Here is a 72089-nt window from a genome sequence, read left to right as displayed (position 1 = left end):
ACCTGCAGGAGGAGACCGAATCCTATACCAACACCTCTTTTGATACTTTGCTCACCCTGAAGTCTGTATTCATGGCCTAACAGGGTTTGTTATAAACTCACATATCATTACATACTATTTAGGACAAAAATTGCCTTTCAGCTATCTGGGAATAGTATGAGTCATGTCCACTGGTTTTTTAGGAGTTCTCTTGTGGGCCCATCATATGTTTACCATAGGGATAGCTGTGGACTCAGGAGCATACTTTGCATCAGCTACCGTAATTACTTCTATCCCTACAGGAGTAAAAGTATCTAGCTGATTAGCAACTCTTTATTTAATTTTTCTTTTTCTTCTCTTTTTTTTTTTTGGCTGAGTTGGGTCTTGCTTGCTGCGCATGGGCTTTCTCTGGTTGCGGTGAGCGGCAGCTACTCTTCGTTGCGGTGTGCGGCCCTTTCATTGCAGTGGCTTCTCTTGTTGCAGAGCACGGCCTCTAGGCGCGTGGGCTTCAGTAGTTGTGGCTTGTGGGCTCTAGAGGGCAGGCTCAGTAGTTGTGGCACACGGGCTTTTTGCTCCGCGGCATGTGGAATCTTCCCAGACAAGGGCTCGAACCCGTGTCCCCTGCATTAGCAGGCGAATTCTTAACCACTGCGTCACCAGGGAAGTCCCTGGTTAGCAACTGTTCACGGAGGGAATACTATATGACCTCCCACTATATTATGAGTTTTAGGCTTTAGGTTTTCTTTTTACAGTAGGTGGTTTGACAGGAATCATCTTAGCCAACTCATCCCCAGACATTGTCCTCCAGGATACATACTATGTAGTAGCACACTTCCATGACCTAATGTCCATGGGAGCAGTCTTCACTATTATAGGAGGCTTCCTACACTGATTCCCACTATTCTCAGGTTATACAGTTAACTCAGCATGAGCAAAAATTCACTTCACAAGTATATTTGTAGTAGTAAATATGACTTCCTGCAGCACTTTCGTGGCCTCTCAGGGATGTCACTACGTTAGTCTGAGTACCCTGAGGCACACACAACATGAAATATTTTGTCTTTAGGCTCATTCATCTCAGTAGCAGCAGTAATGCTAATAATCTTCATACTTTGAAAAGCATTTGTGTCTAAACAAGAAGTCTTAGCAGTGGAAATTGCTACTCCTAACCTAGAATGGTTACACGGATGTCCTCCACCATATCCTACGTTTCAAGATCCTACCTATGTAAATGTAAAATAAGGAAGGACTCAAGTCCTTTTCAACCAGTTTCAAGCCAACACCATAACAATTATGTCTTCCTCAATAAATGAGATAAAAGTAAAAAGTGATGTAGCTTTGTCAAAGTTAAATGATAGGCTAAAATCCTGTATATCACTAAGGCATATCAATTTCATCTAGGCTCTCAAGATACAACATCACCGATTATGGAAGAACTTTTACATTTTCTTCGTCACACATTAATAGTGATTTTTAAAATAAGTTCTCTAGTCCTCTATATCATTTCACTAATATTGACATCTAAACTCATATGCATACAATAGATGCACAGGTAGAGAAAATGTGAACAATTTACTAGCTATTATTGTAATCTTAATTGCCCTATCATCATTGTGAATCCTTTACATGATACATGAAATCAATAACTCTTCCCAAACCATAAAAAACTATGGGTCAGTAATGATACTGAAGCTACAAATCCACAGATTACGAAGATTTAAATGTTGACTCCTCTGTAATCCCCACATCAGAGCTAAAACCAGGAGCATAATGACTAATAGAAGTCAACAACCGAGTAGTTAGGGATAGTCATTGAATATTAGTTTCATCTGAAATTGTTGTACACTCCGGAGTTGTTCCTTCTCAGGCCTAAAAGGAGCTGCTATCCCAGGACGCCTAACTTAAAGAATCCTAATATCAACAGGACCAGGCCTATGTTGTGGACAAGAGAGCTCGTTTTCCTGAGTTCAAAGACAGGACAGAGGGATATGGCTGAGATATGGGGTGAATCTGCAGCCCATGGGGATGCACTCTCCAAGCTCCAGTATAGGAATGGGGCCTCTAGGGTCCCAGGCCACCCACCACGCCCTCTGGAGCAGGATCTGGGCAACATTCCCTGTCAGTGATGAGGCAGCCCTAGCACTTGTCACGCCCCGATGTCGTGTCCTATGTGGGCCCCATGCTCTTGGCACCACACCCCACACTCTGCAGGTCCATGCTACAGGGTCCTTCATGCCTCAGGAGTAGAGACCACACAGCAAGCAGTTCCCTCCCCAACCAGCAGGAGGAGGGGAGGAGAGCAGGGGCACCAGGGGACTCTCACTCAGACAACAACACCCCAGCGGTGCCAGCGGGGACAGTGATGATGCAGATGAGGCACAGACCAAGAGATGGGACCAGAGGACCCAAAAGGCAGCTGGTCAGGTCCTGGCTCACCTGCACCCCGGACACCTTTGTCCCGCATACACCCCCTTCCTCATACACCCTCTCCTTAAATGCAGATTCTTCAGATGCGAACAGGCAGAGCTTCAGACTGAAAGTCAGCTCTTCCAAAATGACCCGTCAGCAAACACTGCAGGATTCCACTCCAGTGGGTGCCCTGGAGTCGACAACTCAGGGACTGAAGTGGATGTCGGTGCCAGGGGCAGTGGGAGGGAATGGGGAATGAGACTTTCATGGTTGTGGAATTTTGGTTTTGCAAGATGAATAGTTCTAGGGATGGTGGTGATGGCTCCACGAGAAAGTGAATCTATCTGATGCCTCAGAAACGTGCACTTAAAATGGTGATGATGGTAAAGGGTATGTGACGTGTGTTTTATTTCACTTAAAATAAATTCTTAAAATAATGTCTTGTTAACTGAGATTCCATTTCGACTCCCCTTCATCACAAATGTCGGAGGCCCAGACACAGTCCCCTACCTTAGGGGCCATCACGGTACCCTCACAGAGCATGTGGGAGACCATTCTTTGGGGGGCCTAGTCTGTGCTCACCTGACCTCTGTCCAGGGGGACCCAGGCAGTGGTGACCCCCATAGACTAGACATATGATATGCTATAGTATTAGTATGATACCACCAAGTGTTGTCACTCACCGGAACACAGAGCAGCAACCCACTCAAACATGCCTGACCTCATATGATTTTGACAAGATGAAGAGAAGAAAAGGAACCACAGGTTAATCAGGACAACACCCTTAATGCAGAGGTTGGAAATCTCAAAGGGGACAGGACACACTGCAGGCAAAGAGCGCATATGCGGTCTCACCATCCATGTGATCCTGACTCATGCAGGTATGGTGAGACCCACACAGTCCCCTCACCCTATACCTGGGGTCACACATCCACACTCACCAGGGTGACCCACCTCCCCAGACCCCTCCACCTGGGTCACATGTCCACAGTCCCAGGGTGACCTCACCTCCCCAGACCCTGCACCTGGGGTCACACGTCCCCTTGGTCAGGACACCATGGCTCTGCAGGGGGCTCCCCCAATGTGGAAACAAGCTGGGTCCCTGGGACCTCCTGGGATGGGAAAAAGTGTCAGGTGGGTCTCCTTTCCCCACACTTGTCCCAGAGGAGTCCTCCTCTTCTCACTGTGGTTCTGTGTGATTTTAACTGTTTTTACAGCTTTCATACTAGAGTTGAACACACGACCCTGGTGCTGGCATGCTCAGTCCTTTCTCGCCTCACTTACATGTTGAGGAAATGCACAGGACAGCAGGGCTGAAAGCCGAGGGGCAGCTCTGGACTCTGCTGAGTAGGGACGGTAGATTGGAGGGAGAGCTCAGCAGCAGCCTCAGCTGTCACCCATCGGCCTTTTGCCCGATCTGCGTGCCCTGCAATCAATTCATCAGCTAAACCTGCTTCCCTATGCACCATGCACGTGCTGGTAAATTGGAATTATTGCCAGGTAGTCCTCCTGAGGATTCTCCATGAGCCCCAGGGAAGGTGAACCTTGCAGGGATTAAGACTAAGGCCCCGACCATAGCACTGACCCTTGGGAGGACCAGGTCACCACACTCAGAAGAGAGGCTGTTACGTAGACAAGCCCACCTCAGCTCCAGACCCCAGACATCTAAGCACAGACATTAAGATGCAGGCACGGAGCTTCCCAGTACTGAGGCCAGGCCGGGTCTCTACCCAGGTCCCCATAGTCCTAGCGTACACAGAACATGGTCAGTTCTAAATCTTCTTATTATAGACAACACATGGTCAGCTCTAAACATAATCAGTAGACAGGACATGCAGAGGTCTAAATCTACCATGTAGACACAACTTGATCATGTTTAAACTAGCTTAGGGCTGATCTCATAGGGGGTACAGATCACACACATGGGTCTCTCATCTTTGGACACCCACATCAGGAAACTGAACAAAATCTTTGTCATTAAACATTTCAACAGGCAAAACAGAAATGTTCCCAATTTCTCTGGCCACCTGATGGTCAGGATCCACGGGCGAGCCACGAACTTCTTAGAGTGCAGCCCAGTCTGCTGCCAGGACACACAAGAAGTGGCCTGATTCCAGCCTCCCAGGCTTCCAGAAGGAGGCGGCCACACTGGAAGCCAGGTCAGGAGAGTCCTGCATGGTCCGGGCCGGGAGATCCGGTCTGTCCATTTGGCTGGCCGATTCCGGGCGGGGCGCTCAGGGCCTCTGAGAGCCCTGCACTCAGGTCCTGCTTCCCTGCAGCGTGTGCCTGTGCGTGTGCGTGTGCGTGTGCGTGTGTGTGTGTGTGTGTGTAGAGGGGGCGGTGGCTGACGGCTCCCATGGTTCCCAACCCGGGCACCGCGCTGTCTTCGAGGGGAGGCACGGGGAGAGGTAGGGGCACAGAAGCCGTTGGAGAGGAGAACCCACCGCGGAACTCCTTGCACACTGGCTCGCCCCACCCGGAGACCCGCCTGCCCATCGTGGGCCGCATGTCGCTCCCCAGTCCCCCACCCCCGAGGGCAGGGTGCCTGCTCTTTCAACAGCACAGGGTCTCACATGAAGGAGACCCAGTGGGGACTGTCAGCCCCCGACTCCTGATGTTGTGTTTGGGGAGAATGAACCCCCTTGACTGGGCGATGGGACCCTGTGAGGAAAGAGGTGGCGGCCCGATCCAAGTCGGGGCCTGGCTGAGATATGAGAAAACAGGAGCCAAAGCAAGGCCTGGAGGCCAGGCCAACAGGAGGGACACCCCCAGCCTTGGTCGGGCTCTCCAACGGTGATATTGTTGCTTTAGGGGACCTGGGACAGGTGACTGAATGTAATGGGAGTCTAAACTGGACCCTGAATGGGGCTTAAAGAAGGTGTGAAGGATGTTACTGAGACAGTGACAGTCATTGGAATACAAACTCTGTGTCAGGATATCCTGCTCCATCCATTTAAATCCCTGAGACCTGTGACCTTTACGTGGCTACGCAGGATTGTTAGAGCAGCTGCGTGCGGATATACCTGGGGCACAATTCAGTCTGCAGCCAACTTGCAAGTGGTTCCAGCAAACACACAGGTGTGCGCACAGGCAGGCACAGCACACACACAAACATATGCACGTGCACAGCACAAATATATTCACACACTAGCATGTGAACACACATGCACCGATATGCCCATGCACACACTAATGTGTGCAAGTGCACATACCTATGCACATGCACAGCATATGTATGCAAACAGGCACATGCACACGCATAGCACACACTCAGGGAATAAAGTGAATCCGTAAAGCATTAATTCCTGAACACAAGTGAAGCTGACATGTATTTTCCCCTTTTCTTAGCCTTGATGTTTTCCACAACAAAAAGTTTAAGAAAAATGATAACGGCAAATGACCTTTGATTCATAGGACTTTCTGATTTTATTCCACAAATATTATGACAGTAGAAATGAATGTAGATATTACATGTGTCCACTAATGGATGAATGGAGAAGAAAAACACGGTCCATCAATACAAGGGAATGCTATTCAGCCTAAAAAGGAAGTCAGTTCTGACACAGGATGCAGCAGGGATGAACCTTGAGGGCATTATGCTCAGTGATGTAAGCTAGACACAAAAAAACAAACAGTGCTTGATCCACTCATACAAGGCCCCTAGAGCAGTCGGAAATATAGAGACATAAAGTAGGATGTTGAGGGCCAGAGGCTGAGGGAGGTACAATGGCGAGTGAGTGTTTAATGGGGACTGTTTCAATTTTGCAAGATGAAAAAGTTCTGGAGGATGATGGTGGTCAGGTTTGCACAACAGTGTGAATTACTTCCTGACCCTGAAATGTGCATTTAAAAATGGTTAAGATAATACATTTTATGTTATGTGTACCAGACCACAATTTTTAAAACTTTTCAAAAAACAACAGGAAATAGTCCATGAATACCACAAAATGTACAACTTCACTAACAACAGAGGGATTAAAGCCATAAGCAAAATACTGTGCATACACCTACCAGAATGGCAGACATGAAAGACATAGTATCAAATATCAGCAGGATGTGGAGCAATGGAAAGCCTGGTATGCAACGGGGGGATGCAACCACTTCTGAAGCAATCGGGCCACAGATAGCGAAGTCCGTGCACAGAGACCCACAGTGCTCCTCCCAGTTGAACACAAACCCACCAGCCCTGCACCATGACACACGGACATGGACTTGCAGCCACAGGAGCCAAACCTGAAGGAACCTGAAGGCCATCACAGACGGATGCAGAAATGAACCATGCACGCTCCTATGAAGGAATATTCCACAGCAATGGAGTACATTTTGTTTAAAGGTAGTAAAACTATAAAAATTATTTTTTAAAGAAAACTATATTTACAAGATGAAAGAATCTATAATTCTGGCACCTAGGGATTGTCGAATGCTCCTAAAAATAGATTGCTGTGGAAATGTTTATTATAGGGAAATTGATATATTCTCTAGGAAGGACGGGGTGAATGGGCCTGCTACATTTTCTACATTGAAGACATGCACAGGTTTTGATTCTACGTCTGTTAAATCAAGTGGGACTTCACTGGATTTCTGCTACTGTGGAGATAATCAAATTCTGGGTAGGGGTCAGGAGAAAATTAGTCATAGGTGTTCTTGTGTAATAATTACTGTTGAAAGTGTAAATGATCCATTTACCAGTAAGACTGAGAATAGTATAACTGCTACATTACTTCATATGAGATGATCGTCTGTGCTATTGTTCCTGGAGCTCCAGTGAGTGAGTATTTTGAATGTGAAGTTCATCCAGATCTGAGGATGGACTAAATGGCTAAGTGTGATATGGCTAATAGAAATAATATGCCTACATTTATACTAATTACTGGATGAGATATGGGAAGAGGAATTCATGTTGTGAGAGCCAGGGTTAAGGCTAGCATTGGGGCAATAATATATAAATTGATGATGTTGATGGACATAGTGGTTCTTTAATAAGTAATTTGAATGCCTCAGCAATGGGTTGTAATCATCCATGGGGGCTGATGATTTTTGGTCCTTTCTGGATTTGTATATAGCCTAGGATTTTCCATTTAGTTAATATGAGGAATGCTATGGTGAATTAAATTGGGTAATTTGTGAAAGAATGTTGATTATAAACATATTCTTAGGAAGAGGACTTGAACCAGTGCAGAAAAAGTTTCATTTTTACATAATTACTGGGCTCTGCCAGCGTAACGAACCCTGTTCTACAGTAGGGTATGTATAAATTAACTGAATGTAGATTATATCATCATTTAGTTTGAAGACATTTTGTAAAGGAAGCCGTATTGCTCTTGTCCTTTCATACTGGAAGAAATCTGCTATAGACAGAAACCAACCAGGATGACTCCAGTCTGAACTCAGGTCACGTGAGACTTTAATCGTTGAACAAACAGACAATTAATAGCAGTTATACCGTTGAAATGTCGTGATCCAGCATCAAGGTCATAAACCATATTGCCCATATGAACTCCAGAATACAATTACACTGTTATCCCTAGTAAAACTTGTTTTACTGACCAGTGTTTTAGAAGAACAGGTGATAAAGCATTTTGACTAGCTGGCCTAAATTTTAATCACTCAGAAGTGGTTTTATTCTCCAAAAAATAAATGGCACACGGGATCAAGACACACCGGCTTCAGTAGTTGTGGCGTGCAGACTCAGTAGTTGTGGCCCACTGGCTTAGTTGTTCCGTGGCACGTGAGATCTTCCCGGACCGGGGATCGAACCGGGTCCCCTGCATTGGCAGGCGAATTCTTAATCACTGCATCACCGGGCAAGTCCCAGATTCACAGTCTCCCTTTTAATATACCTTAAGCCCAAAGAATCCATGGAAAATTGTTAGAGAAAATAAGGCAATAAATATTGTAAGGACTATAACAGAAGCCTATAGTACACAGTTCATATAGACACATCCCAAGCAGTTACAAAGTATATTAAAAGGGAGGCTGCAATTTTAAAAGAATAAGAAAAATTATACCCACAAACTCCCAATCTTTCCTGAAACGTTGCAATCTGAAACCCTATTGTAGGAAGCAGAAGATTCCAGGAGACATTCTACAAATGAAGGACTCCAAACCCTGTGGTTGGATAAGGAATTCTGGAAGGAAGGTATCCTCACCCAAGGAGAGCAGGTTCCTATACTTCTCTAACATCACATCCCTGTACAATTCCCATTGATCTTGGTCCACGCATTCTCACTCCTCTTGACAGAAATCTATGGCCACATCCTGGAATGTCAGCAGTCCCTGAAATTAAACGTACACATGCCATGTGGCCACGGGAAGAGTTCATAATATGACCCAAGAAGAAAACAGCAAGTGAAGAGAAGGTTTTAATTTAGAAGAGTGTCTTCAATTATCCACTAATACATATATATATATATATATATATATACATATATATATATATATAATTATTTTTTTACAAAGTAACTTTCTCTACCTTATTTCTAACTACAAGAAAAGAGTATGGCATGTGATCCACAAAACCAGTATAGAGACTATACTTGTCTGGCAAAGAAATGATAAAATGATGGTTTCAACACAGGCATGTGCATTTTTGAGTGTTTTATTTATATCAAACTGGATAAAATGTGTGTATTTCTCATAGAGAAAAGACCTGTCGAGGTAGAAATGTACCTTTCAACTATTCATGGGTACACGAGTACACTGGGGAGATTGTAAAAGTGCAGATTGTGATTCAGTAGGTCCGGTGGGCCTGAGTTCTATTTTTTTAACACGCTCATTTTTAACTAGTGATGCCACAGTCTCTGATTCATTAACCACAACTGTGAATATCAGAGACATAATTAGAAAGGTAAAAATTCATATTTAATTTTGAACTTAAAGTGTTTTATGGATTTTACACCTTTAATAGAATAGTGAGCACAGCAGCAACAATCATTTGTGAGTATTTACTATAGACTGTGTATCTTTCTAATTTTTTTGTGTAGGATTCCAGGAAAAAGGCCTGGGCTGCGGCCACAATGGGCATGGCCCCCAGGCCGGGTCGCCCCTCCATGACCCCCGACGGGGCCCTGCGCTCCTGGCGGCTCCCTCCCCCGCCGCCCCGCTCCCTCCCGGAAGGCCTCGGGGCAGAGCGGTCCCACCCACTGCGCGCTGAACAGAGCCCGCGTTTCCTCAGAGCTGGAACTCCCGGCTCAGGCGGGGTCTCTTCCCTCCGCCTTCACGGAACTGCCCCGCAGCCCGAGGGGAGGGCGACCTCACTGAGGCTGCCGGCTCTGGAGGTGCCCCGGCGGCCGAAGCCATGACAGTCGCGGGGACGGCGGGCTGGGTAAGTGGGCGCCGACCCTCCGCCTGGTCCGGTGCCCGGGCGGCAGCACAAGACCAGCTTCTGAGGGGCAGGGGTTCGCTGCCACCCGCCGCTGCTGTGCAGAAAGAGCGGCCTCCAGCGTCTGGTCCCCGGGAACTTCGGTCCGTCCTCTCGCCCCTGCCCTCGTCCTGGCTCGTGAGGCCTGTTGGGCGTGAGGAGGGGGTCGGCCTGAGCGTCCTGAGGGGAAACGGGGCAAGGGAGGCTCAGGGTCCGGCTGCAGCGTCAGCGCCCCTCTTCCCGACTGCGGGGAAAGCGGCTGAAAACTCCTCCCGAGGCACGCAGGCCCCTTATTCAGCCGAGTCCCTCTGCGCTCCTTCCTCCCTGAGCTAAAGTACCGGGGGGAGGGGACAGGGCAGGGAACTGGCGCAGGTAATGGGGAATATCAAAAGGTGATTGTTAACTAAGGAAAACCAGCTCTCCCAAGGTGAGGAATGCGGCGCTTTTCTTTGCCTGGGCTCACTGAATTCCTTCCTTTGATATGCACCTCAGCTCTCTGGGGCCTGCATTCTGTATTTGCATATCCTGAGTGCCTCAGGGCCCGCCGGCTCACATTGGAGGGCTGCAAGTGCTGAAGACTGTGACATCCTTTGTTTACTGATAGGGCAAGAACTATTCCATTTCTCACAGGCTTGAGGGGCAGACAGTGGAAAAAAGTCAGAGAATCTCACTCGGCCTGTACTTTGGTTTACATATAGATAATATTTATACTTAACTGTGCTAATAGAGGTTCTCAAGTCCAATCAACTTGTACTACTGCCCTCTATGTATCAATTTCATCAATATCATAAGATAAATGCCTATAGAATTGACTTAATCCATTTAAATAGGATAAAGATTTTTAAAGGAAATATAATAGAAATATAACAACAAAACCTTTACCACTAAAGGCTGGGTCTGGAACACCCTAAATAAATGTTCCATTGTTACGATATTGAAAGATGTAGTCAATAGAAATATCAACAAAAATGACAAATAATAAGGGTAGCAGAATGTTGAAATGTTCTATCTTTATCATTAAAGTGGCAGAAAATCATTTATTAGTAGGCACTGGGGGCAGAAGATGCCTGATTTTATATCTGTGTCATATTTGTGCAGTTGTTTCAACAAGTAACTTAAAGACAAAATGGAAAAACAAGGAGGTTTGTGCCTGAGATCATGTTGATGTGAAACCAGGGATGGCCACCTTGTGCCAGGTGAGTTAAGTTTACCTGGCAGGTAGACCGCAGAGCTCCTGGGAAGCAAGGGTTGGAATTTTTCTGCTGGGTGCCCCTTAGGTTCTGTGACTTGACTGACTGTGAGTCATGTTTCGGGAAAGACCTGATCACAGGAAAAGGGTGGGAATAGAGTGATTTGGGGAGCAGCTAACAACATTCATCACAGCTCACGGCCTGAATGAATTTTAAAGAAACAGGAAAACAAATGCTTCTTATGGAATCAGAGAATGTGAGGGCTGGACAATCCCAGAAAAGGAGGAACACCCATCCCATTTTCCAGATGACAAAACAGAGGTCCAGCAAGGTGAAATCACTCACCCAAGTTGCACCCGTCTCTCCTCCCCACTACGTGGTTCATGAAAGCAGGACTCTTCCTGTCTTGATCACTGCTGAACCCCAAAAAGGGCCAGGCATCTAGCAGCTGCTCCAAAAATTTGCGTTGACGGTAGGAACAATGCTATTTCTTTCTTTCTCACTCTTATTCAGGATTGTGCCAAGAACTCCCCAGGTTGCAATGTAATTCGATAAATGTAAATATTAATTGAGTTTTGTTGTGATGAGGACTTAGGCTTTGAAGGTAACAGACTTGGTTCAGATCTTGGTTCTGCCACTCCATAGCTGTTTGGCTTTGGGAAAATTACTAAACCTCTGTGAGATTATTTCCTCCTTTGTAAAGTGGGGATAAATCTATCTGAGCCAGCAGAGCACCTGCATGAGAGATGTGCACTAAATATTGGTCTTTCTCACTCTCCTACGCCATCTCTCTGTTCTTCCCAGAGAAGCTGTACAGAAGGATATAGTACTTTTGTTTAAAATAGTTAACTAATTAATTTGTTTTTGGCTGCGTTGGGTCTTCGTTGCTATGCGCAGGCTTTCTCTAGTTGCGGCAAGCGGGGGCTACTCTTTGTTGCGGTGCGCGGGCTTCTCATTGCGGTGGCTTCTCTTGCTAGCCTTAACCCCAATGCTAGCCTTAACCCTGGCTCTCACAACATGAATTCCTCTTCCCATATCTTATCCACTAATTAATATAAATGTAGGCATATTATTTCTATTAGACACATCACACCTAGCCATTTACTCCATCCTCAGATCTGGATGAACTTCACATTCATAATACACACTCACTGGAGCTCTAGGAACAATAGCACAGACAATCATCTCATATGAAGTAATGTAGCAGTTATTCTATTCTCAGTCTTACTGATAAATAGATCATTTACACTTTCAACAGTAATTATTACACAAGAACACCTATGACTAATTTTCTCCTGACCCCTACCCAGAATTTGATTATCTCCGCAGTAGCAGAAATCCAATGAAGCCCCACTTGATTTAACGGAAGTAGCATCAAAACCTGTATATGTCTTCAATGTAGAAAATGTAGCAGGCCCATTCACCCCGTCCCTCCTAGAGAATATGTCAATTTCCCTATAATAAACATTTCCACAGCAATCTATTTTTAGGAGCATTCGACAGTCCCTAGGTGCCAGAATTATATACAGCCCAAGTCATCATTAAAGCACATCTAACAATCTCCTTTCTATGAATTTGAGCCTCCTACCTACAATTTTGATATGATCAACGCATACATCTCTTATGAAAAGTTTTTTTACGACTAACATTAACCTTATGTATATGAGAGTTTTCACTACTTGTCATCATACCAGGCAACCCACCACAAATTTAAGAAATATGTCTGACAAAAGAGTTTCTTTGATAGAGTAAATCATAGAGGTTTCAATGCTCTTATTCCTGGAATTGAATTCTTCCTAATAATTTTACATTCTCCATGCTACCTACCACATTACACCACATGCTATATAGTAAAGTTCTCTAAGTAAGCTTCAGGCCCATACCCCCAAAATATTTTTGTATATCCTTCCTGTGCTAATAAACTCTCATTGTTTTTACCATCATTCTACTGACCATTTTCTCAGGAAATATAATTGTATAACAAGCTCACACTGGTTAATGGTATCCCCATTCTAATAAAACACATGAACCCATAACCTACAGAAGCATCCAACAAATATTTCCTAAAACAGTCCACCACATCAATACTACTTATAATGGCTATTATCATTAATCTAATATACTCTGGTCAAAGAGCACAATGAATAACAAGAATCTTTAATCCAGCAGCATCCACCCTCATGACAATCGCCCTTGTCACAAAAGTAGGACTTTCCCCATTTCACTTCTGATTGCCTGAAGTCACACGAGGCATCCCATGAACAGCAGACCTGATGCTATCAACATGACAAAATTGCAACCCTATCAGTTTTATACCACATGTCACCATCCATCAACCTAAATATACTATTAATCATAGTGATATTATAAATCATAGCTGGAGGCTGAGGCCGACTTCGCCATACTCACCTGGAAAATATTACACCCTCCTCATCAATTGCCCATATAGGATGAATAACAGCTATTATAATGTATATTCAGATCATAACAATCCTAAACATACTAATTTATATCATAACAACACTATCTTCTTCTTATTTATGCCTAGATCATGTACTACAAGAGTATCATTATCACACACATGAGATAAAACACCTCCCATCACAATCATTTTCCTCACCATTACAGTATCATTAGGACATCGCCCATCACTATCAGGCTTTCTACCCAAATGAATAATTATCCAAGAGATAACACAAACGACAACATCATTCTACCAACACTAATAGCCATCATAGCAGTCCTCAGCATATATTTCTACTTGCAGCTAACATACTCCACATCACTAACTATATTCCCTTCATTAAACAACACAAACACAAAACAATTTGAACATACAAAGAAATAACCTTCCTATCATTACCAATCATAATACCCACACGGTTACTACACACAACACCCATTCTATCGGTGCTGGACTAGGAATTTAGGTTAGTTCAGACCAAGAGCTTTCAAAACCCTAAACAAGTGAAATTTACTTAATTCCTAAAAATAAGGATTGCAAGACTTTATTCTACATCAATTAAATGTAAAGCAAACACTGTATTGAAGCCAAATCTTTACGAGATTGATGAGTTTTAACCCCAGGAAACTTTAGTTAACAGGCAAATCCTCTAGTCAACTGGCTTCAGTCTACTTCTCCTTCATTTGAGAAAGAAAAAAAGAAAAAAAAAAAACGGCAGGATAATCACTGGCAGAATTGAAGCTGCTTCTCTGAAGTTAGAATTGAATGTGTTGATTCACCACAGGGTTTGCCAGAAAGAGGGCTCAAACTCTGTCTTTAGATTTACAGTCTAATGCTAACTCAGTCATTTTACCTCTGTTCATACACTGCTGATTATTTTCAACAAATCACAAAGATATCGGCATTTTATATTTACTATTTGGTGCTTGAGCTGGAGTAGCAGGCAGCACCTTAATTATATTAATCCAGGCTGAGCTATGCTGACCTGGACCGCTACTTGGAGATGCCCAAATCTGAAAGGTTGTCATAACAGTCCCTGCACTTGTAATAGTTTTCTTTATAGCTGTACCCGTTATGATTGCAGGCTTTGAAAACTGACCTGGGCCACTAATAACTCGGACACCTGAAGTAGCATTTCCCCCAATAAATCATTTAAACTTTTGACTACTTCCCCCATCATTCTTACTCCTACTCATATCACCAATAGTAGAAGCTGGTTCTGGTACCAGTGGGACCGTGTATTCAGCTCTAGCCTGCAATCTGGCTCATGCAGGAGCCTCTGTCGACCTAACTGTTTTCTCCTTACATTTAGCAGGTGTCTCCTCAATTCTTGCTATTATTACTTTTATTACTATAGTCTTTTTTTTTTTACTATAGTCTTTAATACAAAACCAGCAGTCATATCCCAATACCAAACATCATTATTTGTTTAATCTTCCCCAACTATAGCCATATTACTATAATTACCAATCTCAGTCCAAGCAGCCAGAATTGCCATGCTGTTAAGAGATAGATATCTAAACATTACTTTCTTTGAACCTGCAGGAGGAGACCGAATCCTATACCAACACCTCTTTTGATACTTTGCTCACCCTGAAGTCTGTATTCATGGCCTAACAGGGTTTGTTATAAACTCACATATCATTACATACTATTTAGGACAAAAATTGCCTTTCAGCTATCTGGGAATAGTATGAGTCATGTCCACTGGTTTTTTAGGAGTTCTCTTGTGGGCCCATCATATGTTTACCATAGGGATAGCTGTGGACTCAGGAGCATACTTTGCATCAGCTACCGTAATTACTTCTATCCCTACAGGAGTAAAAGTATCTAGCTGATTAGCAACTCTTTATTTAATTTTTCTTTTTCTTCTCTTTTTTTTTTTTGGCTGAGTTGGGTCTTGCTTGCTGCGCATGGGCTTTCTCTGGTTGCGGTGAGCGGCAGCTACTCTTCGTTGCGGTGTGCGGCCCTTTCATTGCAGTGGCTTCTCTTGTTGCAGAGCACGGCCTCTAGGCGCGTGGGCTTCAGTAGTTGTGGCTTGTGGGCTCTAGAGGGCAGGCTCAGTAGTTGTGGCACACGGGCTTTTTGCTCCGTGGCATGTGGAATCTTCCCAGACAAGGGCTCGAACCCGTGTCCCCTGCATTAGCAGGCGAATTCTTAACCACTGCGTCACCAGGGAAGTCCCTGGTTAGCAACTGTTCACGGAGGGAATACTATATGACCTCCCACTATATTATGAGTTTTAGGCTTTAGGTTTTCTTTTTACAGTAGGTGGTTTGACAGGAATCATCTTAGCCAACTCATCCCCAGACATTGTCCTCCAGGATACATACTATGTAGTAGCACACTTCCATGACCTAATGTCCATGGGAGCAGTCTTCACTATTATAGGAGGCTTCCTACACTGATTCCCACTATTCTCAGGTTATACAGTTAACTCAGCATGAGCAAAAATTCACTTCACAAGTATATTTGTAGTAGTAAATATGACTTCCTGCAGCACTTTCGTGGCCTCTCAGGGATGTCACTACGTTAGTCTGAGTACCCTGAGGCACACACAACATGAAATATTTTGTCTTTAGGCTCATTCATCTCAGTAGCAGCAGTAATGCTAATAATCTTCATACTTTGAAAAGCATTTGTGTCTAAACAAGAAGTCTTAGCAGTGGAAATTGCTACTCCTAACCTAGAATGGTTACACGGATGTCCTCCACCATATCCTACGTTTCAAGATCCTACCTATGTAAATGTAAAATAAGGAAGGACTCAAGTCCTTTTCAACCAGTTTCAAGCCAACACCATAACAATTATGTCTTCCTCAATAAATGAGATAAAAGTAAAAAGTGATGTAGCTTTGTCAAAGTTAAATGATAGGCTAAAATCCTGTATATCACTAAGGCATATCAATTTCATCTAGGCTCTCAAGATACAACATCACCGATTATGGAAGAACTTTTACATTTTCTTCGTCACACATTAATAGTGATTTTTAAAATAAGTTCTCTAGTCCTCTATATCATTTCACTAATATTGACATCTAAACTCATATGCATACAATAGATGCACAGGTAGAGAAAATGTGAACAATTTACTAGCTATTATTGTAATCTTAATTGCCCTATCATCATTGTGAATCCTTTACATGATACATGAAATCAATAACTCTTCCCAAACCATAAAAAACTATGGGTCAGTAATGATACTGAAGCTACAAATCCACAGATTACGAAGATTTAAATGTTGACTCCTCTGTAATCCCCACATCAGAGCTAAAACCAGGAGCATAATGACTAATAGAAGTCAACAACCGAGTAGTTAGGGATAGTCATTGAATATTAGTTTCATCTGAAATTGTTGTACACTCCGGAGTTGTTCCTTCTCAGGCCTAAAAGGAGCTGCTATCCCAGGACGCCTAACTTAAAGAATCCTAATATCAACAGGACCAGGCCTATGTTGTGGACAAGAGAGCTCGTTTTCCTGAGTTCAAAGACAGGACAGAGGGATATGGCTGAGATATGGGGTGAATCTGCAGCCCATGGGGATGCACTCTCCAAGCTCCAGTATAGGAATGGGGCCTCTAGGGTCCCAGGCCACCCACCACGCCCTCTGGAGCAGGATCTGGGCAACATTCCCTGTCAGTGATGAGGCAGCCCTAGCACTTGTCACGCCCCGATGTCGTGTCCTATGTGGGCCCCATGCTCTTGGCACCACACCCCACACTCTGCAGGTCCATGCTACAGGGTCCTTCATGCCTCAGGAGTAGAGACCACACAGCAAGCAGTTCCCTCCCCAACCAGCAGGAGGAGGGGAGGAGAGCAGGGGCACCAGGGGACTCTCACTCAGACAACAACACCCCAGCGGTGCCAGCGGGGACAGTGATGATGCAGATGAGGCACAGACCAAGAGATGGGACCAGAGGACCCAAAAGGCAGCTGGTCAGGTCCTGGCTCACCTGCACCCCGGACACCTTTGTCCCGCATACACCCCCTTCCTCATACACCCTCTCCTTAAATGCAGATTCTTCAGATGCGAACAGGCAGAGCTTCAGACTGAAAGTCAGCTCTTCCAAAATGACCCGTCAGCAAACACTGCAGGATTCCACTCCAGTGGGTGCCCTGGAGTCGACAACTCAGGGACTGAAGTGTATGTCGGTGCCAGGGGCAGTGGGAGGGAATGGGGAATGAGACTTTCATGGTTGTGGAATTTTGGTTTTGCAAGATGAATAGTTCTAGGGATGGTGGTGATGGCTCCACGAGAAAGTGAATCTATCTGATGCCTCAGAAACGTGCACTTAAAATGGTGATGATGGTAAAGGGTATGTGACGTGTGTTTTATTTCACTTAAAATAAATTCTTAAAATAATGTCTTGTTAACTGAGATTCCATTTCGACTCCCCTTCATCACAAATGTCGGAGGCCCAGACACAGTCCCCTACCTTAGGGGCCATCACGGTACCCTCACAGAGCATGTGGGAGACCATTCTTTGGGGGGCCTAGTCTGTGCTCACCTGACCTCTGTCCAGGGGGACCCAGGCAGTGGTGACCCCCATAGACTAGACATATGATATGCCATAGTATTAGTATGATACCACCAAGTGTTGTCACTCACCGGAACACAGAGCAGCAACCCACTCAAACATGCCTGACCTCATATGATTTTGACAAGATGAAGAGAAGAAAAGGAACCACAGGTTAATCAGGACAACACCCTTAATGCAGAGGTTGGAAATCTCAAAGGGGACAGGACACACTGCAGGCAAAGAGCGCATATGCGGTCTCACCATCCATGTGATCCTGACTCATGCAGGTATGGTGAGACCCACACAGTCCCCTCACCCTATACCTGGGGTCACACATCCACACTCACCAGGGTGACCCACCTCCCCAGACCCCTCCACCTGGGTCACATGTCCACAGTCCCAGGGTGACCTCACCTCCCCAGACCCTGCACCTGGGGTCACACGTCCCCTTGGTCAGGACACCATGGCTCTGCAGGGGGCTCCCCCAATGTGGAAACAAGCTGGGTCCCTGGGACCTCCTGGGATGGGAAAAAGTGTCAGGTGGGTCTCCTTTCCCCACACTTGTCCCAGAGGAGTCCTCCTCTTCTCACTTTGGTTCTGTGTGATTTTAACTGTTTTTACAGCTTTCATACTAGAGTTGAACACACGACCCTGGTGCTGGCATGCTCAGTCCTTTCTCGCCTCACTTACATGTTGAGGAAATGCACAGGACAGCAGGGCTGAAAGCCGAGGGGCAGCTCTGGACTCTGCTGAGTAGGGACGGTAGACTGGAGGGAGAGCTCAGCAGCAGCCTCAGCTGTCACCCATCGGCCTTTTGCCCGATCTGCGTGCCCTGCAATCAATTCATCAGCTAAACCTGCTTCCCTATGCACCATGCACGTGCTGGTAAATTGGAATTATTGCCAGGTAGTCCTCCTGAGGATTCTCCATGAGCCCCAGGGAAGGTGAACCTTGCAGGGATTAAGACTAAGGCCCCGACCATAGCACTGACCCTTGGGAGGACCAGGTCACCACACTCAGAAGAGAGGCTGTTACGTAGACAAGCCCACCTCAGCTCCAGACCCCAGACATCTAAGCACAGACATTCAGATGCAGGCACGGAGCTTCCCAGTACTGAGGCCAGGCCGGGTCTCTACCCAGGTCCCCATAGTCCTAGCGTACACAGAACATGGTCAGTTCTAAATCTTCTTATTATAGACAACACATGGTCAGCTCTAAACATAATCAGTAGACAGGACATGCAGAGGTCTAAATCTACCATGTAGACACAACTTGATCATGTTTAAACTAGCTTAGGGCTGATCTCATAGGGGGTACAGATCACACACATGGGTCTCTCATCTTTGGACACCCACATCAGGAAACTGAACAAAATCTTTGTCATTAAACATTTCAACAGGCAAAACAGAAATGTTCCCAATTTCTCTGGCCACCTGATGGTCAGGATCCACGGGCGAGCCACGAACTTCTTAGAGTGCAGCCCAGTCTGCTGCCAGGACACACAAGAAGTGGCCTGATTCCAGCCTCCCAGGCTTCCAGAAGGAGGCGGCCACACTGGAAGCCAGGTCAGGAGAGTCCTGCATGGTCCGGGCCGGGAGATCCGGTCTGTCCATTTGGCTGGCCGATTCCGGGCGGGGCGCTCAGGGCCTCTGAGAGCCCTGCACTCAGGTCCTGCTTCCCTGCAGCGTGTGCCTGTGCGTGTGCGTGTGCGTGTGCGTGTGTGTGTGTGTGTGTGTAGAGGGGGCGGTGGCTGACGGCTCCCATGGTTCCCAACCCGGGCACCGCGCTGTCTTCGAGGGGAGGCACGGGGAGAGGTAGGGGCACAGAAGCCGTTGGAGAGGAGAACCCACCGCGGAACTCCTTGCACACTGGCTCGCCCCACCCGGAGACCCGCCTGCCCATCGTGGGCCGCATGTCGCTCCCCAGTCCCCCACCCCCGAGGGCAGGGTGCCTGCTCTTTCAACAGCACAGGGTCTCACATGAAGGAGACCCAGTGGGGACTGTCAGCCCCCGACTCCTGATGTTGTGTTTGGGGAGAATGAACCCCCTTGACTGGGCGATGGGACCCTGTGAGGAAAGAGGTGGCGGCCCGATCCAAGTCGGGGCCTGGCTGAGATATGAGAAAACAGGAGCCAAAGCAAGGCCTGGAGGCCAGGCCAACAGGAGGGACACCCCCAGCCTTGGTCGGGCTCTCCAACGGTGATATTGTTGCTTTAGGGGACCTGGGACAGGTGACTGAATGTAATGGGAGTCTAAACTGGACCCTGAATGGGGCTTAAAGAAGGTGTGAAGGATGTTACTGAGACAGTGACAGTCATTGGAATACAAACTCTGTGTCAGGATATCCTGCTCCATCCATTTAAATCCCTGAGACCTGTGACCTTTACGTGGCTACGCAGGATTGTTAGAGCAGCTGCGTGCGGATATACCTGGGGCACAATTCAGTCTGCAGCCAACTTGCAAGTGGTTCCAGCAAACACACAGGTGTGCGCACAGGCAGGCACAGCACACACACAAACATATGCACGTGCACAGCACAAATATATTCACACACTAGCATGTGAACACACATGCACCGATATGCCCATGCACACACTAATGTGTGCAAGTGCACATACCTATGCACATGCACAGCATATGTATGCAAACAGGCACATGCACACGCATAGCACACACTCAGGGAATAAAGTGAATCCGTAAAGCATTAATTCCTGAACACAAGTGAAGCTGACATGTATTTTCCCCTTTTCTTAGCCTTGATGTTTTCCACAACAAAAAGTTTAAGAAAAATGATAACGGCAAATGACCTTTGATTCATAGGACTTTCTGATTTTATTCCACAAATATTATGACAGTAGAAATGAATGTAGATATTACATGTGTCCACTAATGGATGAATGGAGAAGAAAAACACGGTCCATCAATACAAGGGAATGCTATTCAGCCTAAAAAGGAAGTCAGTTCTGACACAGGATGCAGCAGGGATGAACCTTGAGGGCATTATGCTCAGTGATGTAAGCTAGACACAAAAAAACAAACAGTGCTTGATCCACTCATACAAGGCCCCTAGAGCAGTCGGAAATATAGAGACATAAAGTAGGATGTTGAGGGCCAGAGGCTGAGGGAGGTACAATGGCGAGTGAGTGTTTAATGGGGACTGTTTCAATTTTGCAAGATGAAAAACTTCTGGAGGATGATGGTGGTCAGGTTTGCACAACAGTGTGAATTACTTCCTGACCCTGAAATGTGCATTTAAAAATGGTTAAGATAATACATTTTATGTTATGTGTACCAGACCACAATTTTTAAAACTTTTCAAAAAACAACAGGAAATAGTCCATGAATACCACAAAATGTACAACTTCACTAACAACAGAGGGATTAAAGCCATAAGCAAAATACTGTGCATACACCTACCAGAATGGCAGACATGAAAGACATAGTATCAAATATCAGCAGGATGTGGAGCAATGGAAAGCCTGGTATGCAACGGGGGGATGCAACCACTTCTGAAGCAATCGGGCCACAGATAGCGAAGTCCGTGCACAGAGACCCACAGTGCTCCTCCCAGTTGAACACAAACCCACCAGCCCTGCACCATGACACACGGACATGGACTTGCAGCCACAGGAGCCAAACCTGAAGGAACCTGAAGGCCATCACAGACGGATGCAGAAATGAACCATGCACGCTCCTATGAAGGAATATTCCACAGCAATGGAGTACATTTTGTTTAAAGGTAGTAAAACTATAAAAATTATTTTTTAAAGAAAACTATATTTACAAGATGAAAGAATCTATAATTCTGGCACCTAGGGATTGTCGAATGCTCCTAAAAATAGATTGCTGTGGAAATGTTTATTATAGGGAAATTGATATATTCTCTAGGAAGGACGGGGTGAATGGGCCTGCTACATTTTCTACATTGAAGACATGCACAGGTTTTGATTCTACGTCTGTTAAATCAAGTGGGACTTCACTGGATTTCTGCTACTGTGGAGATAATCAAATTCTGGGTAGGGGTCAGGAGAAAATTAGTCATAGGTGTTCTTGTGTAATAATTACTGTTGAAAGTGTAAATGATCCATTTACCAGTAAGACTGAGAATAGTATAACTGCTACATTACTTCATATGAGATGATCGTCTGTGCTATTGTTCCTGGAGCTCCAGTGAGTGAGTATTTTGAATGTGAAGTTCATCCAGATCTGAGGATGGACTAAATGGCTAAGTGTGATATGGCTAATAGAAATAATATGCCTACATTTATACTAATTACTGGATGAGATATGGGAAGAGGAATTCATGTTGTGAGAGCCAGGGTTAAGGCTAGCATTGGGGCAATAATATATAAATTGATGATGTTGATGGACATAGTGGTTCTTTAATAAGTAATTTGAATGCCTCAGCAATGGGTTGTAATCATCCATGGGGGCTGATGATTTTTGGTCCTTTCTGGATTTGTATATAGCCTAGGATTTTCCATTTAGTTAATATGAGGAATGCTATGGTGAATTAAATTGGGTAATTTGTGAAAGAATGTTGATTATAAACATATTATTAGGAAGAGGACTTGAACCAGTGCAGAAAAAGTTTCATTTTTACATAATTACTGGGCTCTGCCAGCGTAACGAACCCTGTTCTACAGTAGGGTATGTATAAATTAACTGAATGTAGATTATATCATCATTTAGTTTGAAGACATTTTGTAAAGGAAGCCGTATTGCTCTTGTCCTTTCATACTGGAAGAAATCTGCTATAGACAGAAACCAACCAGGATGACTCCAGTCTGAACTCAGGTCACGTGAGACTTTAATCGTTGAACAAACAGACAATTAATAGCAGTTATACCGTTGAAATGTCGTGATCCAGCATCAAGGTCATAAACCATATTGCCCATATGAACTCCAGAATACAATTACACTGTTATCCCTAGTAAAACTTGTTTTACTGACCAGTGTTTTAGAAGAACAGGTGATAAAGCATTTTGACTAGCTGGCCTAAATTTTAATCACTCAGAAGTGGTTTTATTCTCCAAAAAATAAATGGCACACGGGATCAAGACACACCGGCTTCAGTAGTTGTGGCGTGCAGACTCAGTAGTTGTGTCCCACTGGCTTAGTTGTTCCGTGGCACGTGAGATCTTCCCGGACCGGGGATCGAACCGGGTCCCCTGCATTGGCAGGCGAATTCTTAATCACTGCATCACCGGGCAAGTCCCAGATTCACAGTCTCCCTTTTAATATACCTTAAGCCCAAAGAATCCATGGAAAATTGTTAGAGAAAATAAGGCAATAAATATTGTAAGGACTATAACAGAAGCCTATAGTACACAGTTCATATAGACACATCCCAAGCAGTTACAAAGTATATTAAAAGGGAGGCTGCAATTTTAAAAGAATAAGAAAAATTATACCCACAAACTCCCAATCTTTCCTGAAACGTTGCAATCTGAAACCCTATTGTAGGAAGCAGAAGATTCCAGGAGACATTCTACAAATGAAGGACTCCAAACCCTGTGGTTGGATAAGGAATTCTGGAAGGAAGGTATCCTCACCCAAGGAGAGCAGGTTCCTATACTTCTCTAACATCACATCCCTGTACAATTCCCATTGATCTTGGTCCACGCATTCTCACTCCTCTTGACAGAAATCTATGGCCACATCCTGGAATGTCAGCAGTCCCTGAAATTAAACGTACACATGCCATGTGGCCACGGGAAGAGTTCATAATATGACCCAAGAAGAAAACAGCAAGTGAAGAGAAGGTTTTAATTTAGAAGAGTGTCTTCAATTATCCACTAATACATATATATATATATATATATATATATACATATATATATATATATAATTATTTTTTTACAAAGTAACTTTCTCTACCTTATTTCTAACTACAAGAAAAGAGTATGGCATGTGATCCACAAAACCAGTATAGAGACTATACTTGTCTGGCAAAGAAATGATAAAATGATGGTTTCAACACAGGCATGTGCATTTTTGAGTGTTTTATTTATATCAAACTGGATAAAATGTGTGTATTTCTCATAGAGAAAAGACCTGTCGAGGTAGAAATGTACCTTTCAACTATTCATGGGTACACGAGTACACTGGGGAGATTGTAAAAGTGCAGATTGTGATTCAGTAGGTCCGGTGGGCCTGAGTTCTATTTTTTTAACACGCTCATTTTTAACTAGTGATGCCACAGTCTCTGATTCATTAACCACAACTGTGAATATCAGAGACATAATTAGAAAGGTAAAAATTCATATTTAATTTTGAACTTAAAGTGTTTTATGGATTTTACACCTTTAATAGAATAGTGAGCACAGCAGCAACAATCATTTGTGAGTATTTACTATAGACTGTGTATCTTTCTAATTTTTTTGTGTAGGATTCCAGGAAAAAGGCCTGGGCTGCGGCCACAATGGGCATGGCCCCCAGGCCGGGTCGCCCCTCCATGACCCCCGACGGGGCCCTGCGCTCCTGGCGGCTCCCTCCCCCGCCGCCCCGCTCCCTCCCGGAAGGCCTCGGGGCAGAGCGGTCCCACCCACTGCGCGCTGAACAGAGCCCGCGTTTCCTCAGAGCTGGAACTCCCGGCTCAGGCGGGGTCTCTTCCCTCCGCCTTCACGGAACTGCCCCGCAGCCCGAGGGGAGGGCGACCTCACTGAGGCTGCCGGCTCTGGAGGTGCCCCGGCGGCCGAAGCCATGACAGTCGCGGGGACGGCGGGCTGGGTAAGTGGGCGCCGACCCTCCGCCTGGTCCGGTGCCCGGGCGGCAGCACAAGACCAGCTTCTGAGGGGCAGGGGTTCGCTGCCACCCGCCGCTGCTGTGCAGAAAGAGCGGCCTCCAGCGTCTGGTCCCCGGGAACTTCGGTCCGTCCTCTCGCCCCTGCCCTCGTCCTGGCTCGTGAGGCCTGTTGGGCGTGAGGAGGGGGTCGGCCTGAGCGTCCTGAGGGGAAACGGGGCAAGGGAGGCTCAGGGTCCGGCTGCAGCGTCAGCGCCCCTCTTCCCGACTGCGGGGAAAGCGGCTGAAAACTCCTCCCGAGGCACGCAGGCCCCTTATTCAGCCGAGTCCCTCTGCGCTCCTTCCTCCCTGAGCTAAAGTACCGGGGGGAGGGGACAGGGCAGGGAACTGGCGCAGGTAATGGGGAATATCAAAAGGTGATTGTTAACTAAGGAAAACCAGCTCTCCCAAGGTGAGGAATGCGGCGCTTTTCTTTGCCTGGGCTCACTGAATTCCTTCCTTTGATATGCACCTCAGCTCTCTGGGGCCTGCATTCTGTATTTGCATATCCTGAGTGCCTCAGGGCCCGCCGGCTCACATTGGAGGGCTGCAAGTGCTGAAGACTGTGACATCCTTTGTTTACTGATAGGGCAAGAACTATTCCATTTCTCACAGGCTTGAGGGGCAGACAGTGGAAAAAAGTCAGAGAATCTCACTCGGCCTGTACTTTGGTTTACATATAGATAATATTTATACTTAACTGTGCTAATAGAGGTTCTCAAGTCCAATCAACTTGTACTACTGCCCTCTATGTATCAATTTCATCAATATCATAAGATAAATGCCTATAGAATTGACTTAATCCATTTAAATAGGATAAAGATTTTTAAAGGAAATATAATAGAAATATAACAACAAAACCTTTACCACTAAAGGCTGGGTCTGGAACACCCTAAATAAATGTTCCATTGTTACGATATTGAAAGATGTAGTCAATAGAAATATCAACAAAAATGACAAATAATAAGGGTAGCAGAATGTTGAAATGTTCTATCTTTATCATTAAAGTGGCAGAAAATCATTTATTAGTAGGCACTGGGGGCAGAAGATGCCTGATTTTATATCTGTGTCATATTTGTGCAGTTGTTTCAACAAGTAACTTAAAGACAAAATGGAAAAACAAGGAGGTTTGTGCCTGAGATCATGTTGATGTGAAACCAGGGATGGCCACCTTGTGCCAGGTGAGTTAAGTTTACCTGGCAGGTAGACCGCAGAGCTCCTGGGAAGCAAGGGTTGGAATTTTTCTGCTGGGTGCCCCTTAGGTTCTGTGACTTGACTGACTGTGAGTCATGTTTCGGGAAAGACCTGATCACAGGAAAAGGGTGGGAATAGAGTGATTTGGGGAGCAGCTAACAACATTCATCACAGCTCACGGCCTGAATGAATTTTAAAGAAACAGGAAAACAAATGCTTCTTATGGAATCAGAGAATGTGAGGGCTGGACAATCCCAGAAAAGGAGGAACACCCATCCCATTTTCCAGATGACAAAACAGAGGTCCAGCAAGGTGAAATCACTCACCCAAGTTGCACCCGTCTCTCCTCCCCACTACGTGGTTCATGAAAGCAGGACTCTTCCTGTCTTGATCACTGCTGAACCCCAAAAAGGGCCAGGCATCTAGCAGCTGCTCCAAAAATTTGCGTTGACGGTAGGAACAATGCTATTTCTTTCTTTCTCACTCTTATTCAGGATTGTGCCAAGAACTCCCCAGGTTGCAATGTAATTCGATAAATGTAAATATTAATTGAGTTTTGTTGTGATGAGGACTTAGGCTTTGAAGGTAACAGACTTGGTTCAGATCTTGGTTCTGCCACTCCATAGCTGTTTGGCTTTGGGAAAATTACTAAACCTCTGTGAGATTATTTCCTCCTTTGTAAAGTGGGGATAAATCTATCTGAGCCAGCAGAGCACCTGCATGAGAGATGTGCACTAAATATTGGTCTTTCTCACTCTCCTACGCCATCTCTCTGTTCTTCCCAGAGAAGCTGTACAGAAGGATATAGTACTTTTGTTTAAAATAGTTAACTAATTAATTTGTTTTTGGCTGCGTTGGGTCTTCGTTGCTATGCGCAGGCTTTCTCTAGTTGCGGCAAGCGGGGGCTACTCTTTGTTGCGGTGCGCGGGCTTCTCATTGCGGTGGCTTCTCTTGCTAGCCTTAACCCCAATGCTAGCCTTAACCCTGGCTCTCACAACATGAATTCCTCTTCCCATATCTTATCCACTAATTAATATAAATGTAGGCATATTATTTCTATTAGACACATCACACCTAGCCATTTACTCCATCCTCAGATCTGGATGAACTTCACATTCATAATACACACTCACTGGAGCTCTAGGAACAATAGCACAGACAATCATCTCATATGAAGTAATGTAGCAGTTATTCTATTCTCAGTCTTACTGATAAATAGATCATTTACACTTTCAACAGTAATTATTACACAAGAACACCTATGACTAATTTTCTCCTGACCCCTACCCAGAATTTGATTATCTCCGCAGTAGCAGAAATCCAATGAAGCCCCACTTGATTTAACGGAAGTAGCATCAAAACCTGTATATGTCTTCAATGTAGAAAATGTAGCAGGCCCATTCACCCCGTCCCTCCTAGAGAATATGTCAATTTCCCTATAATAAACATTTCCACAGCAATCTATTTTTAGGAGCATTCGACAGTCCCTAGGTGCCAGAATTATATACAGCCCAAGTCATCATTAAAGCACATCTAACAATCTCCTTTCTATGAATTTGAGCCTCCTACCTACAATTTTGATATGATCAACGCATACATCTCTTATGAAAAGTTTTTTTACGACTAACATTAACCTTATGTATATGAGAGTTTTCACTACTTGTCATCATACCAGGCAACCCACCACAAATTTAAGAAATATGTCTGACAAAAGAGTTTCTTTGATAGAGTAAATCATAGAGGTTTCAATGCTCTTATTCCTGGAATTGAATTCTTCCTAATAATTTTACATTCTCCATGCTACCTACCACATTACACCACATGCTATATAGTAAAGTTCTCTAAGTAAGCTTCAGGCCCATACCCCCAAAATATTTTTGTATATCCTTCCTGTGCTAATAAACTCTCATTGTTTTTACCATCATTCTACTGACCATTTTCTCAGGAAATATAATTGTATAACAAGCTCACACTGGTTAATGGTATCCCCATTCTAATAAAACACATGAACCCATAACCTACAGAAGCATCCAACAAATATTTCCTAAAACAGTCCACCACATCAATACTACTTATAATGGCTATTATCATTAATCTAATATACTCTGGTCAAAGAGCACAATGAATAACAAGAATCTTTAATCCAGCAGCATCCACCCTCATGACAATCGCCCTTGTCACAAAAGTAGGACTTTCCCCATTTCACTTCTGATTGCCTGAAGTCACACGAGGCATCCCATGAACAGCAGACCTGATGCTATCAACATGACAAAATTGCAACCCTATCAGTTTTATACCACATGTCACCATCCATCAACCTAAATATACTATTAATCATAGTGATATTATAAATCATAGCTGGAGGCTGAGGCCGACTTCGCCATACTCACCTGGAAAATATTACACCCTCCTCATCAATTGCCCATATAGGATGAATAACAGCTATTATAATGTATATTCAGATCATAACAATCCTAAACATACTAATTTATATCATAACAACACTATCTTCTTCTTATTTATGCCTAGATCATGTACTACAAGAGTATCATTATCACACACATGAGATAAAACACCTCCCATCACAATCATTTTCCTCACCATTACAGTATCATTAGGACATCGCCCATCACTATCAGGCTTTCTACCCAAATGAATAATTATCCAAGAGATAACACAAACGACAACATCATTCTACCAACACTAATAGCCATCATAGCAGTCCTCAGCATATATTTCTACTTGCAGCTAACATACTCCACATCACTAACTATATTCCCTTCATTAAACAACACAAACACAAAACAATTTGAACATACAAAGAAATAACCTTCCTATCATTACCAATCATAATACCCACACGGTTACTACACACAACACCCATTCTATCGGTGCTGGACTAGGAATTTAGGTTAGTTCAGACCAAGAGCTTTCAAAACCCTAAACAAGTGAAATTTACTTAATTCCTAAAAATAAGGATTGCAAGACTTTATTCTACATCAATTAAATGTAAAGCAAACACTGTATTGAAGCCAAATCTTTACGAGATTGATGAGTTTTAACCCCAGGAAACTTTAGTTAACAGGCAAATCCTCTAGTCAACTGGCTTCAGTCTACTTCTCCTTCATTTGAGAAAGAAAAAAAGAAAAAAAAAAACGGCAGGATAATCACTGGCAGAATTGAAGCTGCTTCTCTGAAGTTAGAATTGAATGTGTTGATTCACCACAGGGTTTGCCAGAAAGAGGGCTCAAACTCTGTCTTTAGATTTACAGTCTAATGCTAACTCAGTCATTTTACCTCTGTTCATACACTGCTGATTATTTTCAACAAATCACAAAGATATCGGCATTTTATATTTACTATTTGGTGCTTGAGCTGGAGTAGCAGGCAGCACCTTAATTATATTAATCCAGGCTGAGCTATGCTGACCTGGACCGCTACTTGGAGATGCCCAAATCTGAAAGGTTGTCATAACAGTCCCTGCACTTGTAATAGTTTTCTTTATAGCTGTACCCGTTATGATTGCAGGCTTTGAAAACTGACCTGGGCCACTAATAACTCGGACACCTGAAGTAGCATTTCCCCCAATAAATCATTTAAACTTTTGACTACTTCCCCCATCATTCTTACTCCTACTCATATCACCAATAGTAGAAGCTGGTTCTGGTACCAGTGGGACCGTGTATTCAGCTCTAGCCTGCAATCTGGCTCATGCAGGAGCCTCTGTCGACCTAACTGTTTTCTCCTTACATTTAGCAGGTGTCTCCTCAATTCTTGCTATTATTACTTTTATTACTATAGTCTTTTTTTTTTTTACTATAGTCTTTAATACAAAACCAGCAGTCATATCCCAATACCAAACATCATTATTTGTTTAATCTTCCCCAACTATAGCCATATTACTATAATTACCAATCTCAGTCCAAGCAGCCAGAATTGCCATGCTGTTAAGAGATAGATATCTAAACATTACTTTCTTTGAACCTGCAGGAGGAGACCGAATCCTATACCAACACCTCTTTTGATACTTTGCTCACCCTGAAGTCTGTATTCATGGCCTAACAGGGTTTGTTATAAACTCACATATCATTACATACTATTTAGGACAAAAATTGCCTTTCAGCTATCTGGGAATAGTATGAGTCATGTCCACTGGTTTTTTAGGAGTTCTCTTGTGGGCCCATCATATGTTTACCATAGGGATAGCTGTGGACTCAGGAGCATACTTTGCATCAGCTACCGTAATTACTTCTATCCCTACAGGAGTAAAAGTATCTAGCTGATTAGCAACTCTTTATTTAATTTTTCTTTTTCTTCTCTTTTTTTTTTTTGGCTGAGTTGGGTCTTGCTTGCTGCGCATGGGCTTTCTCTGGTTGCGGTGAGCGGCAGCTACTCTTCGTTGCGGTGTGCGGCCCTTTCATTGCAGTGGCTTCTCTTGTTGCAGAGCACGGCCTCTAGGCGCGTGGGCTTCAGTAGTTGTGGCTTGTGGGCTCTAGAGGGCAGGCTCAGTAGTTGTGGCACACGGGCTTTTTGCTCCGCGGCATGTGGAATCTTCCCAGACAAGGGCTCGAACCCGTGTCCCCTGCATTAGCAGGCGAATTCTTAACCACTGCGTCACCAGGGAAGTCCCTGGTTAGCAACTGTTCACGGAGGGAATACTATATGACCTCCCACTATATTATGAGTTTTAGGCTTTAGGTTTTCTTTTTACAGTAGGTGGTTTGACAGGAATCATCTTAGCCAACTCATCCCCAGACATTGTCCTCCAGGATACATACTATGTAGTAGCACACTTCCATGACCTAATGTCCATGGGAGCAGTCTTCACTATTATAGGAGGCTTCCTACACTGATTCCCACTATTCTCAGGTTATACAGTTAACTCAGCATGAGCAAAAATTCACTTCACAAGTATATTTGTAGTAGTAAATATGACTTCCTGCAGCACTTTCGTGGCCTCTCAGGGATGTCACTACGTTAGTCTGAGTACCCTGAGGCACACACAACATGAAATATTTTGTCTTTAGGCTCATTCATCTCAGTAGCAGCAGTAATGCTAATAATCTTCATACTTTGAAAAGCATTTGTGTCTAAACAAGAAGTCTTAGCAGTGGAAATTGCTACTCCTAACCTAGAATGGTTACACGGATGTCCTCCACCATATCCTACGTTTCAAGATCCTACCTATGTAAATGTAAAATAAGGAAGGACTCAAGTCCTTTTCAACCAGTTTCAAGCCAACACCATAACAATTATGTCTTCCTCAATAAATGAGATAAAAGTAAAAAGTGATGTAGCTTTGTCAAAGTTAAATGATAGGCTAAAATCCTGTATATCACTAAGGCATATCAATTTCATCTAGGCTCTCAAGATACAACATCACCGATTATGGAAGAACTTTTACATTTTCTTCGTCACACATTAATAGTGATTTTTAAAATAAGTTCTCTAGTCCTCTATATCATTTCACTAATATTGACATCTAAACTCATATGCATACAATAGATGCACAGGTAGAGAAAATGTGAACAATTTACTAGCTATTATTGTAATCTTAATTGCCCTATCATCATTGTGAATCCTTTACATGATACATGAAATCAATAACTCTTCCCAAACCATAAAAAACTATGGGTCAGTAATGATACTGAAGCTACAAATCCACAGATTACGAAGATTTAAATGTTGACTCCTCTGTAATCCCCACATCAGAGCTAAAACCAGGAGCATAATGACTAATAGAAGTCAACAACCGAGTAGTTAGGGATAGTCATTGAATATTAGTTTCATCTGAAATTGTTGTACACTCCGGAGTTGTTCCTTCTCAGGCCTAAAAGGAGCTGCTATCCCAGGACGCCTAACTTAAAGAATCCTAATATCAACAGGACCAGGCCTATGTTGTGGACAAGAGAGCTCGTTTTCCTGAGTTCAAAGACAGGACAGAGGGATATGGCTGAGATATGGGGTGAATCTGCAGCCCATGGGGATGCACTCTCCAAGCTCCAGTATAGGAATGGGGCCTCTAGGGTCCCAGGCCACCCACCACGCCCTCTGGAGCAGGATCTGGGCAACATTCCCTGTCAGTGATGAGGCAGCCCTAGCACTTGTCACGCCCCGATGTCGTGTCCTATGTGGGCCCCATGCTCTTGGCACCACACCCCACACTCTGCAGGTCCATGCTACAGGGTCCTTCATGCCTCAGGAGTAGAGACCACACAGCAAGCAGTTCCCTCCCCAACCAGCAGGAGGAGGGGAGGAGAGCAGGGGCACCAGGGGACTCTCACTCAGACAACAACACCCCAGCGGTGCCAGCGGGGACAGTGATGATGCAGATGAGGCACAGACCAAGAGATGGGACCAGAGGACCCAAAAGGCAGCTGGTCAGGTCCTGGCTCACCTGCACCCCGGACACCTTTGTCCCGCATACACCCCCTTCCTCATACACCCTCTCCTTAAATGCAGATTCTTCAGATGCGAACAGGCAGAGCTTCAGACTGAAAGTCAGCTCTTCCAAAATGACCCGTCAGCAAACACTGCAGGATTCCACTCCAGTGGGTGCCCTGGAGTCGACAACTCAGGGACTGAAGTGGATGTCGGTGCCAGGGGCAGTGGGAGGGAATGGGGAATGAGACTTTCATGGTTGTGGAATTTTGGTTTTGCAAGATGAATAGTTCTAGGGATGGTGGTGATGGCTCCACGAGAAAGTGAATCTATCTGATGCCTCAGAAACGTGCACTTAAAATGGTGATGATGGTAAAGGGTATGTGACGTGTGTTTTATTTCACTTAAAATAAATTCTTAAAATAATGTCTTGTTAACTGAGATTCCATTTCGACTCCCCTTCATCACAAATGTCGGAGGCCCAGACACAGTCCCCTACCTTAGTGGCCATCACGGTACCCTCACAGAGCATGTGGGAGACCATTCTTTGGGGGGCCTAGTCTGTGCTCACCTGACCTCTGTCCAGGGGGACCCAGGCAGTGGTGACCCCCATAGACTAGACATATGATATGCTATAGTATTAGTATGATACCACCAAGTGTTGTCACTCACCGGAACACAGAGCAGCAACCCACTCAAACATGCCTGACCTCATATGATTTTGACAAGATGAAGAGAAGAAAAGGAACCACAGGTTAATCAGGACAACACCCTTAATGCAGAGGTTGGAAATCTCAAAGGGGACAGGACACACTGCAGGCAAAGAGCGCATATGCGGTCTCACCATCCATGTGATCCTGACTCATGCAGGTATGGTGAGACCCACACAGTCCCCTCACCCTATACCTGGGGTCACACATCCACACTCACCAGGGTGACCCACCTCCCCAGACCCCTCCACCTGGGTCACATGTCCACAGTCCCAGGGTGACCTCACCTCCCCAGACCCTGCACCTGGGGTCACACGTCCCCTTGGTCAGGACACCATGGCTCTGCAGGGGGCTCCCCCAATGTGGAAACAAGCTGGGTCCCTGGGACCTCCTGGGATGGGAAAAAGTGTCAGGTGGGTCTCCTTTCCCCACACTTGTCCCAGAGGAGTCCTCCTCTTCTCACTTTGGTTCTGTGTGATTTTAACTGTTTTTACAGCTTTCATACTAGAGTTGAACACACGACCCTGGTGCTGGCATGCTCAGTCCTTTCTCGCCTCACTTACATGTTGAGGAAATGCACAGGACAGCAGGGCTGAAAGCCGAGGGGCAGCTCTGGACTCTGCTGAGTAGGGACGGTAGACTGGAGGGAGAGCTCAGCAGCAGCCTCAGCTGTCACCCATCGGCCTTTTGCCCGATCTGCGTGCCCTGCAATCAATTCATCAGCTAAACCTGCTTCCCTATGCACCATGCACGTGCTGGTAAATTGGAATTATTGCCAGGTAGTCCTCCTGAGGATTCTCCATGAGCCCCAGGGAAGGTGAACCTTGCAGGGATTAAGACTAAGGCCCCGACCATAGCACTGACCCTTGGGAGGACCAGGTCACCACACTCAGAAGAGAGGCTGTTACGTAGACAAGCCCACCTCAGCTCCAGACCCCAGACATCTAAGCACAGACATTCAGATGCAGGCACGGAGCTTCCCAGTACTGAGGCCAGGCCTGGTCTCTACCCAGGTCCCCATAGTCCTAGCGTACACAGAACATGGTCAGTTCTAAATCTTCTTATTATAGACAACACATGGTCAGCTCTAAACATAATCAGTAGACAGGACATGCAGAGGTCTAAATCTACCATGTAGACACAACTTGATCATGTTTAAACTAGCTTAGGGCTGATCTCATAGGGGGTACAGATCACACACATGGGTCTCTCATCTTTGGACACCCACATCAGGAAACTGAACAAAATCTTTGTCATTAAACATTTCAACAGGCAAAACAGAAATGTTCCCAATTTCTCTGGCCACCTGATGGTCAGGATCCACGGGCGAGCCACGAACTTCTTAGAGTGCAGCCCAGTCTGCTGCCAGGACACACAAGAAGTGGCCTGATTCCAGCCTCCCAGGCTTCCAGAAGGAGGCGGCCACACTGGAAGCCAGGTCAGGAGAGTCCTGCATGGTCCGGGCCGGGAGATCCGGTCTGTCCATTTGGCTGGCCGATTCCGGGCGGGGCGCTCAGGGCCTCTGAGAGCCCTGCACTCAGGTCCTGCTTCCCTGCAGCGTGTGCCTGTGCGTGTGCGTGTGCGTGTGCGTGTGTGTGTGTGTGTGTGTAGAGGGGGCGGTGGCTGACGGCTCCCATGGTTCCCAACCCGGGCACCGCGCTGTCTTCGAGGGGAGGCACGGGGAGAGGTAGGGGCACAGAAGCCGTTGGAGAGGAGAACCCACCGCGGAACTCCTTGCACACTGGCTCGCCCCACCCGGAGACCCGCCTGCCCATCGTGGGCCGCATGTCGCTCCCCAGTCCCCCACCCCCGAGGGCAGGGTGCCTGCTCTTTCAACAGCACAGGGTCTCACATGAAGGAGACCCAGTGGGGACTGTCAGCCCCCGACTCCTGATGTTGTGTTTGGGGAGAATGAACCCCCTTGACTGGGCGATGGGACCCTGTGAGGAAAGAGGTGGCGGCCCGATCCAAGTCGGGGCCTGGCTGAGATATGAGAAAACAGGAGCCAAAGCAAGGCCTGGAGGCCAGGCCAACAGGAGGGACACCCCCAGCCTTGGTCGGGCTCTCCAACGGTGATATTGTTGCTTTAGGGGACCTGGGACAGGTGACTGAATGTAATGGGAGTCTAAACTGGACCCTGAATGGGGCTTAAAGAAGGTGTGAAGGATGTTACTGAGACAGTGACAGTCATTGGAATACAAACTCTGTGTCAGGATATCCTGCTCCATCCATTTAAATCCCTGAGACCTGTGACCTTTACGTGGCTACGCAGGATTGTTAGAGCAGCTGCGTGCGGATATACCTGGGGCACAATTCAGTCTGCAGCCAACTTGCAAGTGGTTCCAGCAAACACACAGGTGTGCGCACAGGCAGGCACAGCACACACACAAACATATGCACGTGCACAGCACAAATATATTCACACACTAGCATGTGAACACACATGCACCGATATGCCCATGCACACACTAATGTGTGCAAGTGCACATACCTATGCACATGCACAGCATATGTATGCAAACAGGCACATGCACACGCATAGCACACACTCAGGGAATAAAGTGAATCCGTAAAGCATTAATTCCTGAACACAAGTGAAGCTGACATGTATTTTCCCCTTTTCTTAGCCTTGATGTTTTCCACAACAAAAAGTTTAAGAAAAATGATAATGGCAAATGACCTTTGATTCATAGGACTTTCTGATTTTATTCCACAAATATTATGACAGTAGAAATGAATGTAGATATTACATGTGTCCACTAATGGATGAATGGAGAAGAAAAACACGGTCCATCAATACAAGGGAATGCTATTCAGCCTAAAAAGGAAGTCAGTTCTGACACAGGATGCAGCAGGGATGAACCTTGAGGGCATTATGCTCAGTGATGTAAGCTAGACACAAAAAAACAAACAGTGCTTGATCCACTCATACAAGGCCCCTAGAGCAGTCGGAAATATAGAGACATAAAGTAGGATGTTGAGGGCCAGAGGCTGAGGGAGGTACAATGGCGAGTGAGTGTTTAATGGGGACTGTTTCAATTTTGCAAGATGAAAAAGTTCTGGAGGATGATGGTGGTCAGGTTTGCACAACAGTGTGAATTACTTCCTGACCCTGAAATGTGCATTTAAAAATGGTTAAGATAATACATTTTATGTTATGTGTACCAGACCACAATTTTTAAAACTTTTCAAAAAACAACAGGAAATAGTCCATGAATACCACAAAATGTACAACTTCACTAACAACAGAGGGATTAAAGCCATAAGCAAAATACTGTGCATACACCTACCAGAATGGCAGACATGAAAGACATAGTATCAAATATCAGCAGGATGTGGAGCAATGGAAAGCCTGGTATGCAACGGGGGGATGCAACCACTTCTGAAGCAATCGGGCCACAGATAGCGAAGTCCGTGCACAGAGACCCACAGTGCTCCTCCCAGTTGAACACAAACCCACCAGCCCTGCACCATGACACACGGACATGGACTTGCAGCCACAGGAGCCAAACCTGAAGGAACCTGAAGGCCATCACAGACGGATGCAGAAATGAACCATGCACGCTCCTATGAAGGAATATTCCACAGCAATGGAGTACATTTTGTTTAAAGGTAGTAAAACTATAAAAATTATTTTTTAAAGAAAACTATATTTACAAGATGAAAGAATCTATAATTCTGGCACCTAGGGATTGTCGAATGCTCCTAAAAATAGATTGCTGTGGAAATGTTTATTATAGGGAAATTGATATATTCTCTAGGAAGGACGGGGTGAATGGGCCTGCTACATTTTCTACATTGAAGACATGCACAGGTTTTGATTCTACGTCTGTTAAATCAAGTGGGACTTCACTGGATTTCTGCTACTGTGGAGATAATCAAATTCTGGGTAGGGGTCAGGAGAAAATTAGTCATAGGTGTTCTTGTGTAATAATTACTGTTGAAAGTGTAAATGATCCATTTACCAGTAAGACTGAGAATAGTATAACTGCTACATTACTTCATATGAGATGATCGTCTGTGCTATTGTTCCTGGAGCTCCAGTGAGTGAGTATTTTGAATGTGAAGTTCATCCAGATCTGAGGATGGACTAAATGGCTAAGTGTGATATGGCTAATAGAAATAATATGCCTACATTTATACTAATTACTGGATGAGATATGGGAAGAGGAATTCATGTTGTGAGAGCCAGGGTTAAGGCTAGCATTGGGGCAATAATATATAAATTGATGATGTTGATGGACATAGTGGTTCTTTAATAAGTAATTTGAATGCCTCAGCAATGGGTTGTAATCATCCATGGGGGCTGATGATTTTTGGTCCTTTCTGGATTTGTATATAGCCTAGGATTTTCCATTTAGTTAATATGAGGAATGCTATGGTGAATTAAATTGGGTAATTTGTGAAAGAATGTTGATTATAAACATATTATTAGGAAGAGGACTTGAACCAGTGCAGAAAAAGTTTCATTTTTACATAATTACTGGGCTCTGCCAGCGTAACGAACCCTGTTCTACAGTAGGGTATGTATAAATTAACTGAATGTAGATTATATCATCATTTAGTTTGAAGACATTTTGTAAAGGAAGCCGTATTGCTCTTGTCCTTTCATACTGGAAGAAATCTGCTATAGACAGAAACCAACCAGGATGACTCCAGTCTGAAGTCAGGTCACGTGAGACTTTAATCGTTGAACAAACAGACAATTAATAGCAGTTATACCGTTGAAATGTCGTGATCCAGCATCAAGGTCATAAACCATATTGCCCATATGAACTCCAGAATACAATTACACTGTTATCCCTAGTAAAACTTGTTTTACTGACCAGTGTTTTAGAAGAACAGGTGATAAAGCATTTTGACTAGCTGGCCTAAATTTTAATCACTCAGAAGTGGTTTTATTCTCCAAAAAATAAATGGCACACGGGATCAAGACACACCGGCTTCAGTAGTTGTGGCGTGCAGACTCAGTAGTTGTGGCCCACTGGCTTAGTTGTTCCGTGGCACGTGAGATCTTCCCGGACCGGGGATCGAACCGGGTCCCCTGCATTGGCAGGCGAATTCTTAATCACTGCATCACCGGGCAAGTCCCAGATTCACAGTCTCCCTTTTAATATACCTTAAGCCCAAAGAATCCATGGAAAATTGTTAGAGAAAATAAGGCAATAAATATTGTAAGGACTATAACAGAAGCATATAGTACACAGTTCATATAGACACATCCCAAGCAGTTACAAAGTATATTAAAAGGGAGGCTGCAATTTTAAAAGAATAAGAAAAATTATACCCACAAACTCCCAATCTTTCCTGAAACGTTGCAATCTGAAACCCTATTGTAGGAAGCAGAAGATTCCAGGAGACATTCTACAAATGAAGGACTCCAAACCCTGTGGTTGGATAAGGAATTCTGGAAGGAAGGTATCCTCACCCAAGGAGAGCAGGTTCCTATACTTCTCTAACATCACATCCCTGTACAATTCCCATTGATCTTGGTCCACGCATTCTCACTCCTCTTGACAGAAATCTATGGCCACATCCTGGAATGTCAGCAGTCCCTGAAATTAAACGTACACATGCCATGTGGCCACGGGAAGAGTTCATAATATGACCCAAGAAGAAAACAGCAAGTGAAGAGAAGGTTTTAATTTAGAAGAGTGTCTTCAATTATCCACTAATACATATATATATATATATATATATATATATATATATATATATATAATTATTTTTTTACAAAGTAACTTTCTCTACCTTATTTCTAACTACAAGAAAAGAGTATGGCATGTGATCCACAAAACCAGTATAGAGACTATACTTGTCTGGCAAAGAAATGATAAAATGATGGTTTCAACACAGGCATGTGCATTTTTGAGTGTTTTATTTATATCAAACTGGATAAAATGTGTGTATTTCTCATAGAGAAAAGACCTGTCGAGGTAGAAATGTACCTTTCAACTATTCATGGGTACACGAGTACACTGGGGAGATTGTAAATGTGCAGATTGTGATTCAGTAGGTCCGGTGGGCCTGAGTTCTATTTTTTTAACAAGCTCATTTTTAACTAGTGATGCCACAGTCTCTGATTCATTAACCACAACTGTGAATATCAGAGACATAATTAGAAAGGTAAAAATTCATATTTAATTTTGAACTTAAAGTGTTTTATGGATTTTACACCTTTAATAGAATAGTGAGCACAGCAGCAACAATCATTTGTGAGTATTTACTATAGACTGTGTATCTTTCTAATTTTTTTGTGTAGGATTCCAGGAAAAAGGCCTGGGCTGCGGCCACAATGGGCATGGCCCCCAGGCCGGGTCGCCCCTCCATGACCCCCGACGGGGCCCTGCGCTCCTGGCGGCTCCCTCCCCCGCCGCCCCGCTCCCTCCCGGAAGGCCTCGGGGCAGAGCGGTCCCACCCACTGCGCGCTGAACAGAGCCCGCGTTTCCTCAGAGCTGGAACTCCCGGCTCAGGCGGGGTCTCTTCCCTCCGCCTTCACGGAACTGCCCCGCAGCCCGAGGGGAGGGCGACCTCACTGAGGCTGCCGGCTCTGGAGGTGCCCCGGCGGCCGAAGCCATGACAGTCGCGGGGACGGCGGGCTGGGTAAGTGGGCGCCGACCCTCCGCCTGGTCCGGTGCCCGGGCGGCAGCACAAGACCAGCTTCTGAGGGGCAGGGGTTCGCTGCCACCCGCCGCTGCTGTGCAGTAAGAGCGGCCTCCAGCGTCTGGTCCCCGGGAACTTCGGTCCGTCCTCTCGCCCCTGCCCTCGTCCTGGCTCGTGAGGCCTGTTGGGCGTGAGGAGGGGGTCGGCCTGAGCGTCCTGAGGGGAAACGGGGCAAGGGAGGCTCAGGGTCCGGCTGCAGCGTCAGCGCCCCTCTTCCCGACTGCGGGGAAAGCGGCTGAAAACTCCTCCCGAGGCACGCAGGCCCCTTATTCAGCCGAGTCCCTCTGCGCTCCTTCCTCCCTGAGCTAAAGTACCGGGGGGAGGGGACAGGGCAGGGAACTGGCGCAGGTAATGGGGAATATCAAAAGGTGATTGTTAACTAAGGAAAACCAGCTCTCCCAAGGTGAGGAATGCGGCGCTTTTCTTTGCCTGGGCTCACTGAATTCCTTCCTTTGATATGCACCTCAGCTCTCTGGGGCCTGCATTCTGTATTTGCATATCCTGAGTGCCTCAGGGCCCGCCGGCTCACATTGGAGGGCTGCAAGTGCTGAAGACTGTGACATCCTTTGTTTACTGATAGGGCAAGAACTATTCCATTTCTCACAGGCTTGAGGGGCAGACAGTGGAAAAAAGTCAGAGAATCTCACTCGGCCTGTACTTTGGTTTACATATAGATAATATTTATACTTAACTGTGCTAATAGAGGTTCTCAAGTCCAATCAACTTGTACTACTGCCCTCTATGTATCAATTTCATCAATATCATAAGATAAATGCCTATAGAATTGACTTAATCCATTTAAATAGGATAAAGATTTTTAAAGGAAATATAATAGAAATATAACAACAAAACCTTTACCACTAAAGGCTGGGTCTGGAACACCCTAAATAAATGTTCCATTGTTACGATATTGAAAGATGTAGTCAATAGAAATATCAACAAAAATGACAAATAATAAGGGTAGCAGAATGTTGAAATGTTCTATCTTTATCATTAAAGTGGCAGAAAATCATTTATTAGTAGGCACTGGGGGCAGAAGATGCCTGATTTTATATCTGTGTCATATTTGTGCAGTTGTTTCAACAAGTAACTTAAAGACAAAATGGAAAAACAAGGAGGTTTGTGCCTGAGATCATGTTGATGTGAAACCAGGGATGGCCACCTTGTGCCAGGTGAGTTAAGTTTACCTGGCAGGTAGACCGCAGAGCTCCTGGGAAGCAAGGGTTGGAATTTTTCTGCTGGGTGCCCCTTAGGTTCTGTGACTTGACTGACTGTGAGTCATGTTTCGGGAAAGACCTGATCACAGGAAAAGGGTGGGAATAGAGTGATTTGGGGAGCAGCTAACAACATTCATCACAGCTCACGGCCTGAATGAATTTTAAAGAAACAGGAAAACAAATGCTTCTTATGGAATCAGAGAATGTGAGGGCTGGACAATCCCAGAAAAGGAGGAACACCCATCCCATTTTCCAGATGACAAAACAGAGGTCCAGCAAGGTGAAATCCCTCACCCAAGTTGCACCCGTCTCTCCTCCCCACTACGTGGTTCATGAAAGCAGGACTCTTCCTGTCTTGATCACTGCTGAACCCCAAAAAGGGCCAGGCATCTAGCAGCTGCTCCAAAAATTTGCGTTGACGGTAGGAACAATGCTATTTCTTTCTTTCTCACTCTTATTCAGGATTGTGCCAAGAACTCCCCAGGTTGCAATGTAATTCGATAAATGTAAATATTAATTGAGTTTTGTTGTGATGAGGACTTAGGCTTTGAAGGTAACAGACTTGGTTCAGATCTTGGTTCTGCCACTCCATAGCTGTTTGGCTTTGGGAAAATTACTAAACCTCTGTGAGATTATTTCCTCCTTTGTAAAGTGGGGATAAATCTATCTGAGCCAGCAGAGCACCTGCATGAGAGATGTGCACTAAATATTGGTCTTTCTCACTCTCCTACGCCATCTCTCTGTTCTTCCCAGAGAAGCTGTACAGAAGGATATAGTACTTTTGTTTAAAATAGTTAACTAATTAATTTGTTTTTGGCTGCGTTGGGTCTTCGTTGCTATGCGCAGGCTTTCTCTAGTTGCGGCAAGCGGGGGCTACTCTTTGTTGCGGTGCGCGGGCTTCTCATTGCGGTGGCTTCTCTTGCTAGCCTTAACCCCAATGCTAGCCTTAACCCTGGCTCTCACAACATGAATTCCTCTTCCCATATCTTATCCACTAATTAATATAAATGTAGGCATATTATTTCTATTAGACACATCACACCTAGCCATTTACTCCATCCTCAGATCTGGATGAACTTCACATTCATAATACACACTCACTGGAGCTCTAGGAACAATAGCACAGACAATCATCTCATATGAAGTAATGTAGCAGTTATTCTATTCTCAGTCTTACTGATAAATAGATCATTTACACTTTCAACAGTAATTATTACACAAGAACACCTATGACTAATTTTCTCCTGACCCCTACCCAGAATTTGATTATCTCCGCAGTAGCAGAAATCCAATGAAGCCCCACTTGATTTAACGGAAGTAGCATCAAAACCTGTATATGTCTTCAATGTAGAAAATGTAGCAGGCCCATTCACCCCGTCCCTCCTAGAGAATATGTCAATTTCCCTATAATAAACATTTCCACAGCAATCTATTTTTAGGAGCATTCGACAGTCCCTAGGTGCCAGAATTATATACAGCCCAAGTCATCATTAAAGCACATCTAACAATCTCCTTTCTATGAATTTGAGCCTCCTACCTACAATTTTGATATGATCAACGCATACATCTCTTATGAAAAGTTTTTTTACGACTAACATTAACCTTATGTATATGAGAGTTTTCACTACTTGTCATCATACCAGGCAACCCACCACAAATTTAAGAAATATGTCTGACAAAAGAGTTTCTTTGATAGAGTAAATCATAGAGGTTTCAATGCTCTTATTCCTGGAATTGAATTCTTCCTAATAATTTTACATTCTCCATGCTACCTACCACATTACACCACATGCTATATAGTAAAGTTCTCTAAGTAAGCTTCAGGCCCATACCCCCAAAATATTTTTGTATATCCTTCCTGTGCTAATAAACTCTCATTGTTTTTACCATCATTCTACTGACCATTTTCTCAGGAAATATAATTGTATAACAAGCTCACACTGGTTAATGGTATCCCCATTCTAATAAAACACATGAACCCATAACCTACAGAAGCATCCAACAAATATTTCCTAAAACAGTCCACCACATCAATACTACTTATAATGGCTATTATCATTAATCTAATATACTCTGGTCAAAGAGCACAATGAATAACAAGAATCTTTAATCCAGCAGCATCCACCCTCATGACAATCGCCCTTGTCACAAAAGTAGGACTTTCCCCATTTCACTTCTGATTGCCTGAAGTCACACGAGGCATCCCATGAACAGCAGACCTGATGCTATCAACATGACAAAATTGCAACCCTATCAGTTTTATACCACATGTCACCATCCATCAACCTAAATATACTATTAATCATAGTGATATTATAAATCATAGCTGGAGGCTGAGGCCGACTTCGCCATACTCACCTGGAAAATATTACACCCTCCTCATCAATTGCCCATATAGGATGAATAACAGCTATTATAATGTATATTCAGATCATAACAATCCTAAACATACTAATTTATATCATAACAACACTATCTTCTTCTTATTTATGCCTAGATCATGTACTACAAGAGTATCATTATCACACACATGAGATAAAACACCTCCCATCACAATCATTTTCCTCACCATTACAGTATCATTAGGACATCGCCCATCACTATCAGGCTTTCTACCCAAATGAATAATTATCCAAGAGATAACACAAACGACAACATCATTCTACCAACACTAATAGCCATCATAGCAGTCCTCAGCATATATTTCTACTTGCAGCTAACATACTCCACATCACTAACTATATTCCCTTCATTAAACAACACAAACACAAAACAATTTGAACATACAAAGAAATAACCTTCCTATCATTACCAATCATAATACCCACACGGTTACTACACACAACACCCATTCTATCGGTGCTGGACTAGGAATTTAGGTTAGTTCAGACCAAGAGCTTTCAAAACCCTAAACAAGTGAAATTTACTTAATTCCTAAAAATAAGGATTGCAAGACTTTATTCTACATCAATTAAATGTAAAGCAAACACTGTATTGAAGCCAAATCTTTACGAGATTGATGAGTTTTAACCCCAGGAAACTTTAGTTAACAGGCAAATCCTCTAGTCAACTGGCTTCAGTCTACTTCTCCTTCATTTGAGAAAGAAAAAAAGAAAAAAAAAAAACGGCAGGATAATCACTGGCAGAATTGAAGCTGCTTCTCTGAAGTTAGAATTGAATTTGTTGATTCACCACAGGGTTTGCCAGAAAGAGGGCTCAAACTCTGTCTTTAGATTTACAGTCTAATGCTAACTCAGTCATTTTACCTCTGTTCATACACTGCTGATTATTTTCAACAAATCACAAAGATATCGGCATTTTATATTTACTATTTGGTGCTTGAGCTGGAGTAGCAGGCAGCACCTTAATTATATTAATCCAGGCTGAGCTATGCTGACCTGGACCGCTACTTGGAGATGCCCAAATCTGAAAGGTTGTCATAACAGTCCCTGCACTTGTAATAGTTTTCTTTATAGCTGTACCCGTTATGATTGCAGGCTTTGAAAACTGACCTGGGCCACTAATAACTCGGACACCTGAAGTAGCATTTCCCCCAATAAATCATTTAAACTTTTGACTACTTCCCCCATCATTCTTACTCCTACTCATATCACCAATAGTAGAAGCTGGTTCTGGTACCAGTGGGACCGTGTATTCAGCTCTAGCCTGCAATCTGGCTCATGCAGGAGCCTCTGTCGACCTAACTGTTTTCTCCTTACATTTAGCAGGTGTCTCCTCAATTCTTGCTATTATTACTTTTATTACTATAGTCTTTTTTTTTTTTACTATAGTCTTTAATACAAAACCAGCAGTCATATCCCAATACCAAACATCATTATTTGTTTAATCTTCCCCAACTATAGCCATATTACTATAATTACCAATCTCAGTCCAAGCAGCCAGAATTGCCATGCTGTTAAGAGATAGATATCTAAACATTACTTTCTTTGAACCTGCAGGAGGAGACCGAATCCTATACCAACACCTCTTTTGATACTTTGCTCACCCTGAAGTCTGTATTCATGGCCTAACAGGGTTTGTTATAAACTCACATATCATTACATACTATTTAGGACAAAAATTGCCTTTCAGCTATCTGGGAATAGTATGAGTCATGTCCACTGGTTTTTTAGGAGTTCTCTTGTGGGCCCATCATATGTTTACCATAGGGATAGCTGTGGACTCAGGAGCATACTTTGCATCAGCTACCGTAATTACTTCTATCCCTACAGGAGTAAAAGTATCTAGCTGATTAGCAACTCTTTATTTAATTTTTCTTTTTCTTCTCTTTTTTTTTTTTGGCTGAGTTGGGTCTTGCTTGCTGCGCATGGGCTTTCTCTGGTTGCGGTGAGCGGCAGCTACTCTTCGTTGCGGTGTGCGGCCCTTTCATTGCAGTGGCTTCTCTTGTTGCAGAGCACGGCCTCTAGGCGCGTGGGCTTCAGTAGTTGTGGCTTGTGGGCTCTAGAGGGCAGGCTCAGTAGTTGTGGCACACGGGCTTTTTGCTCCGCGGCATGTGGAATCTTCCCAGACAAGGGCTCGAACCCGTGTCCCCTGCATTAGCAGGCGAATTCTTAACCACTGCGTCACCAGGGAAGTCCCTGGTTAGCAACTGTTCACGGAGGGAATACTATATGACCTCCCACTATATTATGAGTTTTAGGCTTTAGGTTTTCTTTTTACAGTAGGTGGTTTGACAGGAATCATCTTAGCCAACTCATCCCCAGACATTGTCCTCCAGGATACATACTATGTAGTAGCACACTTCCATGACCTAATGTCCATGGGAGCAGTCTTCACTATTATAGGAGGCTTCCTACACTGATTCCCACTATTCTCAGGTTATACAGTTAACTCAGCATGAGCAAAAATTCACTTCACAAGTATATTTGTAGTAGTAAATATGACTTCCTGCAGCACTTTCGTGGCCTCTCAGGGATGTCACTACGTTAGTCTGAGTACCCTGAGGCACACACAACATGAAATATTTTGTCTTTAGGCTCATTCATCTCAGTAGCAGCAGTAATGCTAATAATCTTCATACTTTGAAAAGCATTTGTGTCTAAACAAGAAGTCTTAGCAGTGGAAATTGCTACTCCTAACCTAGAATGGTTACACGGATGTCCTCCACCATATCCTACGTTTCAAGATCCTACCTATGTAAATGTAAAATAAGGAAGGACTCAAGTCCTTTTCAACCAGTTTCAAGCCAACACCATAACAATTATGTCTTCCTCAATAAATGAGATAAAAGTAAAAAGTGATGTAGCTTTGTCAAAGTTAAATGATAGGCTAAAATCCTGTATATCACTAAGGCATATCAATTTCATCTAGGCTCTCAAGATACAACATCACCGATTATGGAAGAACTTTTACATTTTCTTCGTCACACATTAATAGTGATTTTTAAAATAAGTTCTCTAGTCCTCTATATCATTTCACTAATATTGACATCTAAACTCATATGCATACAATAGATGCACAGGTAGAGAAAATGTGAACAATTTACTAGCTATTATTGTAATCTTAATTGCCCTATCATCATTGTGAATCCTTTACATGATACATGAAATCAATAACTCTTCCCAAACCATAAAAAACTATGGGTCAGTAATGATACTGAAGCTACAAATCCACAGATTACGAAGATTTAAATGTTGACTCCTCTGTAATCCCCACATCAGAGCTAAAACCAGGAGCATAATGACTAATAGAAGTCAACAACCGAGTAGTTAGGGATAGTCATTGAATATTAGTTTCATCTGAAATTGTTGTACACTCCGGAGTTGTTCCTTCTCAGGCCTAAAAGGAGCTGCTATCCCAGGACGCCTAACTTAAAGAATCCTAATATCAACAGGACCAGGCCTATGTTGTGGACAAGAGAGCTCGTTTTCCTGAGTTCAAAGACAGGACAGAGGGATATGGCTGAGATATGGGGTGAATCTGCAGCCCATGGGGATGCACTCTCCAAGCTCCAGTATAGGAATGGGGCCTCTAGGGTCCCAGGCCACCCACCACGCCCTCTGGAGCAGGATCTGGGCAACATTCCCTGTCAGTGATGAGGCAGCCCTAGCACTTGTCACGCCCCGATGTCGTGTCCTATGTGGGCCCCATGCTCTTGGCACCACACCCCACACTCTGCAGGTCCATGCTACAGGGTCCTTCATGCCTCAGGAGTAGAGACCACACAGCAAGCAGTTCCCTCCCCAACCAGCAGGAGGAGGGGAGGAGAGCAGGGGCACCAGGGGACTCTCACTCAGACAACAACACCCCAGCGGTGCCAGCGGGGACAGTGATGATGCAGATGAGGCACAGACCAAGAGATGGGACCAGAGGACCCAAAAGGCAGCTGGTCAGGTCCTGGCTCACCTGCACCCCGGACACCTTTGTCCCGCATACACCCCCTTCCTCATACACCCTCTCCTTAAATGCAGATTCTTCAGATGCGAACAGGCAGAGCTTCAGACTGAAAGTCAGCTCTTCCAAAATGACCCGTCAGCAAACACTGCAGGATTCCACTCCAGTGGGTGCCCTGGAGTCGACAACTCAGGGACTGAAGTGGATGTCGGTGCCAGGGGCAGTGGGAGGGAATGGGGAATGAGACTTTCATGGTTGTGGAATTTTGGTTTTGCAAGATGAATAGTTCTAGGGATGGTGGTGATGGCTCCACGAGAAAGTGAATCTATCTGATGCCTCAGAAACGTGCACTTAAAATGGTGATGATGGTAAAGGGTATGTGACGTGTGTTTTATTTCACTTAAAATAAATTCTTAAAATAATGTCTTGTTAACTGAGATTCCATTTCGACTCCCCTTCATCACAAATGTCGGAGGCCCAGACACAGTCCCCTACCTTAGGGGCCATCACGGTACCCTCACAGAGCATGTGGGAGACCATTCTTTGGGGGGCCTAGTCTGTGCTCACCTGACCTCTGTCCAGGGGGACCCAGGCAGTGGTGACCCCCATAGACTAGACATATGATATGCCATAGTATTAGTATGATACCACCAAGTGTTGTCACTCACCGGAACACAGAGCAGCAACCCACTCAAACATGCCTGACCTCATATGATTTTGACAAGATGAAGAGAAGAAAAGGAACCACAGGTTAATCAGGACAACACCCTTAATGCAGAGGTTGGAAATCTCAAAGGGGACAGGACACACTGCAGGCAAAGAGCGCATATGCGGTCTCACCATCCATGTGATCCTGACTCATGCAGGTATGGTGAGACCCACACAGTCCCCTCACCCTATACCTGGGGTCACACATCCACACTCACCAGGGTGACCCACCTCCCCAGACCCCTCCACCTGGGTCACATGTCCACAGTCCCAGGGTGACCTCACCTCCCCAGACCCTGCACCTGGGGTCACACGTCCCCTTGGTCAGGACACCATGGCTCTGCAGGGGGCTCCCCCAATGTGGAAACAAGCTGGGTCCCTGGGACCTCCTGGGATGGGAAAAAGTGTCAGGTGGGTCTCCTTTCCCCACACTTGTCCCAGAGGAGTCCTCCTCTTCTCACTTTGGTTCTGTGTGATTTTAACTGTTTTTACAGCTTTCATACTAGAGTTGAACACACGACCCTGGTGCTGGCATGCTCAGTCCTTTCTCGCCTCACTTACATGTTGAGGAAATGCACAGGACAGCAGGGCTGAAAGCCGAGGGGCAGCTCTGGACTCTGCTGAGTAGGGACGGTAGACTGGAGGGAGAGCTCAGCAGCAGCCTCAGCTGTCACCCATCGGCCTTTTGCCCGATCTGCGTGCCCTGCAATCAATTCATCAGCTAAACCTGCTTCCCTATGCACCATGCACGTGCTGGTAAATTGGAATTATTGCCAGGTAGTCCTCCTGAGGATTCACCATGAGCCCCAGGGAAGGTGAACCTTGCAGGGATTAAGACTAAGGCCCCGACCATAGCACTGACCCTTGGGAGGACCAGGTCACCACACTCAGAAGAGAGGCTGTTACGTAGACAAGCCCACCTCAGCTCCAGACCCCAGACATCTAAGCACAGACATTCAGATGCAGGCACGGAGCTTCCCAGTACTGAGGCCAGGCCGGGTCTCTACCCAGGTCCCCATAGTCCTAGCGTACACAGAACATGGTCAGTTCTAAATCTTCTTATTATAGACAACACATGGTCAGCTCTAAACATAATCAGTAGACAGGACATGCAGAGGTCTAAATCTACCATGTAGACACAACTTGATCATGTTTAAACTAGCTTAGGGCTGATCTCATAGGGGGTACAGATCACACACATGGGTCTCTCATCTTTGGACACCCACATCAGGAAACTGAACAAAATCTTTGTCATTAAACATTTCAACAGGCAAAACAGAAATGTTCCCAATTTCTCTGGCCACCTGATGGTCAGGATCCACGGGCGAGCCACGAACTTCTTAGAGTGCAGCCCAGTCTGCTGCCAGGACACACAAGAAGTGGCCTGATTCCAGCCTCCCAGGCTTCCAGAAGGAGGCGGCCACACTGGAAGCCAGGTCAGGAGAGTCCTGCATGGTCCGGGCCGGGAGATCCGGTCTGTCCATTTGGCTGGCCGATTCCGGGCGGGGCGCTCAGGGCCTCTGAGAGCCCTGCACTCAGGTCCTGCTTCCCTGCAGCGTGTGCCTGTGCGTGTGCGTGTGCGTGTGCGTGTGTGTGTGTGTGTGTGTAGAGGGGGCGGTGGCTGACGGCTCCCATGGTTCCCAACCCGGGCACCGCGCTGTCTTCGAGGGGAGGCACGGGGAGAGGTAGGGGCACAGAAGCCGTTGGAGAGGAGAACCCACCGCGGAACTCCTTGCACACTGGCTCGCCCCACCCGGAGACCCGCCTGCCCATCGTGGGCCGCATGTCGCTCCCCAGTCCCCCACCCCCGAGGGCAGGGTGCCTGCTCTTTCAACAGCACAGGGTCTCACATGAAGGAGACCCAGTGGGGACTGTCAGCCCCCGACTCCTGATGTTGTGTTTGGGGAGAATGAACCCCCTTGACTGGGCGATGGGACCCTGTGAGGAAAGAGGTGGCGGCCCGATCCAAGTCGGGGCCTGGCTGAGATATGAGAAAACAGGAGCCAAAGCAAGACCTGGAGGCCAGGCCAACAGGAGGGACACCCCCAGCCTTGGTCGGGCTCTCCAACGGTGATATTGTTGCTTTAGGGGACCTGGGACAGGTGACTGAATGTAATGGGAGTCTAAACTGGACCCTGAATGGGGCTTAAAGAAGGTGTGAAGGATGTTACTGAGACAGTGACAGTCATTGGAATACAAACTCTGTGTCAGGATATCCTGCTCCATCCATTTAAATCCCTGAGACCTGTGACCTTTACGTGGCTACGCAGGATTGTTAGAGCAGCTGCGTGCGGATATACCTGGGGCACAATTCAGTCTGCAGCCAACTTGCAAGTGGTTCCAGCAAACACACAGGTGTGCGCACAGGCAGGCACAGCACACACACAAACATATGCACGTGCACAGCACAAATATATTCACACACTAGCATGTGAACACACATGCACCGATATGCCCATGCACACACTAATGTGTGCAAGTGCACATACCTATGCACATGCACAGCATATGTATGCAAACAGGCACATGCACACGCATAGCACACACTCAGGGAATAAAGTGAATCCGTAAAGCATTAATTCCTGAACACAAGTGAAGCTGACATGTATTTTCCCCTTTTCTTAGCCTTGATGTTTTCCACAACAAAAAGTTTAAGAAAAATGATAACGGCAAATGACCTTTGATTCATAGGACTTTCTGATTTTATTCCACAAATATTATGACAGTAGAAATGAATGTAGATATTACATGTGTCCACTAATGGATGAATGGAGAAGAAAAACACGGTCCATCAATACAAGGGAATGCTATTCAGCCTAAAAAGGAAGTCAGTTCTGACACAGGATGCAGCAGGGATGAACCTTGAGGGCATTATGCTCAGTGATGTAAGCTAGACACAAAAAAACAAACAGTGCTTGATCCACTCATACAAGGCCCCTAGAGCAGTCGGAAATATAGAGACATAAAGTAGGATGTTGAGGGCCAGAGGCTGAGGGAGGTACAATGGCGAGTGAGTGTTTAATGGGGACTGTTTCAATTTTGCAAGATGAAAAAGTTCTGGAGGATGATGGTGGTCAGGTTTGCACAACAGTGTGAATTACTTCCTGACCCTGAAATGTGCATTTAAAAATGGTTAAGATAATACATTTTATGTTATGTGTACCAGACCACAATTTTTAAAACTTTTCAAAAAACAACAGGAAATAGTCCATGAATACCACAAAATGTACAACTTCACTAACAACAGAGGGATTAAAGCCATAAGCAAAATACTGTGCATACACCTACCAGAATGGCAGACATGAAAGACATAGTATCAAATATCAGCAGGATGTGGAGCAATGGAAAGCCTGGTATGCAACGGGGGGATGCAACCACTTCTGAAGCAATCGGGCCACAGATAGCGAAGTCCGTGCACAGAGACCCACAGTGCTCCTCCCAGTTGAACACAAACCCACCAGCCCTGCACCATGACACACAGACATGGACTTGCAGCCACAGGAGCCAAACCTGAAGGAACCTGAAGGCCATCACAGACGGATGCAGAAATGAACCATGCACGCTCCTATGAAGGAATATTCCACAGCAATGGAGTACATTTTGTTTAAAGGTAGTAAAACTATAAAAATTATTTTTTAAAGAAAACTATATTTACAAGATGAAAGAATCTATAATTCTGGCACCTAGGGATTGTCGAATGCTCCTAAAAATAGATTGCTGTGGAAATGTTTATTATAGGGAAATTGATATATTCTCTAGGAAGGACGGGGTGAATGGGCCTGCTACATTTTCTACATTGAAGACATGCACAGGTTTTGATTCTACGTCTGTTAAATCAAGTGGGACTTCACTGGATTTCTGCTACTGTGGAGATAATCAAATTCTGGGTAGGGGTCAGGAGAAAATTAGTCATAGGTGTTCTTGTGTAATAATTACTGTTGAAAGTGTAAATGATCCATTTACCAGTAAGACTGAGAATAGTATAACTGCTACATTACTTCATATGAGATGATCGTCTGTGCTATTGTTCCTGGAGCTCCAGTGAGTGAGTATTTTGAATGTGAAGTTCATCCAGATCTGAGGATGGACTAAATGGCTAAGTGTGATATGGCTAATAGAAATAATATGCCTACATTTATACTAATTACTGGATGAGATATGGGAAGAGGAATTCATGTTGTGAGAGCCAGGGTTAAGGCTAGCATTGGGGCAATAATATATAAATTGATGATGTTGATGGACATAGTGGTTCTTTAATAAGTAATTTGAATGCCTCAGCAATGGGTTGTAATCATCCATGGGGGCTGATGATTTTTGGTCCTTTCTGGATTTGTATATAGCCTAGGATTTTCCATTTAGTTAATATGAGGAATGCTATGGTGAATTAAATTGGGTAATTTGTGAAAGAATGTTGATTATAAACATATTATTAGGAAGAGGACTTGAACCAGTGCAGAAAAAGTTTCATTTTTACATAATTACTGGGCTCTGCCAGCGTAACGAACCCTGTTCTACAGTAGGGTATGTATAAATTAACTGAATGTAGATTATATCATCATTTAGTTTGAAGACATTTTGTAAAGGAAGCCGTATTGCTCTTGTCCTTTCATACTGGAAGAAATCTGCTATAGACAGAAACCAACCAGGATGACTCCAGTCTGAAGTCAGGTCACGTGAGACTTTAATCGTTGAACAAACAGACAATTAATAGCAGTTATACCGTTGAAATGTCGTGATCCAGCATCAAGGTCATAAACCATATTGCCCATATGAACTCCAGAATACAATTACACTGTTATCCCTAGTAAAACTTGTTTTACTGACCAGTGTTTTAGAAGAACAGGTGATAAAGCATTTTGACTAGCTGGCCTAAATTTTAATCACTCAGAAGTGGTTTTATTCTCCAAAAAATAAATGGCACACGGGATCAAGACACACCGGCTTCAGTAGTTGTGGCGTGCAGACTCAGTAGTTGTGGCCCACTGGCTTAGTTGTTCCGTGGCACGTGAGATCTTCCCGGACCGGGGATCGAACCGGGTCCCCTGCATTGGCAGGCGAATTCTTAATCACTGCATCACCGGGCAAGTCCCAGATTCACAGTCTCCCTTTTAATATACCTTAAGCCCAAAGAATCCATGGAAAATTGTTAGAGAAAATAAGGCAATAAATATTGTAAGGACTATAACAGAAGCATATAGTACACAGTTCATATAGACACATCCCAAGCAGTTACAAAGTATATTAAAAGGGAGGCTGCAATTTTAAAAGAATAAGAAAAATTATACCCACAAACTCCCAATCTTTCCTGAAACGTTGCAATCTGAAACCCTATTGTAGGAAGCAGAAGATTCCAGGAGACATTCTACAAATGAAGGACTCCAAACCCTGTGGTTGGATAAGGAATTCTGGAAGGAAGGTATCCTCACCCAAGGAGAGCAGGTTCCTATACTTCTCTAACATCACATCCCTGTACAATTCCCATTGATCTTGGTCCACGCATTCTCACTCCTCTTGACAGAAATCTATGGCCACATCCTGGAATGTCAGCAGTCCCTGAAATTAAACGTACACATGCCATGTGGCCACGGGAAGAGTTCATAATATGACCCAAGAAGAAAACAGCAAGTGAAGAGAAGGTTTTAATTTAGAAGAGTGTCTTCAATTATCCACTAATACATATATATATATATATATATATATATATATATATATATATATATAATTATTTTTTTACAAAGTAACTTTCTCTACCTTATTTCTAACTACAAGAAAAGAGTATGGCATGTGATCCACAAAACCAGTATAGAGACTATACTTGTCTGGCAAAGAAATGATAAAATGATGGTTTCAACACAGGCATGTGCATTTTTGAGTGTTTTATTTATATCAAACTGGATAAAATGTGTGTATTTCTCATAGAGAAAAGACCTGTCGAGGTAGAAATGTACCTTTCAACTATTCATGGGTACACGAGTACACTGGGGAGATTGTAAAAGTGCAGATTGTGATTCAGTAGGTCCGGTGGGCCTGAGTTCTATTTTTTTAACAAGCTCATTTTTAACTAGTGATGCCACAGTCTCTGATTCATTAACCACAACTGTGAATATCAGAGACATAATTAGAAAGGTAAAAATTCATATTTAATTTTGAACTTAAAGTGTTTTATGGATTTTACACCTTTAATAGAATAGTGAGCACAGCAGCAACAATCATTTGTGAGTATTTACTATAGACTGTGTATCTTTCTAATTTTTTTGTGTAGGATTCCAGGAAAAAGGCCTGGGCTGCGGCCACAATGGGCATGGCCCCCAGGCCGGGTCGCCCCTCCATGACCCCCGACGGGGCCCTGCGCTCCTGGCGGCTCCCTCCCCCGCCGCCCCGCTCCCTCCCGGAAGGCCTCGGGGCAGAGCGGTCCCACCCACTGCGCGCTGAACAGAGCCCGCGTTTCCTCAGAGCTGGAACTCCCGGCTCAGGCGGGGTCTCTTCCCTCCGCCTTCACGGAACTGCCCCGCAGCCCGAGGGGAGGGCGACCTCACTGAGGCTGCCGGCTCTGGAGGTGCCCCGGCGGCCGAAGCCATGACAGTCGCGGGGACGGCGGGCTGGGTAAGTGGGCGCCGACCCTCCGCCTGGTCCGGTGCCCGGGCGGCAGCACAAGACCAGCTTCTGAGGGGCAGGGGTTCGCTGCCACCCGCCGCTGCTGTGCAGAAAGAGCGGCCTCCAGCGTCTGGTCCCCGGGAACTTCGGTCCGTCCTCTCGCCCCTGCCCTCGTCCTGGCTCGTGAGGCCTGTTGGGCGTGAGGAGGGGGTCGGCCTGAGCGTCCTGAGGGGAAACGGGGCAAGGGAGGCTCAGGGTCCGGCTGCAGCGTCAGCGCCCCTCTTCCCGACTGCGGGGAAAGCGGCTGAAAACTCCTCCCGAGGCGCGCAGGCCCCTTATTCAGCCGAGTCCCTCTGCGCTCCTTCCTCCCTGAGCTAAAGTACCGGGGGGAGGGGACAGGGCAGGGAACTGGCGCAGGTAATGGGGAATATCAAAAGGTGATTGTTAACTAAGGAAAACCAGCTCTCCCAAGGTGAGGAATGCGGCGCTTTTCTTTGCCTGGGCTCACTGAATTCCTTCCTTTGATATGCACCTCAGCTCTCTGGGGCCTGCATTCTGTATTTGCATATCCTGAGTGCCTCAGGGCCCGCCGGCTCACATTGGAGGGCTGCAAGTGCTGAAGACTGTGACATCCTTTGTTTACTGATAGGGCAAGAACTATTCCATTTCTCACAGGCTTGAGGGGCAGACAGTGGAAAAAAGTCAGAGAATCTCACTCGGCCTGTACTTTGGTTTACATATAGATAATATTTATACTTAACTGTGCTAATAGAGGTTCTCAAGTCCAATCAACTTGTACTACTGCCCTCTATGTATCAATTTCATCAATATCATAAGATAAATGCCTATAGAATTGACTTAATCCATTTAAATAGGATAAAGATTTTTAAAGGAAATATAATAGAAATATAACAACAAAACCTTTACCACTAAAGGCTGGGTCTGGAACACCCTAAATAAATGTTCCATTGTTACGATATTGAAAGATGTAGTCAATAGAAATATCAACAAAAATGACAAATAATAAGGGTAGCAGAATGTTGAAATGTTCTATCTTTATCATTAAAGTGGCAGAAAATCATTTATTAGTAGGCACTGGGGGCAGAAGATGCCTGATTTTATATCTGTGTCATATTTGTGCAGTTGTTTCAACAAGTAACTTAAAGACAAAATGGAAAAACAAGGAGGTTTGTGCCTGAGATCATGTTGATGTGAAACCAGGGATGGCCACCTTGTGCCAGGTGAGTTAAGTTTACCTGGCAGGTAGACCGCAGAGCTCCTGGGAAGCAAGGGTTGGAATTTTTCTGCTGGGTGCCCCTTAGGTTCTGTGACTTGACTGACTGTGAGTCATGTTTCGGGAAAGACCTGATCACAGGAAAAGGGTGGGAATAGAGTGATTTGGGGAGCAGCTAACAACATTCATCACAGCTCACGGCCTGAATGAATTTTAAAGAAACAGGAAAACAAATGCTTCTTATGGAATCAGAGAATGTGAGGGCTGGACAATCCCAGAAAAGGAGGAACACCCATCCCATTTTCCAGATGACAAAACAGAGGTCCAGCAAGGTGAAATCCCTCACCCAAGTTGCACCCGTCTCTCCTCCCCACTACGTGGTTCATGAAAGCAGGACTCTTCCTGTCTTGATCACTGCTGAACCCCAAAAAGGGCCAGGCATCTAGCAGCTGCTCCAAAAATTTGCGTTGACGGTAGGAACAATGCTATTTCTTTCTTTCTCACTCTTATTCAGGATTGTGCCAAGAACTCCCCAGGTTGCAATGTAATTCGATAAATGTAAATATTAATTGAGTTTTGTTGTGATGAGGACTTAGGCTTTGAAGGTAACAGACTTGGTTCAGATCTTGGTTCTGCCACTCCATAGCTGTTTGGCTTTGGGAAAATTACTAAACCTCTGTGAGATTATTTCCTCCTTTGTAAAGTGGGGATAAATCTATCTGAGCCAGCAGAGCACCTGCATGAGAGATGTGCACTAAATATTGGTCTTTCTCACTCTCCTACGCCATCTCTCTGTTCTTCCCAGAGAAGCTGTACAGAAGGATATAGTACTTTTGTTTAAAATAGTTAACTAATTAATTTGTTTTTGGCTGCGTTGGGTCTTCGTTGCTATGCGCAGGCTTTCTCTAGTTGCGGCAAGCGGGGGCTACTCTTTGTTGCGGTGCGCGGGCTTCTCATTGCGGTGGCTTCTCTTGCTAGCCTTAACCCCAATGCTAGCCTTAACCCTGGCTCTCACAACATGAATTCCTCTTCCCATATCTTATCCACTAATTAATATAAATGTAGGCATATTATTTCTATTAGACACATCACACCTAGCCATTTACTCCATCCTCAGATCTGGATGAACTTCACATTCATAATACACACTCACTGGAGCTCTAGGAACAATAGCACAGACAATCATCTCATATGAAGTAATGTAGCAGTTATTCTATTCTCAGTCTTACTGATAAATAGATCATTTACACTTTCAACAGTAATTATTACACAAGAACACCTATGACTAATTTTCTCCTGACCCCTACCCAGAATTTGATTATCTCCGCAGTAGCAGAAATCCAATGAAGCCCCACTTGATTTAACGGAAGTAGCATCAAAACCTGTATATGTCTTCAATGTAGAAAATGTAGCAGGCCCATTCACCCCGTCCCTCCTAGAGAATATGTCAATTTCCCTATAATAAACATTTCCACAGCAATCTATTTTTAGGAGCATTCGACAGTCCCTAGGTGCCAGAATTATATACAGCCCAAGTCATCATTAAAGCACATCTAACAATCTCCTTTCTATGAATTTGAGCCTCCTACCTACAATTTTGATATGATCAACGCATACATCTCTTATGAAAAGTTTTTTTACGACTAACATTAACCTTATGTATATGAGAGTTTTCACTACTTGTCATCATACCAGGCAACCCACCACAAATTTAAGAAATATGTCTGACAAAAGAGTTTCTTTGATAGAGTAAATCATAGAGGTTTCAATGCTCTTATTCCTGGAATTGAATTCTTCCTAATAATTTTACATTCTCCATGCTACCTACCACATTACACCACATGCTATATAGTAAAGTTCTCTAAGTAAGCTTCAGGCCCATACCCCCAAAATATTTTTGTATATCCTTCCTGTGCTAATAAACTCTCATTGTTTTTACCATCATTCTACTGACCATTTTCTCAGGAAATATAATTGTATAACAAGCTCACACTGGTTAATGGTATCCCCATTCTAATAAAACACATGAACCCATAACCTACAGAAGCATCCAACAAATATTTCCTAAAACAGTCCACCACATCAGTACTACTTATAATGGCTATTATCATTAATCTAATATACTCTGGTCAAAGAGCACAATGAATAACAAGAATCTTTAATCCAGCAGCATCCACCCTCATGACAATCGCCCTTGTCACAAAAGTAGGACTTTCCCCATTTCACTTCTGATTGCCTGAAGTCACACGAGGCATCCCATGAACAGCAGACCTGATGCTATCAACATGACAAAATTGCAACCCTATCAGTTTTATACCACATGTCACCATCCATCAACCTAAATATACTATTAATCATAGTGATATTATAAATCATAGCTGGAGGCTGAGGCCGACTTCGCCATACTCACCTGGAAAATATTACACCCTCCTCATCAATTGCCCATATAGGATGAATAACAGCTATTATAATGTATATTCAGATCATAACAATCCTAAACATACTAATTTATATCATAACAACACTATCTTCTTCTTATTTATGCCTAGATCATGTACTACAAGAGTATCATTATCACACACATGAGATAAAACACCTCCCATCACAATCATTTTCCTCACCATTACAGTATCATTAGGACATCGCCCATCACTATCAGGCTTTCTACCCAAATGAATAATTATCCAAGAGATAACACAAACGACAACATCATTCTACCAACACTAATAGCCATCATAGCAGTCCTCAGCATATATTTCTACTTGCAGCTAACATACTCCACATCACTAACTATATTCCCTTCATTAAACAACACAAACACAAAACAATTTGAACATACAAAGAAATAACCTTCCTATCATTACCAATCATAATACCCACACGGTTACTACACACAACACCCATTCTATCGGTGCTGGACTAGGAATTTAGGTTAGTTCAGACCAAGAGCTTTCAAAACCCTAAACAAGTGAAATTTACTTAATTCCTAAAAATAAGGATTGCAAGACTTTATTCTACATCAATTAAATGTAAAGCAAACACTGTATTGAAGCCAAATCTTTACGAGATTGATGAGTTTTAACCCCAGGAAACTTTAGTTAACAGGCAAATCCTCTAGTCAACTGGCTTCAGTCTACTTCTCCTTCATTTGAGAAAGAAAAAAAGAAAAAAAAAAACGGCAGGATAATCACTGGCAGAATTGAAGCTGCTTCTCTGAAGTTAGAATTGAATTTGTTGATTCACCACAGGGTTTGCCAGAAAGAGGGCTCAAACTCTGTCTTTAGATTTACAGTCTAATGCTAACTCAGTCATTTTACCTCTGTTCATACACTGCTGATTATTTTCAACAAATCACAAAGATATCGGCATTTTATATTTACTATTTGGTGCTTGAGCTGGAGTAGCAGGCAGCACCTTAATTATATTAATCCAGGCTGAGCTATGCTGACCTGGACCGCTACTTGGAGATGCCCAAATCTGAAAGGTTGTCATAACAGTCCCTGCACTTGTAATAGTTTTCTTTATAGCTGTACCCGTTATGATTGCAGGCTTTGAAAACTGACCTGGGCCACTAATAACTCGGACACCTGAAGTAGCATTTCCCCCAATAAATCATTTAAACTTTTGACTACTTCCCCCATCATTCTTACTCCTACTCATATCACCAATAGTAGAAGCTGGTTCTGGTACCAGTGGGACCGTGTATTCAGCTCTAGCCTGCAATCTGGCTCATGCAGGAGCCTCTGTCGACCTAACTGTTTTCTCCTTACATTTAGCAGGTGTCTCCTCAATTCTTGCTATTATTACTTTTATTACTATAGTCTTTTTTTTTTTACTATAGTCTTTAATACAAAACCAGCAGTCATATCCCAATACCAAACATCATTATTTGTTTAATCTTCCCCAACTATAGCCATATTACTATAATTACCAATCTCAGTCCAAGCAGCCAGAATTGCCATGCTGTTAAGAGATAGATATCTAAACATTACTTTCTTTGAACCTGCAGGAGGAGACCGAATCCTATACCAACACCTCTTTTGATACTTTGCTCACCCTGAAGTCTGTATTCATGGCCTAACAGGGTTTGTTATAAACTCACATATCATTACATACTATTTAGGACAAAAATTGCCTTTCAGCTATCTGGGAATAGTATGAGTCATGTCCACTGGTTTTTTAGGAGTTCTCTTGTGGGCCCATCATATGTTTACCATAGGGATAGCTGTGGACTCAGGAGCATACTTTGCATCAGCTACCGTAATTACTTCTATCCCTACAGGAGTAAAAGTATCTAGCTGATTAGCAACTCTTTATTTAATTTTTCTTTTTCTTCTCTTTTTTTTTTTTGGCTGAGTTGGGTCTTGCTTGCTGCGCATGGGCTTTCTCTGGTTGCGGTGAGCGGCAGCTACTCTTCGTTGCGGTGTGCGGCCCTTTCATTGCAGTGGCTTCTCTTGTTGCAGAGCACGGCCTCTAGGCGCGTGGGCTTCAGTAGTTGTGGCTTGTGGGCTCTAGAGGGCAGGCTCAGTAGTTGTGGCACACGGGCTTTTTGCTCCGCGGCATGTGGAATCTTCCCAGACAAGGGCTCGAACCCGTGTCCCCTGCATTAGCAGGCGAATTCTTAACCACTGCGTCACCAGGGAAGTCCCTGGTTAGCAACTGTTCACGGAGGGAATACTATATGACCTCCCACTATATTATGAGTTTTAGGCTTTAGGTTTTCTTTTTACAGTAGGTGGTTTGACAGGAATCATCTTAGCCAACTCATCCCCAGACATTGTCCTCCAGGATACATACTATGTAGTAGCACACTTCCATGACCTAATGTCCATGGGAGCAGTCTTCACTATTATAGGAGGCTTCCTACACTGATTCCCACTATTCTCAGGTTATACAGTTAACTCAGCATGAGCAAAAATTCACTTCACAAGTATATTTGTAGTAGTAAATATGACTTCCTGCAGCACTTTCGTGGCCTCTCAGGGATGTCACTACGTTAGTCTGAGTACCCTGAGGCACACACAACATGAAATATTTTGTCTTTAGGCTCATTCATCTCAGTAGCAGCAGTAATGCTAATAATCTTCATACTTTGAAAAGCATTTGTGTCTAAACAAGAAGTCTTAGCAGTGGAAATTGCTACTCCTAACCTAGAATGGTTACACGGATGTCCTCCACCATATCCTACGTTTCAAGATCCTACCTATGTAAATGTAAAATAAGGAAGGACTCAAGTCCTTTTCAACCAGTTTCAAGCCAACACCATAACAATTATGTCTTCCTCAATAAATGAGATAAAAGTAAAAAGTGATGTAGCTTTGTCAAAGTTAAATGATAGGCTAAAATCCTGTATATCACTAAGGCATATCAATTTCATCTAGGCTCTCAAGATACAACATCACCGATTATGGAAGAACTTTTACATTTTCTTCGTCACACATTAATAGTGATTTTTAAAATAAGTTCTCTAGTCCTCTATATCATTTCACTAATATTGACATCTAAACTCATATGCATACAATAGATGCACAGGTAGAGAAAATGTGAACAATTTACTAGCTATTATTGTAATCTTAATTGCCCTATCATCATTGTGAATCCTTTACATGATACATGAAATCAATAACTCTTCCCAAACCATAAAAAACTATGGGTCAGTAATGATACTGAAGCTACAAATCCACAGATTACGAAGATTTAAATGTTGACTCCTCTGTAATCCCCACATCAGAGCTAAAACCAGGAGCATAATGACTAATAGAAGTCAACAACCGAGTAGTTAGGGATAGTCATTGAATATTAGTTTCATCTGAAATTGTTGTACACTCCGGAGTTGTTCCTTCTCAGGCCTAAAAGGAGCTGCTATCCCAGGACGCCTAACTTAAAGAATCCTAATATCAACAGGACCAGGCCTATGTTGTGGACAAGAGAGCTCGTTTTCCTGAGTTCAAAGACAGGACAGAGGGATATGGCTGAGATATGGGGTGAATCTGCAGCCCATGGGGATGCACTCTCCAAGCTCCAGTATAGGAATGGGGCCTCTAGGGTCCCAGGCCACCCACCACGCCCTCTGGAGCAGGATCTGGGCAACATTCCCTGTCAGTGATGAGGCAGCCCTAGCACTTGTCACGCCCCGATGTCGTGTCCTATGTGGGCCCCATGCTCTTGGCACCACACCCCACACTCTGCAGGTCCATGCTACAGGGTCCTTCATGCCTCAGGAGTAGAGACCACACAGCAAGCAGTTCCCTCCCCAACCAGCAGGAGGAGGGGAGGAGAGCAGGGGCACCAGGGGACTCTCACTCAGACAACAACACCCCAGCGGTGCCAGCGGGGACAGTGATGATGCAGATGAGGCACAGACCAAGAGATGGGACCAGAGGACCCAAAAGGCAGCTGGTCAGGTCCTGGCTCACCTGCACCCCGGACACCTTTGTCCCGCATACACCCCCTTCCTCATACACCCTCTCCTTAAATGCAGATTCTTCAGATGCGAACAGGCAGAGCTTCAGACTGAAAGTCAGCTCTTCCAAAATGACCCGTCAGCAAACACTGCAGGATTCCACTCCAGTGGGTGCCCTGGAGTCGACAACTCAGGGACTGAAGTGGATGTCGGTGCCAGGGGCAGTGGGAGGGAATGGGGAATGAGACTTTCATGGTTGTGGAATTTTGGTTTTGCAAGATGAATAGTTCTAGGGATGGTGGTGATGGCTCCACGAGAAAGTGAATCTATCTGATGCCTCAGAAACGTGCACTTAAAATGGTGATGATGGTAAAGGGTATGTGACGTGTGTTTTATTTCACTTAAAATAAATTCTTAAAATAATGTCTTGTTAACTGAGATTCCATTTCGACTCCCCTTCATCACAAATGTCGGAGGCCCAGACACAGTCCCCTACCTTAGGGGCCATCACGGTACCCTCACAGAGCATGTGGGAGACCATTCTTTGGGGGGCCTAGTCTGTGCTCACCTGACCTCTGTCCAGGGGGACCCAGGCAGTGGTGACCCCCATAGACTAGACATATGATATGCCATAGTATTAGTATGATACCACCAAGTGTTGTCACTCACCGGAACACAGAGCAGCAACCCACTCAAACATGCCTGACCTCATATGATTTTGACAAGATGAAGAGAAGAAAAGGAACCACAGGTTAATCAGGACAACACCCTTAATGCAGAGGTTGGAAATCTCAAAGGGGACAGGACACACTGCAGGCAAAGAGCGCATATGCGGTCTCACCATCCATGTGATCCTGACTCATGCAGGTATGGTGAGACCCACACAGTCCCCTCACCCTATACCTGGGGTCACACATCCACACTCACCAGGGTGACCCACCTCCCCAGACCCCTCCACCTGGGTCACATGTCCACAGTCCCAGGGTGACCTCACCTCCCCAGACCCTGCACCTGGGGTCACACGTCCCCTTGGTCAGGACACCATGGCTCTGCAGGGGGCTCCCCCAATGTGGAAACAAGCTGGGTCCCTGGGACCTCCTGGGATGGGAAAAAGTGTCAGGTGGGTCTCCTTTCCCCACACTTGTCCCAGAGGAGTCCTCCTCTTCTCACTTTGGTTCTGTGTGATTTTAACTGTTTTTACAGCTTTCATACTAGAGTTGAACACACGACCCTGGTGCTGGCATGCTCAGTCCTTTCTCGCCTCACTTACATGTTGAGGAAATGCACAGGACAGCAGGGCTGAAAGCCGAGGGGCAGCTCTGGACTCTGCTGAGTAGGGACGGTAGACTGGAGGGAGAGCTCAGCAGCAGCCTCAGCTGTCACCCATCGGCCTTTTGCCCGATCTGCGTGCCCTGCAATCAATTCATCAGCTAAACCTGCTTCCCTATGCACCATGCACGTGCTGGTAAATTGGAATTATTGCCAGGTAGTCCTCCTGAGGATTCACCATGAGCCCCAGGGAAGGTGAACCTTGCAGGGATTAAGACTAAGGCCCCGACCATAGCACTGACCCTTGGGAGGACCAGGTCACCACACTCAGAAGAGAGGCTGTTACGTAGACAAGCCCACCTCAGCTCCAGACCCCAGACATCTAAGCACAGACATTCAGATGCAGGCACGGAGCTTCCCAGTACTGAGGCCAGGCCGGGTCTCTACCCAGGTCCCCATAGTCCTAGCGTACACAGAACATGGTCAGTTCTAAATCTTCTTATTATAGACAACACATGGTCAGCTCTAAACATAATCAGTAGACAGGACATGCAGAGGTCTAAATCTACCATGTAGACACAACTTGATCATGTTTAAACTAGCTTAGGGCTGATCTCATAGGGGGTACAGATCACACACATGGGTCTCTCATCTTTGGACACCCACATCAGGAAACTGAACAAAATCTTTGTCATTAAACATTTCAACAGGCAAAACAGAAATGTTCCCAATTTCTCTGGCCACCTGATGGTCAGGATCCACGGGCGAGCCACGAACTTCTTAGAGTGCAGCCCAGTCTGCTGCCAGGACACACAAGAAGTGGCCTGATTCCAGCCTCCCAGGCTTCCAGAAGGAGGCGGCCACACTGGAAGCCAGGTCAGGAGAGTCCTGCATGGTCCGGGCCGGGAGATCCGGTCTGTCCATTTGGCTGGCCGATTCCGGGCGGGGCGCTCAGGGCCTCTGAGAGCCCTGCACTCAGGTCCTGCTTCCCTGCAGCGTGTGCCTGTGCGTGTGCGTGTGCGTGTGCGTGTGTGTGTGTGTGTGTGTAGAGGGGGCGGTGGCTGACGGCTCCCATGGTTCCCAACCCGGGCACCGCGCTGTCTTCGAGGGGAGGCACGGGGAGAGGTAGGGGCACAGAAGCCGTTGGAGAGGAGAACCCACCGCGGAACTCCTTGCACACTGGCTCGCCCCACCCGGAGACCCACCTGCCCATCGTGGGCCGCATGTCGCTCCCCAGTCCCCCACCCCCGAGGGCAGGGTGCCTGCTCTTTCAACAGCACAGGGTCTCACATGAAGGAGACCCAGTGGGGACTGTCAGCCCCCGACTCCTGATGTTGTGTTTGGGGAGAATGAACCCCCTTGACTGGGCGATGGGACCCTGTGAGGAAAGAGGTGGCGGCCCGATCCAAGTCGGGGCCTGGCTGAGATATGAGAAAACAGGAGCCAAAGCAAGACCTGGAGGCCAGGCCAACAGGAGGGACACCCCCAGCCTTGGTCGGGCTCTCCAACGGTGATATTGTTGCTTTAGGGGACCTGGGACAGGTGACTGAATGTAATGGGAGTCTAAACTGGACCCTGAATGGGGCTTAAAGAAGGTGTGAAGGATGTTACTGAGACAGTGACAGTCATTGGAATACAAACTCTGTGTCAGGATATCCTGCTCCATCCATTTAAATCCCTGAGACCTGTGACCTTTACGTGGCTACGCAGGATTGTTAGAGCAGCTGCGTGCGGATATACCTGGGGCACAATTCAGTCTGCAGCCAACTTGCAAGTGGTTCCAGCAAACACACAGGTGTGCGCACAGGCAGGCACAGCACACACACAAACATATGCACGTGCACAGCACAAATATATTCACACACTAGCATGTGAACACACATGCACCGATATGCCCATGCACACACTAATGTGTGCAAGTGCACATACCTATGCACATGCACAGCATATGTATGCAAACAGGCACATGCACACGCATAGCACACACTCAGGGAATAAAGTGAATCCGTAAAGCATTAATTCCTGAACACAAGTGAAGCTGACATGTATTTTCCCCTTTTCTTAGCCTTGATGTTTTCCACAACAAAAAGTTTAAGAAAAATGATAACGGCAAATGACCTTTGATTCATAGGACTTTCTGATTTTATTCCACAAATATTATGACAGTAGAAATGAATGTAGATATTACATGTGTCCACTAATGGATGAATGGAGAAGAAAAACACGGTCCATCAATACAAGGGAATGCTATTCAGCCTAAAAAGGAAGTCAGTTCTGACACAGGATGCAGCAGGGATGAACCTTGAGGGCATTATGCTCAGTGATGTAAGCTAGACACAAAAAAACAAACAGTGCTTGATCCACTCATACAAGGCCCCTAGAGCAGTCGGAAATATAGAGACATAAAGTAGGATGTTGAGGGCCAGAGGCTGAGGGAGGTACAATGGCGAGTGAGTGTTTAATGGGGACTGTTTCAATTTTGCAAGATGAAAAACTTCTGGAGGATGATGGTGGTCAGGTTTGCACAACAGTGTGAATTACTTCCTGACCCTGAAATGTGCATTTAAAAATGGTTAAGATAATACATTTTATGTTATGTGTACCAGACCACAATTTTTAAAACTTTTCAAAAAACAACAGGAAATAGTCCATGAATACCACAAAATGTACAACTTCACTAACAACAGAGGGATTAAAGCCATAAGCAAAATACTGTGCATACACCTACCAGAATGGCAGACATGAAAGACATAGTATCAAATATCAGCAGGATGTGGAGCAATGGAAAGCCTGGTATGCAACGGGGGGATGCAACCACTTCTGAAGCAATCGGGCCACAGATAGCGAAGTCCGTGCACAGAGACCCACAGTGCTCCTCCCAGTTGAACACAAACCCACCAGCCCTGCACCATGACACACGGACATGGACTTGCAGCCACAGGAGCCAAACCTGAAGGAACCTGAAGGCCATCACAGACGGATGCAGAAATGAACCATGCACGCTCCTATGAAGGAATATTCCACAGCAATGGAGTACATTTTGTTTAAAGGTAGTAAAACTATAAAAATTATTTTTTAAAGAAAACTATATTTACAAGATGAAAGAATCTATAATTCTGGCACCTAGGGATTGTCGAATGCTCCTAAAAATAGATTGCTGTGGAAATGTTTATTATAGGGAAATTGATATATTCTCTAGGAAGGACGGGGTGAATGGGCCTGCTACATTTTCTACATTGAAGACATGCACAGGTTTTGATTCTACGTCTGTTAAATCAAGTGGGACTTCACTGGATTTCTGCTACTGTGGAGATAATCAAATTCTGGGTAGGGGTCAGGAGAAAATTAGTCATAGGTGTTCTTGTGTAATAATTACTGTTGAAAGTGTAAATGATCCATTTACCAGTAAGACTGAGAATAGTATAACTGCTACATTACTTCATATGAGATGATCGTCTGTGCTATTGTTCCTGGAGCTCCAGTGAGTGAGTATTTTGAATGTGAAGTTCATCCAGATCTGAGGATGGACTAAATGGCTAAGTGTGATATGGCTAATAGAAATAATATGCCTACATTTATACTAATTACTGGATGAGATATGGGAAGAGGAATTCATGTTGTGAGAGCCAGGGTTAAGGCTAGCATTGGGGCAATAATATATAAATTGATGATGTTGATGGACATAGTGGTTCTTTAATAAGTAATTTGAATGCCTCAGCAATGGGTTGTAATCATCCATGGGGGCTGATGATTTTTGGTCCTTTCTGGATTTGTATATAGCCTAGGATTTTCCATTTAGTTAATATGAGGAATGCTATGGTGAATTAAATTGGGTAATTTGTGAAAGAATGTTGATTATAAACATATTATTAGGAAGAGGACTTGAACCAGTGCAGAAAAAGTTTCATTTTTACATAATTACTGGGCTCTGCCAGCGTAACGAACCCTGTTCTACAGTAGGGTATGTATAAATTAACTGAATGTAGATTATATCATCATTTAGTTTGAAGACATTTTGTAAAGGAAGCCGTATTGCTCTTGTCCTTTCATACTGGAAGAAATCTGCTATAGACAGAAACCAACCAGGATGACTCCAGTCTGAACTCAGGTCACGTGAGACTTTAATCGTTGAACAAACAGACAATTAATAGCAGTTATACCGTTGAAATGTCGTGATCCAGCATCAAGGTCATAAACCATATTGCCCATATGAACTCCAGAATACAATTACACTGTTATCCCTAGTAAAACTTGTTTTACTGACCAGTGTTTTAGAAGAACAGGTGATAAAGCATTTTGACTAGCTGGCCTAAATTTTAATCACTCAGAAGTGGTTTTATTCTCCAAAAAATAAATGGCACACGGGATCAAGACACACCGGCTTCAGTAGTTGTGGCGTGCAGACTCAGTAGTTGTGGCCCACTGGCTTAGTTGTTCCGTGGCACGTGAGATCTTCCCGGACCGGGGATCGAACCGGGTCCCCTGCATTGGCAGGCGAATTCTTAATCACTGCATCACCGGGCAAGTCCCAGATTCACAGTCTCCCTTTTAATATACCTTAAGCCCAAAGAATCCATGGAAAATTGTTAGAGAAAATAAGGCAATAAATATTGTAAGGACTATAACAGAAGCATATAGTACACAGTTCATATAGACACATCCCAAGCAGTTACAAAGTATATTAAAAGGGAGGCTGCAATTTTAAAAGAATAAGAAAAATTATACCCACAAACTCCCAATCTTTCCTGAAACGTTGCAATCTGAAACCCTATTGTAGGAAGCAGAAGATTCCAGGAGACATTCTACAAATGAAGGACTCCAAACCCTGTGGTTGGATAAGGAATTCTGGAAGGAAGGTATCCTCACCCAAGGAGAGCAGGTTCCTATACTTCTCTAACATCACATCCCTGTACAATTCCCATTGATCTTGGTCCACGCATTCTCACTCCTCTTGACAGAAATCTATGGCCACATCCTGGAATGTCAGCAGTCCCTGAAATTAAACGTACACATGCCATGTGGCCACGGGAAGAGTTCATAATATGACCCAAGAAGAAAACAGCAAGTGAAGAGAAGGTTTTAATTTAGAAGAGTGTCTTCAATTATCCACTAATACATATATATATATATATATATATATATATATATATATATATATATAATTATTTTTTTACAAAGTAACTTTCTCTACCTTATTTCTAACTACAAGAAAAGAGTATGGCATGTGATCCACAAAACCAGTATAGAGACTATACTTGTCTGGCAAAGAAATGATAAAATGATGGTTTCAACACAGGCATGTGCATTTTTGAGTGTTTTATTTATATCAAACTGGATAAAATGTGTGTATTTCTCATAGAGAAAAGACCTGTCGAGGTAGAAATGTACCTTTCAACTATTCATGGGTACACGAGTACACTGGGGAGATTGTAAAAGTGCAGATTGTGATTCAGTAGGTCCGGTGGGCCTGAGTTCTATTTTTTTAACAAGCTCATTTTTAACTAGTGATGCCACAGTCTCTGATTCATTAACCACAACTGTGAATATCAGAGACATAATTAGAAAGGTAAAAATTCATATTTAATTTTGAACTTAAAGTGTTTTATGGATTTTACACCTTTAATAGAATAGTGAGCACAGCAGCAACAATCATTTGTGAGTATTTACTATAGACTGTGTATCTTTCTAATTTTTTTGTGTAGGATTCCAGGAAAAAGGCCTGGGCTGCGGCCACAATGGGCATGGCCCCCAGGCCGGGTCGCCCCTCCATGACCCCCGACGGGGCCCTGCGCTCCTGGCGGCTCCCTCCCCCGCCGCCCCGCTCCCTCCCGGAAGGCCTCGGGGCAGAGCGGTCCCACCCACTGCGCGCTGAACAGAGCCCGCGTTTCCTCAGAGCTGGAACTCCCGGCTCAGGCGGGGTCTCTTCCCTCCGCCTTCACGGAACTGCCCCGCAGCCCGAGGGGAGGGCGACCTCACTGAGGCTGCCGGCTCTGGAGGTGCCCCGGCGGCCGAAGCCATGACAGTCGCGGGGACGGCGGGCTGGGTAAGTGGGCGCCGACCCTCCGCCTGGTCCGGTGCCCGGGCGGCAGCACAAGACCAGCTTCTGAGGGGCAGGGGTTCGCTGCCACCCGCCGCTGCTGTGCAGAAAGAGCGGCCTCCAGCGTCTGGTCCCCGGGAACTTCGGTCCGTCCTCTCGCCCCTGCCCTCGTCCTGGCTCGTGAGGCCTGTTGGGCGTGAGGAGGGGGTCGGCCTGAGCGTCCTGAGGGGAAACGGGGCAAGGGAGGCTCAGGGTCCGGCTGCAGCGTCAGCGCCCCTCTTCCCGACTGCGGGGAAAGCGGCTGAAAACTCCTCCCGAGGCGCGCAGGCCCCTTATTCAGCCGAGTCCCTCTGCGCTCCTTCCTCCCTGAGCTAAAGTACCGGGGGGAGGGGACAGGGCAGGGAACTGGCGCAGGTAATGGGGAATATCAAAAGGTGATTGTTAACTAAGGAAAACCAGCTCTCCCAAGGTGAGGAATGCGGCGCTTTTCTTTGCCTGGGCTCACTGAATTCCTTCCTTTGATATGCACCTCAGCTCTCTGGGGCCTGCATTCTGTATTTGCATATCCTGAGTGCCTCAGGGCCCGCCGGCTCACATTGGAGGGCTGCAAGTGCTGAAGACTGTGACATCCTTTGTTTACTGATAGGGCAAGAACTATTCCATTTCTCACAGGCTTGAGGGGCAGACAGTGGAAAAAAGTCAGAGAATCTCACTCGGCCTGTACTTTGGTTTACATATAGATAATATTTATACTTAACTGTGCTAATAGAGGTTCTCAAGTCCAATCAACTTGTACTACTGCCCTCTATGTATCAATTTCATCAATATCATAAGATAAATGCCTATAGAATTGACTTAATCCATTTAAATAGGATAAAGATTTTTAAAGGAAATATAATAGAAATATAACAACAAAACCTTTACCACTAAAGGCTGGGTCTGGAACACCCTAAATAAATGTTCCATTGTTACAATATTGAAAGATGTAGTCAATAGAAATATCAACAAAAATGACAAATAATAAGGGTAGCAGAATGTTGAAATGTTCTATCTTTATCATTAAAGTGGCAGAAAATCATTTATTAGTAGGCACTGGGGGCAGAAGATGCCTGATTTTATATCTGTGTCATATTTGTGCAGTTGTTTCAACAAGTAACTTAAAGACAAAATGGAAAAACAAGGAGGTTTGTGCCTGAGATCATGTTGATGTGAAACCAGGGATGGCCACCTTGTGCCAGGTGAGTTAAGTTTACCTGGCAGGTAGACCGCAGAGCTCCTGGGAAGCAAGGGTTGGAATTTTTCTGCTGGGTGCCCCTTAGGTTCTGTGACTTGACTGACTGTGAGTCATGTTTCGGGAAAGACCTGATCACAGGAAAAGGGTGGGAATAGAGTGATTTGGGGAGCAGCTAACAACATTCATCACAGCTCACGGCCTGAATGAATTTTAAAGAAACAGGAAAACAAATGCTTCTTATGGAATCAGAGAATGTGAGGGCTGGACAATCCCAGAAAAGGAGGAACACCCATCCCATTTTCCAGATGAAAAAACAGAGGTCCAGCAAGGTGAAATCACTCACCCAAGTTGCACCCGTCTCTCCTCCCCACTACGTGGTTCATGAAAGCAGGACTCTTCCTGTCTTGATCACTGCTGAACCCCAAAAAGGGCCAGGCATCTAGCAGCTGCTCCAAAAATTTGTGTTGACGGTAGGAACAATGCTATTTCTTTCTTTCTCACTCTTATTCAGGATTGTGCCAAGAACTCCCCAGGTTGCAATGTAATTCGATAAATGTAAATATTAATTGAGTTTTGTTGTGATGAGGACTTAGGCTTTGAAGGTAACAGACTTGGTTCAGATCTTGGTTCTGCCACTCCATAGCTGTTTGGCTTTGGGAAAATTACTAAACCTCTCTGAGATTATTTCCTCCTTTGTAAAGTGGGGATAAATCTATCTGAGCCAGCAGAGCACCTGCATGAGAGATGTGCACTAAATATTGGTCTTTCTCACTCTCCTACGCCATCTCTCTGTTCTTCCCAGAGAAGCTGTACAGAAGGATATAGTACTTTTGTTTAAAATAGTTAACTAATTAATTTGTTTTTGGCTGCGTTGGGTCTTCGTTGCTATGCGCAGGCTTTCTCTAGTTGCGGCAAGCGGGGGCTACTCTTTGTTGCGGTGCGCGGGCTTCTCATTGCGGTGGCTTCTCTTGCTAGCCTTAACCCCAATGCTAGCCTTAACCCTGGCTCTCACAACATGAATTCCTCTTCCCATATCTTATCCACTAATTAATATAAATGTAGGCATATTATTTCTATTAGACACATCACACCTAGCCATTTACTCCATCCTCAGATCTGGATGAACTTCACATTCATAATACACACTCACTGGAGCTCTAGGAACAATAGCACAGACAATCATCTCATATGAAGTAATGTAGCAGTTATTCTATTCTCAGTCTTACTGATAAATAGATCATTTACACTTTCAACAGTAATTATTACACAAGAACACCTATGACTAATTTTCTCCTGACCCCTACCCAGAATTTGATTATCTCCGCAGTAGCAGAAATCCAATGAAGCCCCACTTGATTTAACGGAAGTAGCATCAAAACCTGTATAT

Source organism: Balaenoptera physalus (genome assembly GCF_965194825.1).
Source record: "Balaenoptera physalus genome assembly, chromosome: 8".
Taxonomy (NCBI): domain Eukaryota; kingdom Metazoa; phylum Chordata; class Mammalia; order Artiodactyla; family Balaenopteridae; genus Balaenoptera; species Balaenoptera physalus.
This window is presented reverse-complemented; position numbering follows the sequence as displayed.